We start from the raw sequence: 72,089 nt of genomic DNA on the forward strand, positions 1-72,089 counted from the left end.
CTTTACTGTCATTCCCTTCATTTATTTTCATTTATTTCTGATCTGATCTTTATGATTTCTTTCCTTCTGCTAACTTTGGGGGTTTTTTGTTCTTCTTTCTCTAATTGCTTTAAGTGTAGGGATAGGTTGTTTATTTGAGATGTTTCTTAAGGTACAATTGTATTGCTATAAACTTCCTTCTTAGAATTTCTTTTGCTGCATCCCATAGGTTTTGGGTTGTTGTGTTTTCATTGTCTTTTTTTTCCTAGGTATTTTTTGATTTTCTCTTTGATTTCTTCAGTGATCTCTTGGTTATTAAGTAGTGTATTGTTTCACCTCCATGCGTTTGTATTTTTTACAGATTTTTTTCCTGTAATTGATATCTAGTCTCATAGCGTTGTGGTCAGAAAAGATACTTGATATGATTTCCATTTTCTTAAATTTACCAAGGCTTGATTTGTGACCCAAGATATGATCTATCCTGGAGAATGTTCCATGAGAACTTGAGAAGAAAATGTATTCTGTTGTTTTTGGATGGAATGTCCTATAAATATCAATTAAGTCCATCTTGTTTAATGTATCATTTAAAGCTCATGTTTCCTTATTTATTTTCATTTTGGATGATCTGTCCATTGGTGAAAGTGGGGTGTTAAAGTTCCCTACTATGGTTGTGTTACTGTCAATTTCCCCTTTTTTGGCTGTTAGCATCTGCCTTATGTATTGAGGTGCTCCCATGTTGGATGCATAAATACTTACAATTGTTGTATCTTCTTCTTGGATTGATCCCTTGATCATTATGTGGTGTCCTTCTTTGTCTCTTGTAATAGTCTTTGTTTTAAAGTCTATTTTGTCTGATATGAGAATTGCTACTCCAGCCATCTTTTGATTTCCATTTGCATGCAATATCTTTTTCCATCCCCTCACTTTCAGTCTATATGTGTCCCTAGGTCTGATGTGGGTCTTTTGTAGACAACATATATATGGGTCTTGTTTTTGTATCCATTCAGCGAGTCTATGTCTTTTGGTTGGCGCATTTAATCCATTTACATTTAAGGTAATTATCGATATGTATGTTCCTATTACCATTTTCTTAATCATTTTGGGTTTGTTATTGTAAGTCTTTTCTTTCTCTAGTGTTTCCTGCCTAGAGAAGTTCCTTTAACATTTGTTGTAAAGCTGGTTTTGTGGTGCTGAATTCTCTTAGCTTTTGCTTGTCTGTAAAGTTCTTAATTTCTCCATCAAATCTGAATGAGATCCTTGCTGGGTAGAGTAATCTTGGTTGTATTTTTTTCCCTTTCATCACTTTAAATATGTCCTGCCAATCCCTTCTGGCTTGCAGATTTTCTGCTGAAAGATCAGCTGTTAACCTTATGGGGATTCTCTTGTATGTTATTTGTTGTTTTTCCCTTGCTGCTTTTAATATTTTTTCTTTGTATTTAATTTTTGATAGTTTGATTAATATGTGTCTTGGTGTGTTTCTCCTTGGATTTATCCTGTATGGGACTCTGTGTGCTTCCTGGACTTGATTAACTATTTCCTTTCCCATATTAGGGAAGTTTTCAACTATAATCTCTTCACATATTTTCTCAATACCTTTCTTTTTCTCTTCTTCTTCTGGGACCACGATAATTCGAATGTTGGTGTGTTTAATGTTGTCCCAGAGGTCTCTGAGACTGTCCTCATTTCTTTTCATTCTTTTTACTTTATTCTTCTCTGCAGTAGTCATTTCCACTATATTATCCTCCAGGTCACTTATCCGTTCTTCTGTCTCAGTTATTCTGCTATTGATCCCTCCTAGAGAATTTTAAATTTCATTTATTGTGTTGTTCATCAGTGTTTGTTTTCTCTTTAGTTCTTCTAGGTCCTTATTAAATGTTTCTTGTATATTCCCCATTCTATTTCCAAGATTTTGGATCATCTTTACTATCATTATTCTGCATTCTTTTTCAGGTAAACTGCCTGTTTCCTCTTCATTTGTTAGGTCTGTTGGGTTTTTACCTTGCTCCTTCATCTGCTGTGTGTTTCTCTGTTTTCTCATTTTGCTTAACTTGCTGAGTTTGGGGTCTCCTTTTCGCAGGCTGCTGGTTCGTAGTTCCCATTGTTTTCGGTGTCTGCCCCCAGTGGCTGAAGTTGGTTCAGTGGCTTGTGTAGGCTTCCTGATGGAGGGGACTAGTGCCTGTGTTCTGGTGGATGAGGCTGGATCTTGTCTTTCTGGTGTCAGGTCCATGTCTGGTGGTGTGTTTTGGGGTGTCTGTGAGCTTATTATGATTTTAGGCAGCCTCTCTGCTAATGGGTGGGTTGTTTTCCTGTCCTGCTAGTTGTTTGGCATAGAGTATCCAGCACTGTAGCTTGCTGGTCGTTGAGTTGAACTGGATCTTGGTGTTGAGATGGAGATCTCTGGGAGATTTTCACCATTTGATATAACATGGAGCTGGGAGTTCTCTGGTGGACCAATGTCCTGAACTTGGCTCTCCCACCTCAGAGGCACAGCCCTGACGCCTGGGTGGAGCACCAAGGGCCTGTCATCCACACACCTTTTGTGCCGCTCTAGTCTCAAAGCTCCCACCCCTGCTCCTGAGGCCTGGGGCCCCATGGTAGGTGGACCTGTGTGTTGATGCTCTCCTGGATTTTTTGTTTGCCTCTTCTCCTTTGACAGCTCATTCTCATCTAACAAGCCATTTCCAGTCACTTACCAGTCCTGACATTTCTGTCTCCTACTTGTTGCTCAAACCTATCTACTCCTCTCCACCATAATTACCTGCTCTCTTAGTCCATACCAAGATGACCATTTCTTTTGTTCAACATATATTTCCTGAGCAAAAATGAAGGGAGTAGGAATGGTATGTAAAATTAAATAGTGTGATTAGGGAAGGTCTCTTGGAAAGGTGATTTTTAAGCAACAAGGTTGAATGGGTTATGGGTTAAGTCATTGAGGCTAGAACTGAGTGACATAGGGAGAGAGGAACAGAAGGTAAAGTCAGAGAGTTAAAGGTGGATGGTGGACTGATCACCTGGGATCTTGAAGGATAGATATGTGTGGGAAGGTGTAAGAGTCTGGGCTCATTGAAATCATTCCTTTGATATGCACCTTAACTATTTAGGGCCAGTATCCTGTTTTCTCCATCCTGAATCCCCTCAGGGTGCACCATCTGGGGACACCTGTGGTAGCTGATGTCTTGATGGCGACAACATCCTTTGTTTATGGATATGGCAGGTGACATTCTTTGCTCACAGTGCATCCTCTTGGTGATGAATTCAACTAACATTTGGGAGGCATTTCATGACCAGTTTTGTCCTATAGCCCTTAGGAAGGCTCATTCCTAGATCAGCAAAGATTCTCTTGATAGGCCACTCAATGTGTTAATTTTTGGATTAGGCCCTGTTGATAATCTAAAATTCTCTGGATCGCCTGTCTTTACCAGTCTATTATGATACAGGAGATGTTTTCCCTTGTTCCTCTTCCCATATCTAGAGTTGCACTTTATTAACTTGTTGATACATACTTAAGTATGTATCAACCCATACATGCTCATACCATTCATGTAGTCTCTTTCAAGTCAAATCATTCCAAACATAACCTTCCAATTTTTTACAACTCAATCTAGTCATTTGTCTCTATTTCATAAGAAAAAGACGGAAACTTAAGGCATTATATAGACGAGTAAAAGATGCTAGGAGGCCTCAGTCTAATGCATTTTTTTTTAAGGGCCTTGGAAACCAGTTAAAATCCCAACCATTCTTCCTGCTTCGTTCTGTTCAGATTCCTTTGAGATGTGAAAAGCTTTGGAAGGAGTGTTTAATTTAATCTGAACTTACCAGATATTTATCCTGTGTAAATGCAGGTCTGAGAGGTAGAATTTGATGGGTTTAAAACGGAAAAGCGTAAATGTAGGGACATTATTGGAAATTGGGAGAGGCATGTGACCAGAGAGGAATCACAATGGATCAACAGCACCTCCTTTACAAATGAGGACAAGCTTATCTTGATAATGACATTAACAGTGAGGTGTTAAACTGTTACTGTGAAAAATTATTAACAAAACAGATGGAGGAAAAGTTTTCATGATAGAACACATCTTTCAAATAGCCTGTAAATTTCAGGTAAATGTTTCATTATTTGAAATTTAGAGTTTATTGCTTAGAAGTTTTGCAGACTATTCAAAGACTCCACTATTCCTGCAAGCACTGGCTAGATCGCCTTCTGATTCATGCACTTGGGTCACACTTAACAAGACTTAGCCACAACCTTTGTTGGAGAATGTTCTACAACATATTGTGCTAACCAGCTACAGATCTGACGAGAAACATTCCCTCTCACATATGGGAGAGCACAATTGTCTTCACATGTTTCCTGCTTAGTTAGAACTCTGGGTCATAGTCCATGTCTCCTCAGACTGTGGTAATTAATTTGAATCTGAAACTAAGCTTTATTGTAGGGATGTTGTTTGCAAGTGTGAATCTATGGTTTTCTTGGGGAGAGAGAGAGTGGGGGAAATTACTGAGTCTGAATGACTAGAGTGTAGACAGTACCAGCAGGGAAGCAAAGCCTCTACAGAAAGGCTACTAAAAGGCAGAGGGAAGTGTGAGGGGACAAGTGTGACACCATTTGGCTTCTGTTCCATATATGTGAAAATTAAATGACTCTAGCAATGTGACTTTGAATCAGTTTCCTGTTTTTCTCTCATGAGAGCCAAGTAAGGGCTTTAACTCATAGAGCAAGCATCCTTGTGATATACAGTATGAGAACCAGTAGAATGTTTTACCTGGAGTAGAGAAACTTGAGAATATCCATAGAAATCTGGAAATCAAATACAGATACCAGCCACTGGAGCTTGAGGGCACTGAGGGTGCTTCCCACAGGAGGGGTGGGGGTTGGTTAAGGGGAGCCTACATGACTTGAGGTCCTCAGCCCCACCATCTGAATCACAAAAAGGGGGAAAAGGCTTTGAAATAACAGTAATCAAAACTTGCTTAGTGCTTTATAGTTTACAAAGCGATCTTCCATACGACCCCCCAAACCCCTCTAATTTAGGTAGTGCTTTAGTATTTATTATTTCCAACTTATGGGTAAAAAAATGAGATTGAGAGAAGATAATACAGTTCCTCAAAACTTTTACTAGGACCCAAGCCTCTTTTTATACACTTCCCGCTATACCCTTGTCTGTATAGCCATGCCATTGGTTCAGTGTTAAACTAACGTATAGAAAGTGTTTCATATGAAGTATATCTCTGTAGATTAGTGATAGGAGTCTATTAATAAATTAAATAAACATGTCAAAGTCAGAAGCTCATTCTTTGAAAAAAGAAATATTTGGTTGTCCATCCGCCCCCCCCACCCCCACCATCCCCCTCCAAGCTCACTATATTTAACATTGGATTTCATCTGCCATCTAGTGGAGTTTTGATAAACCACATGTAAAAACTAAGGAGTCATTCCCTGCAGTAGGCTGTCCAATGTACTTCTGAAATTTCATCAAATTTTTTATGTTCACCTTACACTTTTAAAGCACTTGTATGTGCAGATTATTTCCTATATCAAAAATTAGTAAGTGTTCTATCACCTTGAATTTTTGTACAACCTAGTTCTTGACTACTAATATCTTATGTGACCTAGGATAATTATCTCTCTCCTTACTTTATTTTACTTTTTTTTTGACTCTCCATTTACTCTTCTACAAAATGAGGTTAAAATCCCTGTCAGCTATAAAATTAAATGGCACTATGCTACATTTTGACTTAATAACAGTAAAAAATCAGTATGTTTTTTAAAAATTTGTTGATACTCTTCCCCTATTCCCATACCTAACTCTACCCTACCTTTACTCAGATAATTCCTACAGACCAGTGAGCTATTAGAAGACCAGAATTATGTGGAAAATCAACAAGTGATGTTTTAAAAGATGGTTAATGTATGTCACATATGTCATGGGAAAGAGGAAAACAATACCCACTGAGAGAACCATTGAACCTACATAATTAACTTACATAGATAAAATATTTTAAAATTTTATTTAATCATTACATAAAATTTCATTTTATCTTCACAACAGCTCTGTGAGGACTTTGGAAATGGTATTGTTATCATTCTTTGCCAATGAATAAACAAAGGAACAGAAATATTTAGACGATCAATCTCACAAAGGCAGGCGGTTGTAGAAAATGAATTAAACTCAAATCTGTGCTACTCCCTGCAGAGTAGCAGCTTCAGGATCACCTGGGAGAACTTCCCTGGTGTCACAGTGGTTAAGCATCCACCTGCCAATGCAGGGGACACAGGTTCAAGCCCTGGTCCAGGAAGATCCCACGTGCTGCAGAGCAACTAAGCCTGTGTGCCACAGCTACTGAGCCTGTGCTCTAGAGCCCGTGAGCTACAACTACTGAGCCCACATGCTGCAACTACTGAAGCACAGGTGCCGTGCTCCACATCAAGAGAACCCACTGCAATGAGAAGCCCGCGCACCACAATGAAGAGCAGCTCCTGCTCACCACAACTAGAGATTGTGAGAAATGCAGACTCTGAACCCACATCCTAGACCTAAAGAATCAGAATCTGCATCCTCGCAAGATCCCTAGGTGATGTGATGCTCATTAAAGTTTGAGAAGCACCAAACTAACCCATGAACCATTTATCAGACCAAGATGTCTTTCCAGGGCATGTAAGGAAGCCATGTGGTCTTTGAGGACTATTTGAATCAGTTTTAGTCTGAACAAAAGCTTAAATATGAGAAAATACTGTCTCGAGTGAGAGGGCAAATTTCAAATCTCAACAGATATGTAAAATAATAAAATGCTTTGAATGATTTGGTTTTTTATTATTAAAAAAATTTTATTGGGCTTCCCTGGTGGCGCAGTGGTTGAGAGTCCACCTGCCGATGCAGGGGACACGGGTTCGTGCCCCGGTCCGGGAAGATCCCACATGCCGTGGAGCGGCTGGGCCTGTGAGCCATGGCCACTGACCCTGCGCGTCCGGAGCCTGTGCTCCGCAATGGGAGAGGCCACAATAGTGAGAGGCCCGCGTACCGCAAAAAAAAAAAAAAAAAAAATGTATTGAAGTATAGTTGATGTACAGTTTTACATAATTTACAGGTGTACAATATAGTGATTCACAGTTTCTGAAGGCTATATTCCATTTATAGTTATTATAAAGTATTGGCTGTATTCCCTGTGTTGTACAATATGTCCTTGTAGCTTATTTTATACATAATACTTTGTACCTCTTACTCTCCTACCTCTATATTGACCCTCCCCCCTCCCTCACCCCACTGATAACCACCAGTTTATTCTCTGTATCTGTGGGTCTGCTTCTTATTTTTGGTTATATTTCTTAGTCTGTTGTATTATTTCGATTCCACATATAAGTGATATTGTACAGTATTTGTCTTTCTCTGTCTGATTTATTTCACTTAGCCTAATGTCCTCCAAGTCCATCCATGTTGCTCCAAATGGAAAAATTCCATTCTTTTTCCTGGCTGAGTATCTTTTCGAATTAGTGGTCTTGTTATTTTTGGGTATATACCCAGGAGTGGAATTGCTGGGTCATATGGTAGTACTGTTTTTAATTTTTTGAGAAGGCTCCATAATGTTTTCCACAGGGGCTATACCAATTTACATTCACACCAACAGTGCACTAAGGTTCCCTTTTCTCTGCATCCTTGCCAACATTTGTTATTTGTGTTCTTTTTGATGATATTTATTCTGAGAGGTGTGAGGTGTTATTCCATTGTGGTTTTAATTTGCATTTTCCTGATGGTTATCAATGTCAAGTATCTTTTCATATCTGCCTGTTGGCCATTTGCGTATCCTCTTTGGAAAAATGTCTATTCATGTCTTCTGCCCATTTTCAATTGAGTTATTTGGTATTTTTTGGATGCTGAATTGTATTAGCTATTGGTATATTTTTGATATTAACCCCTTGTCAGTCATATGATTTGCAAATTTTTCTCCCATTTGTTGTAGGTTGCCTTTTTGTTTTGTCTGTGATTACCTTTGCTGTGCAAAAGCTTTTAAGTTTAATTAGGTGCCATTTGTTCATTTTTGCTTTTATTTCCTTGGTATTAGGAGACAGATCCAAAAAAATATTAGTATGATTTATGTCAAAGAGTGTTCTGCCTATGTTTTCCTCTAGAAGTTTTATGGTTTCTGACCTTTATTTTAGGTCTTTAATGCATTTTGAGTTTATTTTTGTTTATGGAGTTAGAGAATGTTCTAATTTCATTCTTTTATGTTTAGCTGTCTGGTTTTCTCAACAACACTTATTGAACAGACTGTCTTTTCTCCATTGTATATTCTTGCCTCCTTTGTCATACATTAATTGACCATAAGTACCCACATTTGTTTCTGGTTTCTCTGTTCCATTCCATTGATCTGTGTGTCTGTTTTTGTGCCATAACATATTTTGATTACTGTAGCTTTGTAGTATTGTCTGAAGTCTAGAAGGGGTATGCCTCCAGCTTTGTTCCTTATCCTTAAGATTGCTTTGGCAATTCTTGACCTTCTATGTTTTCATACACATTTTAAAATTATTTTTTCTAGTTATGTGAAAATGCCATTAGTATTTTGGTAGGGATTGCATTGAATCTGTAGACTGCCTTGGGTAGTACAGTTATTTTTCCAATCTAAGAACACAGTATATCTTTCCATCTCTTTGTGCCATCTTCAATTTCTTTCATCAGTGTCTTACAGTTTTCAGAGTACAGGTCTTTTGCCTCCTTAGGTACAGTTATTCCTAGGTATTTTATTCTTTTTGATGTGATGGTAAATTTGATTGTTTTCCTAATTTCTCTTTCTGATAGTTCAGTGTTAGTGTATAGATTTATGTATATTAATTTTGCATCCTGCAACTTTACCAAATTCGTTGATGAGCTCTTATAGTTTTCTGGTAGTATCTTTAGGATTTTTTAATATATAGTATCATATCATCTGCAGATAGTTGTAGTTTTACTTCTTCCTTTCCAGTGTGCATTTCTTTTTATTTCTTTTTCTTGTCTGATTACTGTGGCTAGAACTTCCAATACTATGTTGAATAAAAGTGGTGAAAGTGGGTATCCTTGTCTTCTTCCTAATTTTAGAGGAAATGCTTTCCGTTTTTCACTGTTGATTATGATGTTAGCTGTGGGTTTGTTATATATGGCCTTTGTTATGTTAAGGTATGTTTCTTCTATGCCCACGTTCTGGAGAATTTTAACCATAAATAGATGTTGAAATTTGTCTAAAGTTTTTTCTGCATCTATTGAGATGATCATATGGTTTTTATTTTTCAGTTTGTTAATGTGATGTATCACCTTGACTGATCTGTTGATATTGAAAAATCCTTGCATCCTTGGGATAAATCCCACTGCATCACAGTGTATGATCCTTCAGTGGATTTGATTTGCCAGTATTTTGTTAAGGATTTTTGCATCTTTGTTCATCAGTGATATTGGCCTGTAATTTTGTTTTTTTGTGATACCTTTGTGTGGTTTTGATGTCAGGGTAATGCTGACCTTCTAGAATGAGTTCAGAAGTGTTCCTCCTCTGCACTAATTTTGGAATCATTTCAGAAGGACAGCTGCTAACTTTTCTCTAAATGTTTGATAGAACTCACCTGTGAAGCTCTCTGGTCCTGGACTTTTGATTGTTGGGAGTTTTTAAATTACTGATTCAATTTTATTACTGGTAATTGGTCTTTTCATATTTTCTATTTCTTTCTGGTTCAGTCTTGGGAGAATGTATCTTTCTAAGAATTTGTCCATTTCTTCTAGGTTGTCCATTTTATTGGCATATAATTGTTCATAGTAGTCTCTTATGATCCTTTGTATTTCCTTTTTAAGATTTTTTTGATGCAGACCATTTTTTAAGTCTTTATTGAATTTGTTACAGTATTGCTTCTGTTTTATGTTTTTTGGTTTTTTGGCCATGAGACATGTGGGATCTTAGCTCCCCGACCAGAGATTGAACCTTCACCCCCTGCATTGGAAGGCAAAGTCTTAACCACTGGACCACCAGGGAAGTCCTGATCCTTTGTATCTCTATGGTCTCAGTTGTAACTTCTCCTTTTTCATTTCTGATTTTATGGATTTGGGCCCTCGCTCTTTTTTTTCCTCAATGAGTCTGGCTAAAGTTTTATCAATGTTGTTTATCTTTTCAAAGAACCAGCTTTTAGTTCAATTGATCTTTTGTATTTTTTTAGTCTCTATTTCATTTATTTCTGCTCTTTATGATTTCTTTCCTTCTACTAACCTTGTGGTTTTTTTGTTCTTCTTTCTCTAATTCCTTTAGGTGTAATTTTAGATTGCTTATTTGAGATTTTTCTTGTTTCCTGATGTAAGATTGTATTGCTATAAACTTACCTATTAGAACTGCTTTTGCTGTGTGCCATAAGTTTGGATGTTTTTGTTTTCATTTTTCTCTAGGTAGTTATTCATTTCCTCCTTGATTTTTTCAGTGATCTATTGGTTGTTTAATAGCATATTGTTTAGCCTCCACATAAGTTGATGTCTAGTCTTACAGTGCTGTGGTCAGAAAAGATGCTTGATATGATTTCAGTTTTCTTAAATTTACCATGACTTGCTTTGTGGCCTAGCATGTGATCTAGCCTGGAGAACATTTCATGTATACTTGAAAAGAATGTGTATTCTGCTGCTTTTGGATTAAATGCTCCATATATAACAATTAAGTCCATCTGATCTAATGTGTCATTTAAAGCCTGTGTTTCCTTATTGACTTTCTTGAGGATCTGTCCATTGATGTTTATTTTAAAGTCTGTTTTATCTGATAAAAGTATAGCTATTCTGGCTTTCTCTTGATTTCTGTTTGCGTGGAATAACCTTTTTCCATTCCCTTATTTTCAGACTGTGTGTGTCTTTAGATCTGAAGTGAGTCTCTTATAGGCAGCATATGTACGGGCCTTGTTTTTGTATCCATTCAGCCACTCTTTGTCTTTTGATTGGAGCATTTAGTCCATTTAAATTTAAGGTAATTATTGGTATTTATGTTCTTGTTGCCTTTTTAATTGTTTTGAGGTTGCTTTTGTAGTTCTTTTTTCCCTTCTTTTGTTCTCTTCTCTTGTGATTTGATGACTATCTTTACTGTTATGTTTGGATTCCTTTATCTTTTTTGCATGTATATCTATTATAGATTTTTGGTTTGTGGTTACTGTGAGGTTTTTATATGGATACATATATATATGATCCCAAATTCTTTGATCATCTTTATGATCATTACCCTGAACTCTTTCTCAGGTAGATTGTCTATCTTTAGTTAATTTAATTCTTCTTCCGGTGTTTTGTCTTGTTCCTTCATCTGAAACTTGTTCCTCTGTTGCCTCATTTTTACTGAGTTACTGTTTGTATTTTTATATACCTGGTAACTTAATTATGTTTCCCAGCCTTTGAGAAGTGGCCTTTTGTAGGTGACATCCTTTGCATTCTATCAGTGGACTCCCCTTTTGTTATACAAGCTGTATGTTCTAGAGTTTCTCCTGATGAGAGCTGCATGGGTCCTTATGTTGTGGCAGGCTGACTATGTGGGAGGTCTGGTGGGCTTGGTTGACTCTTGGTCTGGTTGGTTGCCAGGCCATGCCTTGTTCAGAGGCTGCTGGCTGGTGGGACAGGTCATGAAGTGGCTGACTGCAGAACCTCAGGGGACCCCAGGGCTAGTGCTGGGTCACTGGTAGGCAGAGTCAGTGTCCAGAAGATTCTGGCGCTCTTGCCCACCCTCTGGTGGGTGAAGCCAGTTCTTGGGGTTAGTGCTGGACTACTAGCAGATAGAGCCAGGTCCTGGAGTTTGGTTACAGGACCCTGGGATCCTAGAGCTAGTGCCAGATAACTGGTGGGGAAGGGTGGTTCTTGACACAGTTGGGAATGGGGTCGTGGGTGTATGAAGCTTGCATTGGCCTGCTAGTAGGCAGGGCTGGGACCTGGCTGGTCCTAGGGCAGTGTCTGGCCTGCTGTGGGCAGGCTGGGTCCACAGGCTGTGGGATTGTGGTTTTATTGCATGTGGTCTCTGCCCCCTGGTAGGTGAAGCTGGTCCAGAGGCTAGATAAAACTTTCTGAGTGCAGTGCTGGGCCCAGAGGACTCTGAGGCTGGCGCCTGCCCACTGGTGGGTGGATCTGGGTCCTGGACCCTCTGGTGGGCAGGGCCATGTCCAGAAGCTTCTGTGGACTCAGGAGATCTTTAGGCAGTCTGTCTGCTGATGGGTGGGGCTGTGTCCCCTCCCAGTTAATTGCTTGGCCTGAGTCATTCCAGCACTGGCACCTAGAGACTGTTGGGTGGGACCAGGTCTTCATGCTAATGGCCTGGAGGAAGGATTCTACAATGGCACTCACCAACACAAACATTTACATAGTAGAAGGACCTCTCAAGAATGGATCCCACCAGTGCTTATGTCCCCAGGGTAAGCTTCAGGCACCCCCTGCCTCTCTGGGGATCTTTCTAAGACAGGTAGGTCTGGCCCATGCTCCTATCAAATAACTCTTTTGCTCTGGGTCCCAGAGTGTGTGAGATTTTTCTATGCCCTTTAAGAATGAAGTCTTTATTTCCCCAAGTCCTGTGGGACTCCCAAGATTAAACCTCACTGGACTTCAAAGCCAAATTCTCTGGGGCCTTGTCTTCCTGGTGCAGGACCCCTGGGCTAAGGAGCGTGACGTGGGGCTTAGAAGTCTGACTCCTGTAGGAGAACCTCTGCAATGTAATTACTCTCCAGTTTGTGGGTCGCCCATCTGGGGATGTATGGTACTTGACTATATCACAAGTCTGCCCCTCCTACCCATCTTGTTTTTGTTCGTTCTTTGTCTTTAGTTGTAGAAGATCTTTTTTGGTAGGTTCTGGTCTTCTTACTGATGGTTTTTCTGCAGATAATTGCGATTTTGGTGTGTTTGTGAGAGGATGTGAGCTCAGGGTCTTCCTAGTCCACTATCTTGGCCTATCTCTCCTGAATAATTTCAATCAGATTACTTTCAAAATATAATCACTGTTGTTCTTGTTTACCAATTTTCTTGTTTAGTGTATTTCTGTACCAGTGTATTATAAGCAGCATAGGCTTCTTTAAGAAAATCTAGAGTTTGCAAGATAAATAGCACTTAGTTTAGCTCAGTTACTTCAGTTTACAGATGAAGCAAATCAAATCCACTCAGAAAGTTATTGGAAGTTAGCACTAAATTTGGCAGCTGGTCTATTTTTCTTCAACCAGTTCTTCTTTCCCCTTCACATATATGGATCATAATTTGTCTGGATGACCATTTCCTAGGGCCTGTTCTACACAATACTCATTCTGCAGGTTGTTCTGAAAAAATATGTTTCAGAAATACTACACAACATAGCTTGTTTGTGGTGATTCTTGGTATATCCTTATAAAAAATGAGAGAATCTATCTTAAAGAAATCTAACTGCTCACCTCAGTTTACCAAACCCTGAATGAAATGTGCTTGCCTTCTTCCCTCTGATGTTTCCTGCTACATTACTTTTGCCTCCAGGCAGAAAAAATTCTCTGCTTTGAGGACTCACACAATTAGTTCAGACCCACCTGGATAACCTCCCTATTTCAAGGTCTGTAACCTTAATTACATCTGCAAAGTTCCATTGCCATATAACAAAACATACAGGTTCTAGGGATTAGAGCATAGGCAACTTTGGAGGGCCACACTGCTTATTGCAAATTCCAAATCATGTCTTCCCTGATTACCCAATATGAAGGAACTACTCAGCCACTTTATCACATCACCTTAATTGAATTCTTTATACATGCCTTTTTAAAAAAATGTTATATCACTTGCTATAATGTAAGCTTAATAAGAAACAAGAACTAGAATCTGATGATCTTGGAATAATATTTGGCACATAATAGGTGTTCAGTAAATATTTTCTGGCTGAATTTTGTTAAATTCAGGTTTTCCAAACTTATTACTCATAAAATTTAGGATATATGCTTGTTTGAGAAACCAAATATTGTGTGAAACAGGACAGTTTTTATGTTCTTATCTGTATACACATACATATATAAACAGGCACATATATGCACACATATATATATACATATACATGTGTGTGCACGCACATACGTTTGTGTTTGTGTGCACTTGTACTTTCATTTGTTTATCTGTTTCAAAATTTTACATGTAATAGGAAATTTTTCTCATGACTGAGAAGTTAAGGTTCAGGTGCTTTAGGTACCCACTCAAATAATCTGCATTTGGAGCTTGACTGATGCCAGCTAAATTTGAGTGTTGTCCTCACTTATTTCCATTCAAGCACTTTCTTAGGAGTAAAGGGGCTGCTTTTTTGAACCGACATGTATCTTCTTTGTCTTCCTTATATTGTACCCATTCATCTGGAGCTCTTGAAATATATGAAATATGCATAATCCTTCTATCACTTAGCAGCCCTATTGGAAAGAAGTACTAAACATTTCTCTAGGTTGGCTTTCCCAAATTAGAATTCTGTGTTACTACCCTAAATATTTAATGGAAAAAACCATATTCCATGCTTACATTTAGAAAACATTGGATTAAAGGAATATTTGTGTCTTGGAACATATATCATGCTTTTATATTTATTGACTCCCCAAGAGGGCTATTTAGTTTGCAATATTTCCCAAATATTTTACAAGAGGACCAGTTTTTCCCATATAGCATCTATTATTATATCCTAGAATTAGTGTTCTAAGGGACACCATTTAGTAAACATTACTACAGAATATCTTAATTCTCAAATATAAGAAACTTCAAGATTTCCAATTTTATTAACACAGGTAGTATATAGGCTGTTGCTTACTTCAAAGACAACTTTAAAACCTTCTACCTTTGGGGGTTCTTTTATTATTCAAAACTTTTTCTTTTCATGATAATGTAACTTAACAAAATCTGCATGGCTTAACACAACGACAGTTGATTTCTTTCTCATAACACATGCCTCACACTTGAGAGCTGGTGGGGCTGTGCTCCACACGGTCACCCAGGAAGTCAAGCTGATGGGAGCCCACCATCTCGTCTGCACGTGGTCAGGTGTAGCAGCAGCTGATAAGAACCTGAATGCTCTGCAATGCTTCTGAGGAAGTATTCTGTGGCGCTGCCATCCACGGACAATCAGCCAGCATTTATTGCATAACTGCTCCTAATTGTAGGGGTCTGACAGATGCAGGGGACTGGACAAAATATTTGGGGCTACCACTGTATCTGCCACAGCTAATAACACTCCTTAACTTCTTTTTATGAGCAAAATTGCCATAGCGTTAACTGATTGATGTCTCCTGAATGTCATGATAGCTTAATCTAAATATTGTACAATGATGAATAGAATTTGTCACAGAATGAGGACATATTAAATATAAAGGAAGATTAAATCATTAGTAAGCTATCTCACATGTAAGAGTAAGAGAAGAATTTCAGAAATTTACAGCAGAGAATTAAAGGAATATTTAGCATTCAGTTAAAAATGGTACCTGTGTGGTCCAGGAATGTGTCATGTACAAAACGTTAATAAAACAATGCAGTTACTACCATGATCAGATGATTAAAGTTAGGATGTAAGTGAAAGCCACGGAATAGGGAAAACAACAATTTCAAATATCGAGCACTTTATATATACTGCTTTCTGCCTAAGCACTTTATATTCATGCATAGATTAAGTATATTACAGTGTTCTTTTTTAAAAAAAAGACAAAATAAATTGTGAGAGGCAAGCAAAATAGCAGTAACCAAGAGTACTTTTAAAAACTGTACTTGGCATTTATAAGTATTAAGTAAAAAGAAACCATGGTCATAAAACTTTGGGAAACACTGGACAGTAAATTTTCCTCTTGGATGTTTTATAGCACATTAAGCGCTCTGAGAAGTCTTCCCAGAAGAAATCACTTTAGTGTCTTTTACCCACGTTTACCAAACTTTTTATCATATAGCCAGAAAGAATAAAGAAAAACTAACCTATTATATATACCCTGCTCAGCCTGGCATACAACTGAAAGAAACAAAAAGAGGCCTTGCTTACTGCTTGCTTTCAAAGTGGTAGATTCCTGATATTCAGTCTTCCTCAGCTATGATATAAACTTACTATGTGCACAGTCCATTTGACCTTGTTACATCTCCCCTGTGAGATTTGAGGTCAAGGGGAACTGACAGCCAATAGGCTAATACTCATGCTTTTTTACTGAACTGTAACAAAGTCTTTTGTCTCTGTCCTAGGAGTATCATGTGCCTTCTGCCAACATCCCTGAACAGTTTAGGCTAACTTATTAGCCTGTAAGTAGGGTAAATTCAAATCCAGGATACAATACTGCAATGTAGTAATAATAAAAATTTTCCTCTTTCCATAAGTTGATTAATTTGAGTAATTTTTCCTGGGCCACTAATTTTGACAGAGGAGAAATATGAATTACTAGACAACCAACTCACAGATGCTATGATCTAACAGAGTTACAAGGCCTTTTTTAATGTGTGTGTCAATATCACATTTTATTAATTTTTTTAATTTAATTTTTTATATTAGAGCATAGTTGATTTACAATGTTGTGTTAGTTTCAGGTGTATAGCAAAGTGATTCAGTCATACATATGCATGTATACATTCTTTTTCAGATTCTTTTCCCATATAGGTTATTACAGAATATTGACTGTAGTGCCCTGTGCTATACAGTAGGTCCTTGTTGATTATTGATTTTATATATAGTAGTATGTATATGTTAATCCCAAACTGCTAATTTATTCCTCCCCCACCATTCCCCTTTGGTAACTATAAGTTTGTTTTTGAAGTCTGTGAGTCTGTTTCTGTTTTGTAAATAAGTTCATTTGTATCATTTTTTTAGATTCCACATATAAGGGATATCATATGATATTTATCTTTCTCTGTCTGACTTACTTCACTTAGTAAAATAATCTCTAGGTTCAACCATGTTGCTGCAAATGGCATTATTTCATTCTTTTTATGGCTAATACTCCTTTGTATATATGTACAATGTTTTCTTTATCCATTCTTCTGTTGATGGATATTTAGTTTGCTTCCTTGTCTTGAGTATTGTAAATAGTGCTGCAGTGAACACAGGGGTGCATATATCTTTTTGAATTAGACTTTTCTCTGGATATATGTCCAGGAGTGGGATTACTGGATTTTATGGTAGTTCTATTTTTAATTTTTTAAGAAACCTCCATACTATTCTCCATAATGGTTGTACCAATTTACATTCCCACCAGCAGTGCAGGAGTGTTCCCTTTTCTCCATACTCTCTCCAGCAATTATTTTTTGTAGACATTTAGTTGATGGCCATTCTGACCAGTGTGAGATGACACATCATTGTGGTTTTGATTTGTATTTCTCTAATCATTAGTGATGTTGAGCATCTTTTCACGTGCTTTTTGGCCATCTGTATGTCTTTTTTGGAGAAATGTCTATTTAGATCTTCTGCCCATTTTTTGATTGGGTTGTTTGTTTTTTATGTGATATTGAGCTGTTTGTATATTTTGGAAATTAATCCCTTGTCGATCACTTTGTTTGCAAATATTTTTTTCTGTTCTGTCGGTTGTCTTCTTGTTTTGTTTATGGTTTCCTTTGCTGTGCAAATCTTTTAAGTTTAATTAGGTCCCATTTGTTTATTTTTGTTTTTATTTTTATTACTCTAGGAGACAGTTCAGAAAAGACATTGCTGTGATTTACGTCAAAGAGTGATCTGCCTATGTTTTTCTCTAAGAGTTTTATAGTATCTAGTCTTACATTTAGGTCTTTAATCCATTTTGATTTTATTTTTGTGTATGGTGTTAGAGAATATTCTAGTTTCATTCTTTTACATGTACCTGTCCTGTTTTCCCAGCACCACTTATTGAAGAGACTGTCTTTTCTCCATTGTATATTCTTGCATCCTTTGTTGTAGATTAATTGACCATAGTTGTGTGGTGTTATTTCTGGGCTTTCTATCCTGTTCCATTGATCTGTATTTCTGTTTTTGTGCCAGTACCATACTGTTTTGATGACTGTAACTTTGTAGTACAGTCTGAAGTCAGGGAGCCTGATTCCTCCAGGTCCTTTTTTTTCCCCCCTCAGGATTGGTTTGGGTATTCAGGGTCTTTTGTGTTTCCATGCAAATTTAAGAGTTTTTGTTCTAGTTCTGTGGAAAATGTCATTGTAATTTAATAGGGATTGCACTGAATCTGTAGATTGCCTTGAGTAGTTTAGTCATTTTGACAATATTGATTTTTCGAACCAAAGAACATGGTATATGTTTCCATCTGTTTGTGTCATCTTCAAGTTCTTTCATCAGTATCTTATAGTGTTCAGAGTACAGGTCTTTTGCCTCCTTAGGTACGTTTATTTCTAGGTATTTTATTCTTTTGATGCCATGGTAAATGGGGTTGTTTTCTTAATTTCTCTTTCTGATCTTTCCTTGTTAGTGTATACAAATGCAAGAGATTTCTATGTATTAATTCTGTATCCTTCAACTTTACCAATTTTCTGGATGAGCTCTAGTAGTTTTCTGGTAGCATGTTTAGGATTTTCTGTGTATAGTATCATGTCATCTGGAAACAGTGACAGTTTTAGATTCCTCTTATTTCTTTTTCTTCTCTGATTGCCATGGCTAGGACTGCCAAAACTATGTTGAATAAAAGTGGTGAGAGTGGACCTCTTTGTCTTGTTCCTGAACTTAGAGGAAATGCTTTCATCTTTTCACCATTGAGTATGTTGTTAACTGTATTGTTGATGAATATGGCTTTTATTATGTTGTGGTAGCTTCCCTCTATGCCCACTTTCTGGAGACTTTTTCTCATAAATGGGTGTTGAATTTTGTCAAAAGCTTTTTCTGCATCTGTTGAGATGATCATATGGTTTTTATTCTTCAATTTGTTAATGTGGTGTATCACACTGATTGATTTGTGGATATTGAAAAATCCTTGCATGCCTGGGATAAATCCCACTTGGTCATGGTGTATTATCCTTTTAATGTGCTGTTGGATTCAGTTTGCTAGTATTTTGTTCAGGATTTTTGCATCTATGTTCATCAGCGATATTGACCTGTAATTTTCTTTTTTTGTAGTGTCTTTGTCTGATTTTGGTATTGGGGTGATGGTGGCCTCATAGCATGAGTTTGAGAATATTTCTTCCTTTGCAATTTTTTGGAATAGTTTCAGAAGGATAGGTATTAATTCTTCTTTAAATGTTTGATAGGCAAGGTCTTAATTAACATTTGAGTGGTTGCTCTCTTTCATTTACTGTGGAAATGACTTTATATGCACTAACTTGTTTACTACTCAAAGGCATTCCATGATGGAGGTGCCAGTATCTTCATTTTACAGATGAGGAAACTAAGACACAGAGGAGTTAATTTTCTCAAGGTCACACGGTGTGTGGTAGGCCTGGAATTCAAACCTAGGTATCAGAACCAAATTTCTATCCATCACATAAAGAGAAAGGAGATATAGGAATTTTAAATTTATTCACAGTAGAAACCAGAACAGTTGTTACAAAAATAATAATAAAAGATCTCATTGAAGAAAGATTTTTTGAAATATTAAAAACTTGAATTTGTAAATTTCTACCCATTAAAAGAAAAGCAAATCAAAATTTAATTGTCCAGGGCTTCCCTGGTGGCGCAGTGGTTGAGAGTCCTCCTGCCAATGCAGGGCACACGGGTTCGTGCCCTGGTCTGGGAAGATCCCACATGCCGCGGAGTGGCTGGGCCCGTGAGCCATGGCCACAGAGCCTGCGCGTCCGGAGCCTGTGCTCCGCAACGGGGGAGGCCACAGCAGTGAGAGGCCCGCGTACCGCAAAAAAAAAAAAAAAAAAAAAAAAAAATTTAATTGTCCAACAAGTGTAAGGAATACCTGAGAAGAGAGCAAATGAGTTTTGAACAAAAGAGAGGGCCCTACTGATTGAAGATACGGTTAACACTTCTTATTTAATCATTCAGATCGTATCAAGCAGAGCAGCCCCATTCAGATGGTAACATGGGCCTCTAATCCCCAAAGTCCAGAGTTCATTGTTGGTGTGGCAAAGCAATTCAGTCAGCTGAAGAATAGCTGTTTTATGTAGTCCGAATTCAACATAACATATACTTTACATAGCTGTGATTGGTTAGCATAATTGTAGTGTTGTAGGAAACTTTCAGGTTAACCAAGCCACTCAAAATGATTACTCATGATACCAAGAGCTACAAAATTGAAGCACCTTCTGCTACAGGGGTCAACAAACTGGCATGTGGGCCAATTCTAGTTCACCCTTTGTTTTGTGAATAAATTTTTATTGTGACACAGTCACACCCATTTGTTGGGTATTGTCTATGACTGCTTTGTGCTACAATGACAGAGCTGAGTAGGGGCAACTGCCACAGAGGCCATATGACCTGCAAAACCTGCAATATTTCCTATCGAGTCCTTTACAGAAAAAGTTTGCTGGCTCCTGTTTTAGTCCTTTAAGCACATTTTCATCAATAATAAATATCTTCTCCAGCGTGTATATAAAAGTGAGTCAAACATGCAGCTTTAATGTCTAAAAGTGAACCTTACTATTAGTATATGCTGAACTTCGAGAATTTTTATTTGTAAATATTTCTACAGTGTGACAGTGAATTAAATTATTTGACCATAAATGTTTATCTCATTTACTGATGTCAGTGGTTAAACCTACACATTAACTTGCCCATCTCGTAGTTACCTTTAGGGACTTTTCCTTTCCCTAGAGGTCCAGGGATTTTTCTCTTAACATTTCTCACGATAGAGCTTGCTATCTGTTCGTGACCTTTGGCCTACACAGATCTTGGACTGTCTATTTATCTTTCTTAGCCAGTTTCAGTCTTTCTCAACCAAATGATTTCAGGCAACTACAATCAAACCATTGCTAAAAGAAACTTATTTGCCATCTGGGCTTTATACTGCATACACTATTTGTAATTTTTGTTTATTAAGCAAGTGTGTTGAATATTTTCCTTGTATTTTGCATGCTGGCTTACTCTAAATAAACAGAAATTTGTTTTTGATCCCAACATAACTAGAGTTGGGTAGGAAATTACCTTGACACAGTAGTGGCCTCCAAATACACTTTGAGGCACTTTCCCAGAGGTCTTAGAACAAAAAATCTCAGAGAACTTTAGATAGTTGAATACCGTAATTTTAAAATCAGTTTAAAATACATAGTGAGAAATTAGGAGAGAGAGATGGGGTAGGTTTCCAAACTTTGGACAGGGTGGAAGCAAGGCAGAAGACTCACTACACCTGAATCCTGAGGTACATGATTCAAGAGCAGGGGAGTCCAAAATACAGAAGGTGCTTGGTGTCTAATTCTACCCTTGTTGTGTTGGAGAGACACAGGAGCAAGTATTGCCACAGCAGCAGACAACCAGTGACCTGATGGACAGCATAGTTTTTACTTTTTTTTTTTCCCTGTGTGATACGGACAGGGGGCAAATAGGATACCTCTGTGTCTCCTACAAATGTAATGTCTTACAGATTTATGGACTCTTGTGTACTTGACATTTCCACCCCTTCCTTTTTTCAAAAAATGCTAAACTTTAATGAGTCACACTAGCTTCTTCCTTTCACACTTAGTTTCATCTATTCTTGTTATTTGTTACTCTTATTAGCATAGCTGAATAAACTTTTAAAAACTTGTATAATTGAAGACAGTCACTGCTCCATATCCACAGGCTTCCCACCCACAGATTCAATCAGACTTGGAGTTCAGTCTGTGGTTGGTTGAATCTGGGGGTGTGGACAGTGGACATAGAGGAGCAACTGTACTATATACCATTTTATATATAAGGGACTTGAGCATCCCTGAATTTTGGTGTCTGTGGGTGTCCTGGACCAGTCCCCTGCAGATACCTAAGGATGACTGTCTAACATTACCTTAGTTTCAGGTGTATAACATAATGATTTGATATTTGTATATGCTGCAAAATGATCACCACAATCAGTCTAGTTAACAGCTATCACTGTAAATGGTTACAAATATTTTTTCTTATGATAGACTTTTAAGATTTACTATATTAGCAGCTTTCAAATATGCAATACATTATTATTAACTAGAGTCATAATGTTGTACATTACATGCTCAGGATTTATTTATTTTATAACTGGAGGTTTGTACCTTTAGACTCCCTTCACACATTTCCCCCACACCCATCTCTTGCCTCTGACAGCCACTGACGTGTTTTCTGTACTCATGAATTTGTTGTTTTCTTTTTTCTTTTGGATTCCACATGTAAGTGAGAGCATATGGTATTTGTCATTCTCTGTTTGACTTATTTTATTTAGCATAATGCCCGCAAGGTCCATCTGTGTTATCATAAATGGCAGGATTTCAAGTTTCACGGCTGAATAATATTCCATTGTGTGTGTGTGTGTGTGTGTGTGTGTGTGTGTGTGTGTGTGTATCAGATTCTTTATCCATTCATTCACTGATGAACCCTTAGGTTATTTCCAGATTTTGGCTTTTGTATGTAATGCTGCAATGAGCATGAGGAGTGCATATATCTTTCAAATCAGTGTTTTTGTTTTCCTTGGATAAATAGCCAGAAGTGGAATTGCTGGATAGTATGGTAGTTCTATTTTTAATTTTTTTAGGAACGTTCAGCTGTTTCCCAAGTGGCTGCACAATTTACATTTCCAAAAACGGGACACAGGGGTTCCCTTTTGTCCATATTCGTGCCAACACTTGTTGTCTCTTTTCATTTTCGTGGTTGGTATTCTAACAGGTGTGAGGTGAGATCTCACTGTAGTTTTGATTTGCATTTCCCTTATGGTTAGTGATGTTTGAGCATCTTTGCATGTACCTGTTGGCTATCCTTATGTCTTCTTTTGAAAAATGTCTATTCAGATCTTTTGCCTATTTTTAAATCAGGTTGCTTTTTTTGCTATTCAGTTTCATGAGTTCTATATATATTTTGGGTATTAATCCCTTGTTACATATATGGTTTGCAAATATGTTCTCCCATTATGAGGGTTGCCTTTTAATTTTATTGGTTTCCTTTGCCTTGCAGAAGATGTAGAGTTTGATATAGTTCTATTTGTTTGTTTCGGCTTTTGTTGCCTTTGTTTTTGTTGCCAAATTAAAGAAATCTTCACCAATGTTCTCAGCCTATGTTTTCTTCTAGGAGTTTTATGGTTTCAGGGCTTACATTTTATGGTTTCAGGGCTTACATTCAAGTCTTTAATCCATTTTAAGTTAATTTTTGTGTATGCTGTAAGATGGTGGGCTAATTTGATTCATTTGCATGTGGCTCTCCAATTTTTCTAGCACTATTTACTGAGGAGACTCTCCTTTCCCCATTGTATATTTTTGTCTCCTTTGTTGTAAATTAGACAATCATATATGCATGAGTTAATTGCTGGGCTCTCTATTTTGTTCCATTGATATATGTGTCTGTTTTATGCTAATACCATATTGCATTGATTACTATAACTTTGTAATATAGTTTGAAATCAGGGTTCATGATATCTCCAGCTTTGCTCTTATTTCTCAAAATTGCTTTGGCTATTCAGGATCTTTTATGGTTCCATACAAATTTTAGGGTTATTTGCTTTATTGCTGTGAAAAATGCCATTGGAATTTTGATAGGGATTGTGTTGAATCTGTAGTTTGCTTTGGGTACTACAGACATTTTAACAATATTAATTCTTCCAATTCATGAGGATGGAATATCTTTCCATTTCTTTCTGCCTTCTTCAATTTCATTCTTCATTGTCTTACAGTTTTCAGTGTGCAGGTTTTTCACCTCCTTTTTGCACCTTTTATTTCTTGTCTGATTGCTGTGGCTAAGACTTTGAATACTATGTTGAATAAAAGAGGTAAGAGTTGGCACCCTAGTCTTATTCCCAGTCTTAGAGGAAAGGCTTTTATGTTTACACTATTGAGTTTCATTTTAGCTGTGGGCTTGTCATATATGGCCTTTATTATGTTGAGGTAAGTTCCCTCTAACTTAAAGAGTTTTTATCATACATGGATGTTGACCTTTGTGAATGTTTTTCAGTATCTATTGAGATGGTGATATGATTTTTATCTTTCATTTTGTCAGTGTGGTATATCACAGGGTTTGATTTGAATATTTTGAACCATCCTTGGACACCTGGAATAAATACCACTGAACATGATGTATGATCCTTTTAGTGTGTTGTTGAATTTGCTATGCTAATATTTTATTGAGGATTTTTGCATCTATGTTCATCAGGGATATTGGCCTGTAATTTTCTTTTGTTGTGGCTTCCTTATCTAGTATTGGTATCATGGTAATGCTGGCCTCATAAAATGAGCTTGGAGTGTTCCCTCCTCTTTTATTTTTTGAAAAAATCTTAGAAGGATTGGTGTCATTTCTTCTTTCAGTGTTTGGTGGAAATCACCAATGAAGTTGTCAGGTCCTGAACTTTTGTTTGGCGAGAGGTCTTAGATTACCGATTCAATCTCTTTACTAGTAATTGGTCTATTAAGTTTTTCTGTTTCTTCATTATTCAGTCTTAGCAGTTTGTATGTTTCTAGGACTTTATCCATTTCTTCTCAGTATTCAAATTTCTTGACATATGATCGTCAATAGTTGTCTCTTAGGAACATTTGTATTTCTGTGGTATCAGCTGTAATGTCTTCTCTTTCATTTCTAGTTTTTTTTTTTTTTTTTGGATCCTCTTTTTTTCTTGGTGTATGTAGCTAAATATTCGTCAATTTTATTTCTCTTTTCAGAAAATCAGCTCTTAGTTTCATTGAACTTTTCTATTTTCTTTTAGTCTCCATTTATTTCTGCTCTGATTTTATTTCCTTCTTTCTACTAACTTAAGAGTTCTTTTTTTTTTCTTTTTTTAGTTCCTTGAAGTGTGAGGGTAGGTTGTTTGAGATTTTTCTTGTTTCTTGAGGTAGAAATTTATCACTGTGAACTCCCTCTTAAAACTGCTTTTGCTGTCCAATAAATTTTGGTATTTTGTACATATTTTGAAACATATTCTCATTTGCCTCAAGATATTTTTTGATTTCTCTTTTGATTTCTTCTTTGACCCATTGGTTGTTCATTGGGATAGTAGCATGTCGTGGAATCTGAACATATTTGTGAATTTCCCAGTTTTGTTCTTGAAATTGATTTCTAGTTTCATACCATTGTGATCAGAAAAGATGCTTGATATTATTTTAATCTTCTTAAAGTATTATTAAATTTATTAAAATTTGTTTTGTGGTTTAACATATGATCTATCCTGGAGATCCATGTACACTTGAGAAGAATGTGTATTCTGCTTTTGGACGGAATGTTCTATCTACATCTATCTATATCTATATGTATATCCATATCCATATCTATATATAAGTCCATCTTGCCTGACTTATCACTTAAGCCCAATGTTTCCTTATTGATTTTCTGTCTGGATGATCTATACATTGATGTAACTAGGATATTAAAGTCTCCTACTAGTATTGTATACCTGACTATTTCTCCATTTACTTTTGTTAATATTTAGTTTATATATTTAGGTGTTCCTGTATTGGATTCATAAATATTTACAATGCTTCATCCTTTTTAGATTGACCCCTTTATTATTATGTAATGCTCTCCTTTGTCTCTATCAGTCTTTGTTTTAAAGTCTCTTTTGTCTGCTATAAGCATAACTATCCCAGCTTTCTTTCGGTTTCCAGTTGCATGAAATATGTTTTTCTATTCCTTCACTTTTAGTCTGTATACATTCTTATGTTTGAAGTAAGTTTTTTGCTGGCAGCATATGGATGAACCTTTTTCTTTTTAATCCATTCAGCCACTCTTTGCTTTTGATTGGAGAATTTAGTCTATTTAAATTTATAGTAATTATTGATAGATATGTACTTACTGTCACTTTGTAAATTGTTTTCTGACTATTTTGTAGTTTCTCTCTCTTTCTTCTCTTGTTCCCTTCCTTTTTGTTTTAATGACATTTTTAGTGGTAAGCTTAGCTTTTTTTCTCTTTCTCTTGTCCATCTATTATAGGTTTTTGCTTTGTGGTTCCCATGAGGCTTACATATGACAACTTATGTTTATACTGGTCTATTTTATCTTGATAACTACTTAAGTTTGAACACATCCTACAGGTCTACATTTTCACTCTCTCCCTAATATTTTGTTTTTGATGTCACATTTTACATGTTTTTATCTTATATATCCGTTAAGTAATTATTGTAGTTATGGTTATTTTTACTACTTTAGACTTTTAAACTTCATACTAGCTTTACCATATATAATGTTTACCTTTGCCAGTGAGATTTATACTTTCATATGTTTACCTGTTACTAATTAGCACCCTTCTTTCATTTTAAAAGTTCCCTTTAACATTTCTTGTAAGGCTGGTTCAAAGGTAATTTCTTCCTTTAGCTTTTGCTTGCCTGGAAATTTTAAATCTCTCTTTCAATTCTGAATAATAACTTTGCCAGGTAGAGTATTCTTGTTTGGAAGATTTTTTGTTTTCTTTCTGCACTTTGAATATATTATGCCTCTCCCATCAGTACTGCAAAGTTTCTGCTGAAAGTTCTGCTGATGGTCTTATGGGGATTCTGTTGTATGGATCAAGATGTTTCTCTCTTAATGCTTTTAAGATTCTCTCTTTGTCTTTTACTGTTGATGTTTTATAATGTGTGTTTGTGTGGGTCTGTTTGGGTTCATCTTATTTGGAGCTCTGTGTGCTCCTGGATCTGGATGTCTCTTTCCTTCCCCTAGTTAAGAAAGTTTTCATCCACTATTTCTTCAAATAAAGTCTCTGCGCCTTTCTCTCTTCTCCTTCTGGGACCACTATAATGCAACTGTTAGTCCACTTGATATTGCTCCATAAGTCCCTTAAACTATCTTCAGTTTTTTCATTGTGTTTTCTTTTTGGTGTTCTGACTGGATGAGTTCCACTGCCCTGTCTTTGAGTTCATTGATTCTTTCTTCTGCTTCATTTACTATAATATTTAACACATCTAGTTTATTTTTCAGTTCAGTTATTGTATTCTGCAGCTCTGTGACTGCTATTTCATACTTTCTTACATTTTCTCTCTCTGTGTTGAAGTTCTCATTGTGTTCTCCTGAGTTCGGTGAGCATCTTTACAACCATGACCTTGAACTCTTTATCAGGTAACTTACTTATCTCCATTTCATTAAGGTTTTTTTTCCTGAGGTTTTATCTTGTTCTTTTTGTGAAACATATTCCTTTAATTCTTTATTTTGCTTGACTCTCTGTGCTGGTTTATGTGCATTAGATGAAATAGCCACCTCTTCCAGTCTTGAAGGAGTGATCTTGTGCAGGAAATGAACCATATCACTCATTCATGCCCTAGCTCTTGTTTGTCTCTCACATATCTGTGATTGTCCAAGCAGCCTGTTTTATTTTTAATGGCTGCAAGTATTTGAGGGTGTACAAGACCTATAGTGTCCCAAAGAAGAGGAGTTCAGTGAGCACCTAGATTCAAGCTGACTGGAAGCCAGACCTCAGGCTGCAGCTTTTAAAATATGCAAATTCATACTATCCTGTGGGACCACAATTGTAAGCACCATTGACTACCAAAGACAGATATTCCAGAGGTGTTCCCCTGGGTGGCGGTTGCAAAAATCAGGGCTTCAGCCAAGTGAATAAGCTCCTTTCTGGGAGATACCAGTGAGCTGTGGTGAGACAAAGAGAGAGAACTGAGCTGGCATTCACCAGCCTATGTTCCATGAGAGTATTTCCGTAGGCCTCTAAATGTGTGCCAGTCCTGAGGTCTGCCCCTCAGCAAAGCTCCAGGATAAACAAATAGGCCTCTGTCACAGAAAGAATGGGGGTGTTTCAGTCTGTTTTCTGTGCAGTGGCCTGGGGGTGGTAGTCAACCAAGAACTGTCTCTCCAATTTGTCACAGTCCCATGAGACTTGGGAACACAAGGCCATCTGGCCTCTAGAGTCAGGCAGTTAAGGGGTATCCCCTGGGAAGTAGCCTCCAAAATCACGGCACCACATATAAAAGCAGAATCACCAAATTCGTGTAAATTTGCTCCCGTCTCTGAGATACAGGTTCTCCTTAGCACTGCAGAGGGAGAATGTGAAATTGGCATCTGCTGGCTGGAGTGAGGCAGAGGGAGAGCATAAGCATGGTGTCCACGGTGGGGGTAGGGAACAAGGAAGAGGAAGAGTGTGAAGATGGTGTCACCAGTCCCTGTCCCCAGAAAGTATCCTAGAAGGCCCCTGTATGTGTGTTAAGTGAGATGTCTGCCCCTCAGTCTGACATTTTAAGGTTAGCAAATGATCCTCTTTCATATACAATCTGGGCGCCTCTTGTTCTGCTACTTTTGTACCTGCTCCTGGGGCAGGTGAACCTGAGCGTGTGAGCCCTTTAAGAGTCATTTCTCAGTTCGTTATACCCTTGTGGGTCTCGTGGATGCAAGACGTGTTGGCTTAGAAAGCTGGATGTTCTGGGGGCTCATCTTTCAGGTGCAGATATTAAAAGCTAAGGTGCTCAATGTAGGGTTCAAACTCTTTGCTCCTCTGGGAAGAGATATGGGTTTTAAGTCTCCTCCTGAATGTTGGTTGCCATGCTGGGGGTGGGATTTTTGACAAGATTGTGTCTCAGCCTCTCCTGCCTGCTTTGATGTGGATTTTTCTCACTTGCTCTATGTGCAGGAATTGCTCAGCTAGCGTTTAGTTTATTCAGAGAAAATTGTTTCTTACATAGTTGTAGATTTGAAGTGTCTGTGAGTTAAGGTGAGTTCAGGATCTTCCTATGTTGCCATCTTCAACTGGAACCAGAGCTAAATATTCAGTAATAACACAACAAATATAAATAATACAGAAAAATAACACATTTCAGCAAGAAATTATTTGTAGAAGAAATTTCTGAATCCTAGTGACTCAACTGCCCATTCAGTTGGTTACTCCTCTGATACCCCTCCTTATACTTCTAGAAACATGCTACATGTGTGCTGGTGGCAGGCTTGGGTGGGAAGGGAATGGGGATGGGCAAAAGGAAGTGGCTGACTATCAATACAGATAATTCTCACAATCTTATAGGACCTTTAATTTTAAATGATTATTCAGATATCTATGGAAAAATGTGCAACATTAACGTATGTTAATATTTCCAAAAAGTTTCAGAGATAAGAAAAGTTTTAGAATCCTGCTCCCTGGTCTCTATCAAAATCTGAAGGTATTTAATACTTTCTCACAATCCAGATTTCTATTTTAAGATGGTTCCTCAAAGTCTCCAATAACTAAATTCTCCTCTTTAATATTTAGGAGGTGGAGTTTATAAAACGACCCACCACTTATTTCCTATCCTTTCATGTAGACCCATCTTTTCATAATGACCGTGGTCCTCAACTATGTAGGCTGAGGGTAGGATTAGAGAAGAACAGTAGCTGTCAACTTGGCTCTTTGAGCCTAGATAGTTCTCTCCTCCACACTGGCCTTATTTATTCTTCTATAACTGTATAGACACTCATTCTTCTCTAGAAATAAGCCCTCATCTTTGTATGCTTCTCCTTTTCTCCCGCTCCTTATCCCACTCTAGACATCCTCCAAACTAGCAATCCCGCCCATTATCTTGCCCAGAGTAAAGCTCTATAGCTGTTAATATATTCCTTATAACTTATATAATATGTAAAACTCCTGGATGCTGAAGAGTCCCTTTATTCCAGTGGATAATTTCCATCTCAGATAAATTCTGGGGACTATCTCCAGTGTTAGGTCAGAGGCAGGTAAGAGATACTATCTCCTACTTTACATGCGGTCAGTATGAATGTTTGTCATAAATATTGTCAAGCAGATCAAATAACATATTCCAGAAAATTGAGACAATAAAGTTAGTAGCACTTCATCTTCTACCCTGCCATATAGATTAGCTCTAATACTATCTGAAAATACCATTTACAGGCTCAACAAGGCAAACGACAAAACAGTGGAATATGTATAGCAGATTTTCAAGTCTGATGGGTTTCCTTTTGTCTCAGTAGGCTTATATAGCTTTGCTCTCTTAAGTCCTTGATAAATCAAAGTAATAGCAGCAACAAGTCAAATAAAACGGTTACATAGGTGGTCCAATTTCTGTATGACTTAAAATCAGGACTTTTCCAATTTTTTTTTTGTATATGTGAATCACTTGAGGATCCTGTTAAACTACAGATTCTGATTCAGTAGGTCTGGGTTAGCATCTGAGATTCTGTTTTTAAGAAAGTTCTCAGGTGTTCTGAGGCTGCTGACTCAGATTTCACAGAATTAAAGAAACAAAACTTTAAAACATTTATGTTTTCCTAGCTATGTCACAATTCCTCTTCATGAGTGTGTAGAACAGAGCATTTCTGAAATATGCACACATAAGCTTACTAGCATCTGAGAACAGTTGGGAAAAGAAAATAGGAGTTAATATGTCAATAATTCATGCATACACAAAAGCAGCTAATATAGAATTATAGTAGCAATATCAAACAACTTTGAAGTCAAACACATTCAAAAATTATAAAGGAAAAGTAAATCATTATTCTAATCATGGAAGTCTTTATGTTCACAAATATTTAAAAATGCAGCTACCTTTGAGTCAGGAAAGGAGAAAGCAGAGTATGCCTGTATGTATTTCATAACAATATTCAACACTAATTCATTTTTAGTTCATTAGCTCAGCTCACTGCAAATAACTCAGAAAAACAATCATAGGTAGTTCTGTTAGTGTATGCAGAAAAGGGTAAGGGACAGTGATCGTTTAAGTGGAGTGAGTGGAGTGGTTATTTAGAGTTGTAGACGGGCCAGAAGAGGCAGATGAAGAGAGAGCAGCCACAGTGTCTCTCATACATTGAACTTCAACCGGAAACACTGAACTGAGAGTTGTAACACACCTGCAACAAACTGAAGCTCCAAAGATAATTAATGTGTAGATCAGACATTGATAATGGGACAGATTATATCTAAACACAAATATCCAGCACCTTCACAAGTGTAAAATTTCAGTGATCGCTAGTTTGCCTATAGCTACATTTTTTACTGAAATGAAATCCTCTTTTTTTCTGAGAACTGAAAGCTGTGTACATTATTCTCTTTCTTCATGTACTTGTCAGCAAGAGTAAACATTAACCCATTTTAATATGCTATAGATTCTCTAATTTGTGTTAACGCCTTTGCAGATGCTATATTACACTTTCTGTAGGGCAAACTACAAGTCATACATTGAATGCATTCCCAAAAGTGCCTCATTCCATCTCAGTGCGTGCACACACACACACACACACACACACTCACTCACATGCACACACGTCCAAATATATTTTTCATTAAAAAATCTATCATTTTTTAAAGAAAGTATCATATTTTCTACTGGGTGTTTTTAATGTATTTCACTAATGTTTGTGTATGGATTTTCTTTCATCTTGTTCATAGAGTTTAAAGAAAATATGGTGAGGAATGATGAAGATTAGAATATACATATATTTAGTTAAATAATACTAAAGACACATAAGTCAAAATCTTTTTCCCGATGTATAAATACTATGAGATTCATTTCTGTATGAAGATTTAAAAATCTGAGTCATTGATTGGTTATATGGTTCTACCATGAGGTGGATATGCAATTTCTCACTCCTTTTGAAGAGTTTCTACTTTACATCATTCAGCCCTACTTATTTTAAGAATTTAAAAAGTATCCTTTATATTCCTGCTAGATCAACATGTCCACAAATATCCTAATGCAAAGGGAGTAGACTTTCAAGTATCAGAAGAGGATGTCTAGGATTTCACATGTCCATATCTTAGGAGGATACTTTTATTCCCCTCCCAATTAAATGAAAGGACATTATATCAGTATATTTTGAGTATCTTCAGATTTTCCAAAGATCCTTCGGAAATGGTGGTATCTTGGTTTGGGGTTTTCAGTATTTACTGTGGCACCTAGTATGAGGAGACTGAATTATTCTTGATTTTAGTAGCCAAACAAATCAGTTACAAATACTTTGTCCTATAAATTTCTGTTTGTAAAACATAAGACAGAATGTGGTCCCTCTTCCCTTTCTATGGGGAGCTTTTTAGGAGAACTCGTGCTCTCTGCCAAAAGTGAACCCCTGCTGAAGAAAGTAGGGTTATCCTTCACAGTCTAGAGCTTAAGTCCTGCTGCTGAAAAGGATGAAACCAAGGGATAAAAGATACTTGGTTGGTAAGCTGTAACCCAGTATCTTTTATTCCTTTTCCCCCAACTTGCTTTAAAAATTAGCTTAGTGGTCAAGATTGAATTAGTGGTCAAGAGTGAATTTAGAAAGAATGTTTCAGAAGAAAATGTTTCAGAAAAGAATATAGATGCATAAAGAAATAAAAGTTTAAATAGACTACTTCAGACATAAAATTAGGCTGTTTTGTGACATAACAGGAACTAGGCAAAGCACAGGCATTTAAGAAAGGACATCTTTTAATGATTGAAACCAGTCTTTCTGCAGTTACTATGAAATATTACAACAAATAACTATGAATGCACATTCTACACTTTGTACTCTTCCACACAATAATTTCTTTATTATCATTTATATCTCTTAATACTAGCACAGCATTCTGAAGTTGCCAAGCATAAGTTGTATGCAACTGAATGAAAAGATCAAAATCTACTCAGTTTTCCAGAAGAGCTGCAGAACATGGAAAATGACAAAGTCCTTATACATGTCCATTTGCAGAATCATTGACAAAAATATAAGCCATATTCTTGTAAAGAGCATGGTTATAGTGCCTACTGATGCTGTACAAAGGATTCCATAGAGAAGGAAACTTAAGTAATGTATAATAAATGGTTCATAGGCCAAACATTTGGTTACCATTCTTAAATGTCTTTCAAAATAGTTGATGCTTGTGAAATGCAATGTCCTGACAGTCCTGGGGTCTGTGTGTTGCAGGGGCACTGATGAAGGTAATGGTATTTCCTCTTTGATGAGGAAGACAAGAGTTCAGGGTCCAGGATTTGTTTATATTGCCTACTCCTCTGCCAAATTTGCCAGCAGGGAATTAATTAGTGAATCAATACCAAGTAAGAATAATGGGATCATGAATAAGTGAAGTCTGTAGCAACTTAAATCAATTCGATTGTGTGTACCTGTTGAATTTTAAAAGGTACCTATTTTTGTTCAAAGTATGGACTTCACTGGCATCCTAATAATCCTTTAGAAATGTGCTGATGCTCAGTGCAAAAAAAAGTGCCCCCAGTTCTTCAACTATAAGATAAGGTGTGTTTTGCAAAAATAAAGCACACAAATCTTCATTTTGTAGGTCGATATTAAGAATGGTCCTGACGTATTTGGTGCGTGAATGTAAAGACTCATTTGCTTCCTGGAAAGTAGAAGAGAGGTAAGTACTTAGTACTTATCAGAAAGTTGTGAAAAAATAAAACAGGTAATACTCAAATTCTATACATATATAAGATATCATATTTTCTATAAGTTAGCCCAGTTTCTCAAGCTACAGAGAAAAATTCTGATGAACTTCATGGATAAGGCAGTTATTTTCCCATTCCAGGATACGTGGAAGGCTGCTTCCCAGCTCTCAAGAGCTGCGCATGGCCAGATAAGGAGGGGTAGCTCATTAAATCTGCTCTGGATGAGCATTTCCACTCTTTGCTGTCCCTGCAGACCATTCTCCATTTAGCAGTGTATATACTGCTACTTTTGAAAGGACTATTGGCTTACTCTCTTTGTGATTCATGGAGTAAAAGCACACCTTAGCTCCACCATCTTTGCTTTATTCCCTCTTGTACACCCATTTCCTTATTTTTTCAATTGTGTGTAAGTCTGCCCAAAGGCACAATTATAACAATACTAAAACTGAGGCTTGTTTAAGGAAATCTATACCTGTGATTCTTCTAAATCTAGAAAATCATGTAGTCTACAGAGAACAGTGTTCTTCTTTATTTGTAAAGAAAAAAAGAGACAAATCATTGTGTAAAGAGCAGTAACTTTTCCTTGTAACTGTCAAATGTTTAAGCCAAGTCAATATACTTGTTGACCAAGACACTCTAGAAAGTTTTCAATCTTTCACCTTAATTTAGCCACATAGAGACCCAAGATATTGGACATTCAGGGCTCATTAAGCACTGATGAAATAGATCATATAATTTTAGTAGAGAATAGTATCAGAAAATTTTTACAACTACTATACTTCATTTTGAAAAACGTATTTTCCCACTAGAACAAGGTTTTGTTGTAATTTGGCTTTTAAGTGGATAATCTTTTCTATCTATTATATAAACAGTCATATGAATTACTTTGTTTAATCATAACTTATCTGTTAATTGACTAATGACAGGTTTTAAAGGTGATGCAGTATTTCCTTCATTATAATGTGAATACATTAGATTAGCATTTTGAATATATTCTGTTCAAAGGATTGTAGGCAGAATTGTTCAGTCCTTTTTTTAGTGAATAAATATAGGCAGAAAGCATCAGAACAAAAGATTGAGTTGCCTTCCTAGGCCCGAGCTCTCAGTCTCACATACTCACAAATATTGTTCCAAATGTTCCACTTTATTTTTTTAATATTAGATTAGATTCACATTTTGAAAATGGACAGTTTTTCACTGTTAAAATTTTAAATTTTCTGGGATGTCTCAAATAGAATGGTTGCTGATGAATCCCTGGCTATTGGAAACATAAAATTTTATTAGAGATTAGTTGTGATAATTCATGTAAAACAGCATAATTTTGGTGCATTAAAAGAAGGTCAGTAATTATCAGTGGCAGCTCCAGAATTTCTGTATAAGACAGCTTACGGTCAGTAATCTGATTGGAAGTAGGGTAAGACTTGTTTTGAAGTTGTGATTTTCATACTAAGTATATTGCTTTTATTTTGATTGTATATATATATATATATATATATATATATTTTTTTTTTTTTGTATATATTTTTTGAGGTTCCTAGGAAGGGAGGGAGGATGGAAACTATGGTTAAGTGGAAAATTACCCCCCGCAGGCCATACTTATTCCACGTATGTTTATTAAAGAAAGGCTTCCATTTAGGGGAGATAAGGTCAGACAGTCATTCCTCTATGTACAAGGGGCCACAGGCAGTAATGTCTAAAACACAGAGGCCTGAACCACCTCTACAGTTTTGCTAAAACTCCTACTGTCCACATTTACCTGATTTTTTCCTGTAAACTCTGAGTAATTCAGTTTTCCTGCGTTGAACATTGTTTTTCTTCAATTTTCTTGTACTGTTGTATTCAGTTTTAGTTCATGAATTGTAATCATTCATCAGGGCATCCACATTTAAACATATAGGGTGCACACCGTGATTTTGGACGGCATGTCTATAATGCTAAAATCCTGTTTCTGTATTAATATGTTATCTTCATTTTAAAATAACATATTTATCCTATTTTATCTCTATCATTTACTGAGTTTTTATTTCTCATTAATTTCTAGGTTATTGAATTTTGCTTTTTATTTTCTTTTCTCTTGTAAATTTCAGTCTCCTGAAATATCTACCATTTTCATTTTTACATAACCTTTCCTAGTCAGTGACATAATAAATTGTTTGTGATTTCTAAAATAATTAGCTAGAAATAATCAAGAAATGAAAAGTTAGCACATATATAGCTTTTGTGCAACAGTCTAACTTTTCAAGGGAGACAATTTCATATTTTAGCCCATTCCTCCCAGAATAAACATGTAATATAGTGATACGCTTGATATTAATACGCCTTATTACTCATTCAGCCTTCATTTATATTTTAACTTACATTAAGCATCTCAAAACTTCAAGGATGTATTAAAAACATTAGTTGACCAGATATGTTCAGAAATATTTGCAGCCTCATTTATAACCTCTTTTTGATAAAATGAAAACAGCTAATATATAAACTACTGTTATTGAAGCTCTATATAATTTTTGTTATATACTTACTTATTTTACTTTGATCTTCATGCACAGTATGAAATCGTAAAAGCAGTAAACATCACCACGCCAACACTCATTAAGATCATTTCTACCAGACCAAGGAGGTTTATTTTTCCAGCCACTTGATTTCTGAACATTGCTCTCTTCTCATCACCAAATGGTGCCAGTCTGTAATCAAGTTAATAATTTTTAGCATTATTTGGGTAGTTTAGTGGAGCAAAATAGTCAAAACCCTCCACTTATGTATCAGTCTTTTTTCAAAACACTGCATACATTTTAGTCGTCTTTATCTGTAAGACAAACCAATGGAAGTCCTTTTGCATGTCAAACAAGGTAATAAATGCCAAGGTGGAATATTTAGAGAGAGAAATATAATCCTCTTCCCTTTAAACATGTTATATAGCAGTTTTCAATACACTGGCTTCACTGATCAATACAATGGTCTTACAGAAATATTTTCCAGTTTTCCAAATGATGTTTCCTAGTGACAGAGGGAAATGGCAAATATCAACAGTTTCCTTCCTCTAAAGGCTTATGAAATGCGTGTCCTAATTCTGTGCCTAATCAGATCCATGATTCACACTAAAAATATCTTGTCAGGTAATAGATAAACTGCCTATACCTACTCAGACCTGGTCTTTATAAACTTGGTTGTCTTTTATTAGCAGTTCAGAATTCACATTGAGTTATTTGGAGTTTCACGTTTGCCTCTTTCCCATCACAGGCAGTATGACAAGAAATAGTGTTTAATAGATGCATTATGAAAATAATCTTAAGTGATAGGAAGTACTTTGTCGTTCTAAAATAAAAACACTGAAATCTAACATAATCCTGACATTTCTGTGTGTCTTGGTTCTCTCAAAATAATTAATTATATAATTAATAATGTATGAACTTGTCCATATGGGTAATGGAAACTCATACTTCAAATACTATACATACTTATTCAATTTTCAAACATCAAAAGCTTTTTCTATATACAAAGAAGTTTACTGTTTTTAGTGACTAATAGATTAAAAAATACTAACCTCATTAAGCCAAAGAACAAGCATCCTATAGTCTGGGTCAGACCCTTTAATGCTCTGTTATATACACTGGAAATAATTATGAAAATTTATACTAATACATTACACATGTATAACAGAAATGTTAGTAATTACTAGTGTAAATGAATGTTCAGAAATTAGTTGCTCTTGCAACTAATTTTTGTTCCCTCTAATAAATCATTTACATTTTAATATGGATGTTTGTCAGACATCTTTCACTCTTATAAATCTTTCTAATACAGATTTCTAATTAAATTAACTTTTTCTAAGCATATATTTTCCCTTTCACAAATTATGCCAGGAAACTAAAATATGAATTCTAGAAACTATTGTCATGGAAATATTTGGACAGCTAGCAAAATGAGCAATGCCACCATATACTCATTCCAAAATGTGTTAAATACCATTTCAATAGAAAATATATATAATTCTAAATTACAAATGAAAGTTACAAGCATTTAATAATTATTTAATGACATTAAGCCAAAGAGAAGTTGACATTTTATGTTCTTTCCCCTTCCTTTCATAGATATACTCATATTCTTACCAGAAAATACTAAAAATCATAATGAAGCTCGTTCAAGAGACTCACTCAATTTTTCTTGCTGGCTTAACCAGTATATTGATCTGCAGCTGTTTTTCAAGTCATAAAGTAAATCCAGATACCTAAAAAGAGAACAGACTAAAATAATTACCCACTTCCTTTAAAAAAAAGAAGTCTTTTATAAATCCAAAATTTATTTTTACTGTTATGTAGAACCTAAGGTGAAACTGTACTACTTGAAACTTATGAAATTTATTAAATAATTAATTGAACATATTAAATATCACATACATAACTCTCCATAATTAAATTTTATTTGTATATGCCTGTGCATATACAGATGTATACGCATATGCGTATACATGCACACACACAATTCCTTTTCCCAGCCTCGTGTCTAAACTTTAGTTAGATTTGTGATATTTTTCTGATCTGGTTTTGGAGGATCAATAACAACAACAACAATACTGATACCTAGAACTCATACAGTCAATTTAAATCCTGAGCTATACATGTTCAACTATATATCAGCCAGAACCTGTGTATCATCAGTATAATTATAATACTACTTCTATCATTATTTAAACTGAAACATACCTGCTAAAATTCTGGCATGTCATTTAAATTTTGAAAAGGAGAATATTAAAATAAATTAAAAGGTGAAACTGTTACACTATAGGAAATTTAATAGATTTTTTTCCTGACACTAAGTATAATAGATCTTGCCTCAAATGCACATATACCCATAAAATCTCTTTTAATCCTTTGTAATCTACAGTGTCAATTCATAAAAGCAATGCTTGTAATTAAGTATAAAATGAGCATAAAATTGTAATTTATACCAAATTGTTTTAAGCCAGTTAGAATCATTCCATCATTGCTTTCCCTGACCTGTGAACAATTAAAAAGTCTATAAAATTCCACATGCTAAAAAACTAGGCTAGAATTACTGTGACATTTCATAAGCAACAATAGGAAGAGATCAATGTAATTTTCATTGAGGTAAAAGTAAGTAATTTATCAGGATTTTGATGTAATAAATATGATTGAGAGAATGGAGATAATATAATTTTTCCCTCATTTTTAGAAAACAATATTAAACCAATCAGATCAATAATGTAGTTGCTTACAGGTTCAGCATCTAAGTACGTACTATGTTCTTCTTCATTTGGACTTAAGCCTTCAAAAGATTCTGTAATTTCAGGACTTGCATGTAAAAAATGAGGAAGTGAAATGTACACAGGTTTTCCTGAAAACAAGTTTTAACAGACAATCGGGATAAATCATTTTCCTCATTACACATACCTCTCAGAAAAGATTTCCTTGAAAATAAAGCTTTTTAAGTTAAAAAAGAAATGCCAATTTGGCTTTGAATACTAATTGGAGGGTCAGGGTAAGGGAAGATTATAACATCTAATCACTTTTGAACAAAAATAAAGTTTAAACTTCTCCTAGTAACCAGTCAATTGATGTCTGTTGTTCATCGCGTTGGTGTTTATTTTAAATATGCAAAGCTTAGCTGTTGAACACAAAGTTACAACCATATACCTTCATGTTTCAGGCAGTAATATGTCTATGGACTGAGAATTTATTGAAGAGGTTTTTCTCTCTTTAGTCACACTAACTCCAACATGAAGTAGGTGAGCAAAATAAGATAGACTCCAAATTTCGTGTTTGAGTCAATTCTTCTTTCAGAGACATCCTGAAATATACTTATTTTTATTGACCATTTTCTAGGGTAGAAAAAGTTAGAAAAATGTCAGCTGGATAAATTGGGATGCAAAAAGTATTCTGGGAACTATTTTCATTTCACCCTAAATCTAAAAGGAGCACAGGGTTTCTGCACAGCAAAGGAAACCATCAAAAATGAAAAGGCTACCTATGGGATGGGACAAAATATTTGCAAACCACATATCCCATTAGTGATTAACATTCAAAATATACAGGGCATTCACACAACTCAAAAAAATAAATAATCCAATTTAAAAATGCATGAAGGACCTAAAGTTATATTATCCAAAGTAGCACAGGGAAATATCAGTATGGTTTTACCTAACAGTAACTAAGTTTTGCAACACTGAAACAACTGGGAGCTTGAAAGCGGTACAAAAATCAGAACAAAAATATCCTACCATCACCCTAACTTTCTGCCCTTATTGCTTTCTCACTTTAAATTTCTAGTGGAAAGGAATCCCGGGTGAAGTTTACATTTTAAAGAATAATGCAAATTATGCCATGGATAGTGACACTGAGAACTTGTACTCACCTTCTTTGCATTTGCTAACATCTAGCACACCATATAAGGTATAGTCTTTGGAGGTAATTGTTTCTGTGCAGAAACAATGGTTGCCTGGATTTTGAAGTGGAGATGCAAAAGCCCTGGATGGAAAAATGAATCTACACACAGGGATTCCTATCAGATCAATTTTGCCTTCAAACACAGCATAGAATGATCTAAACACAGATAAGAAAGAGCTTCATTCTGGGAAACTGAACTTCATTCTGGAGATCCATCTTTTCCTATTTTTGAATTTATATCATTGCTTTAACTTACAAAAATTAGATATAATCTTGTTAGAATTCATGCTTAAATCTTAGGGAAAAAAAATCTTGGGAAATTTTAAGGCTTAGCAGAACTGTACTTGAGTATGAGCTATTCTTATCTTTGTTTTCAAAAGCTTCTCAGATTATTTTTTGCTTATGAACTACCAGAGAGTATTTATATTGAAGACATTTCTCATAGTTAGTTTCCTCTATGGACTAAATATTTATATGACTCCCTCAAATCCTTTATTTTTGCCCAATTTAAATGAAATAAACATAAAGTTTCAATCTTCCAAAGCTTAATCCTGGAGAGAAAGGCTGCTCACTTGCTGGGGTCCATGCATGTGGGTGTTTATTGTATGTCTCCTACGCTCCATTGTTTACTACGTGTCCACCATAACCCCTAAGTTTGTTGTCTAAGCTGTGAGTCTGTTTCTGTTTTGTAAATAAATTCATTTGTATCATTTTTTTTTAGATTCTACATATAAGCAATACCACATGGTATTTGTCTTTATCTGTCTGGCTTATTTCACTTAGTATGATATCTCCAAGTCCATCCATGTTGCTGCAAATGTCATTATTTCATACTTTCTAATGGCCGAGTAATATTCCACTGTATATATGTACCACATCTTCTTTATCCATTCATCTGTCCATGGAAATTTAGGTTGCTTCCATGTCTTGGCTATTGTCAACAGCGCTGCAATGAATATTGAGGTTCATGTATCCTTTTGAACCACGTTTTTCTCCGGATATATGCCCAGGAGGGGGATTGCTGGATCATATGGTGGCTTTATTTTTAGTTTCTTAAGGGACCTCCATACTGTTCTCCATTGTGGCTGTACCAGTTTACATTCCAACCAAGAGTGTAGGAAGATTTCCTTTTCTCCACAACCTCCCCAGGCTTTATTTGTGGATTTTTTGATGATGGCCATTCCTATCAGTGTGAAGTGATATCTCATTGTAGTTTTGATTTGCATTTCTCTCATAGTTGATGATGTTGAGCATCTTTTGATGTGCCTCTTGGCCATCTGTTTGTCTTCTTTGGAGAAATGTCTATTTATATCTTCTGCCCAATTTTTGATTGGGTTGTTTGTTTTTTTGATATTTAATGATTTTTTTTTTTTTTTCCGGTACGCGGGCCTCTCACTGTTGTGGCCTCTCCCGTTGCGGAGCACAGGCTCCGGACGCACAGGCTCAGCAGCCATGGCTCACGGGCCCAGCTGCTCCGTGGCATGTGGGATTTTCCCGGACCGGGGCACAAACCCATGTCCCCTGCATCGGCAGGTGGACTCTCAACCACTGCGCCACCAGGGAAGCCCTGTTTTTTTGATACTGAGCTGCATGAGCTGTGGAAGATTTTGGACATTAATCCCTTGTTGGTTGCATTGTTTGCAAATATCTTCTCCCATTCTGTGAGTTGTCTTTTCGTTTTGTTTATGGTTTACTTTGCTGTGCAAAAGCTTCTGAGTTCAGTTAGGATTTATTTATTTTTCTTGTGATTTCCATTACTGTAGGAGATGGCTCAGAAAAGATATTGCTGTAATTTACATCAGAGAGTGTTCTGCCTATGTTTTCCTCTGAGAGTTTTATAGTATCCGGTCTTACATTTAGGTCTTTAATCCATTTTGAGTTTATTTTTGTCTATGGTGTTAAAGGATGCTCTAATTTCACTTTTTTTTAACATGTAGCTGTCCAGTTTTCCCAGCACTATTTATTGAAGATACTGTCTTTTCTCCATTGTGCAGTCTTGCTTCCTTTGTCATAGATTAATTGACCACAGGTCTGTGGGTTTATTTCTGGGCTTTCTAGCCGGTTCCATTGATCTATATTTCTGTTTTTGTGCCAGTACCGTACTGTTTTGATGACTGTAGCTTTGTAGTATAGTCTGAAGTCAGGGAGCCTGATCCTCCAGCTTCGTTTTTCTTTCTCAATATTGCTTTAGCTACTCAGGGTCTTCTGTGTCTCCATACACATTTTGAAATTTTTGTCCTAGTTCTGTGAAAAATGCCATTGGTAATTTGATAGGGATTGCATTGAATCTGTAGATTGCCTTATGTAGTATAGTCATTTTGACAATATTCGTTCTTTGAATACAAGAACATGGTATATCTTTCCATCAGTTTGTGTCATCTTCAATTGCTTTCATCAGCATCTTATAGTTTCAGAGTATAGGTCTTTTGTCTCCTTCAGTAGGTTTATTCCTAGGTATTTTATTCTTTTTGATGAAATGGTAAATGGCGTTGTTTCCTTAATTTCTCTTTATGATCTTTCCTTGTTAGTGTATACAAATGCAAGAGATTTCTGTGTATTAATTTTGTATCTTGCAACTTTACCAGATTCATTGATGAGCTCTAGTAGTTTTCTGGTAGCATCTTTAGGATTTTTTATGTGTAGTGTCATGTCATCTGCAAACAGTGACAGTTTTACTTCTTCTTTTCCAATTTGGATTCCTTTTATTTATTTTTCTTCTCTGATTGCCATGACTAGGCCTTCCACAACTATGTTGAATAATAGTGGCAAGAGTGGACATCCTTGTCTTGTTCCTGATCTTAGAGGAAATGCATTCATCTTTTCACCATTGAGTACGATGTTAACTGTATTTTTGTCATATATAGCCTTTATTATGTTCAGATAGGTTACCTCTATAGCCACTTCCTGGAGAGTTGTTTTTTTTTTTTTTATCATAAGTGGATGTTGAATTTTGTCAAAAGCTTTTTCTGCATCTGTTGAGATGATCATATGGTTTTTATTCTTCAATTTGTTAACATGGTGTATCACACAGATTGATTTGCGGATATTGAAAAATCCTTGCATCCCTGGGATAAATCCCACTTTAGCATGTTGTGTTGTCCTTTTAATGTATTGTTGGATTTGGTTTGCTTGTATTTTGTTTAGGAATTTTGTGTCTATGTTCATCAGTGATATTGGCTTGTAATTTTCTTTTTTTGTGGTGTTTTTGTCTGGTTTTAGTATTAGGTTGATGGTATCCTCATAGAATGAGTTTGGGAGTATTCCTTCCTCTGCAACTTTCTGAATAGTTTGAGAAGGAGAGGTGTTAACTCTTCTCCAAATGTTTGATAGAATTTGCTTGTGAAGTCATCTGATCCCGGACTTTTGTTTCTTGCAAGTTTTTAATCAGTTTCAATTTCAGTACTTGTGATTGGTCTTTTCATATTGCTATTTCTTTTTGGTGCAGTCTTGGGAGACTGTACCCTTCTAAGAATTTGTCCATTTCTTCCAGATTGTCCAGTTAGTGACATATATTTGCTTGTAGTTGTCTCTTATAATTCTTTGTATTTCTGTGGTGTTTGTTGTAAATTTTCTCCTTTTTCACTTCTAATCTTATTGATTTGAGCCCTCTCTCTTTTTTTACTTTATGAGTCTGGCTAAAGGTTTATCAATTTTGTTTACCTTTTCAAAGAACCAACTTTTAGTTTTATTGATCTTTTCTATTGTTTTCTTCATTTCTATTTCATTTATTTCTGCTCTGATTTTTATGATTTATTTCCTTCTACTAACTTCAGGTTTTGTTTATTCTTCTTTCTCCAATTGCTTTAGGTGTAAGGTTAGGTTGTTTATTTGACATTTTTCTTGTTTCCTGAGGTAAGATTGTATTGCTATAAACTTCCCTCTTAGAACTGCTTTTGCTGCTTCCCATAGCTTTTGGATTGTCAGGTTTTCATTTTCATTTGTCTCTAGGTATGTTTTTTATTTCCTCTTTGATTTCTTCAGTGATCCATTTGTTGTTTAGTAGCATGTTGTTTAGCCTCAAACTGTGTTTTTTTACAGTTTTTTTTTTAATTATAGTTGATTTCTAATCTCATAGCATTGTGGCTGGAAAAGATGCTTGATATAATATCAGTTTTCTTAAGCTTACCGAGGCTCATTTTGTGGCCCAGTGTGTGATCAATCCTGGAAAATGTTCCATGTGCACTTGGAACAGTATATTCTGCTGCTTTTGAATGGAATGCTCTCTAAATATCAATTAAGTCCATCTGGTCTAATTTGTGTTTTAAAGCCTGCGTTTCCTTTGGTCTTCTTTCTGGATGATCTGTCCATTGATGAACGTGGGGTATTAAAGTCCCCCACTATTATTGTGTTACTGTCAATGTCTCCTTTTATGGCTGTTAGTATTTGCCTTATATATTAGGGTGCTCCTATTTTGGGTGCATATATATTTACAATTGTTTTATCTTTTTGGATTGATCCCTCGATCATTATGTAGTGTCCTTCCTTGTCTCTTGTAACAGTCTTTAACGTCTATTTTGTCTGATATGAGTATTGCTACTCCAGCCTGAAGTGTGTCTCTTGTAGACAGCATATATATGGGTCTTGTTTTTGTATCCATTCAGCAAGCCTGTGTCTTTTGGTTGGAGCATTTAATCCATTCACATTTAAGGTAATTATTGATGTGTATGTTCCTATGACCATTTTCTTCATTGTTTTGGGTTTGTTTTTGTAGGTCCTTTTCTTCTCTTGTGTTTCCCACTTAGAGAAGTTCCTTTAGGATTTGTTGCAAAGCTGGTCTGGTGATGCTGAATTCTCTTAGCTTTTGCTTGTCTGTAAAGCTTTTGATTTCTCTCTTGCATCTGAATGTGAGCCTTGCTGGGTAGAGTATTCTTCGTTGTAGGTTCTTCCCTTTTATCACTTTAAATATGTCATGCCACTCCTTTCTGGCCTGCAGAGAAAGCAGCTGAGAAATCAGCTGAATCAGTTTCTGCTGAGAAATCAGCTGATAATCTTATGGGAGTTACCTTGTATGTTATGTGTTGTTTTCCCCTTGCTGCTTTTAATATTTTTTCTTTGTCTTTAATTTTTGTCAATATGATTACTATGTGTCTCAGTGTGTTCCTCCTTGGGTTTATCCTGCCTTGGACTCTGTGCTTCCTGTACTTGGGTGACTGTTTCCTTTCCCATGTTAGGGAAGTTCCCAGCTATTATCTCTTACAGTAATTTTTTGGGTCCTTTCTCTCTCTCTTCTCCTTCTGAGACCACTATAATGCGAACGTTGGTGTGTTTAATGGTGTCCCAGAGGTCTCTTAGACTGTCTTCATTTCTTTTCATTCTTTTTTCTTTATTCTGTTCTGCAGCAGTGATTTCCACCATTCCGGCTTTCAGCTCACTTACCTGTACTTCTCCCTCAGTTACTCTGCTATTCATTCCATCTAGTGTAGTTTTCATTTCAGTTATTGTATTGTTCATCTCTGTTTGTTTGTTCTTTAGTTCTTCTAGTTCTTTGTTAAACATTTCTTGCATCTTCTTGATCTGTGCCTCCGTTCTTTTTTCCAAGATATTGGATCATGTTCACTGTCACTACTCTGAATTCTTTTTTGGGTAGATTGCCTATCTCCATTTCACTTAGTTGTTCTTCTGGGGTTTTATCTTGTCCCTTCATCTGGGACATACTTCTCTGCCATTTCATTTGTCTAATTTTCTGTGATTGCAATTTCCATTCTGCAGGATGCAGGATTGTAGTTCTTGCTTCTGCTCTCTGCCCCTTGGTGTATGAGGCTGTCTAAGCAGCTTATGCAGGCTTCCTGGTGGAAGGGTCTTGTTCCTGCCCACTGGTGGGTTGAGCTGGGTTTTGTCCCTCTGGTGGGCAGGGCCATGCTCATGAAGATGTCAAGCAGCCTGTCTGCTGATGGTTGCAGCTGTGTTCCTGCCTTCTTCATTGTTTTGCTTGAGGCGTCCCAGCACTGGAGCTTACAGACTGTTGGATCAGGTTAGGCCTTGGGGAGGAAATGGCGGCCTCCAGGAGGGTTCATGCCAATGAGTACTCACCAGAATTGCCACTGCCAGTGTCTTTGTTTCCACCATGAGCCACAGCTGCCCCCCACCTCAGCAGGAGGCCCTCCAATACTAACAGGTAGGTCTGGCCCAGAGTCATATGATGCCACTGCTTTTTTCTGTAGGTCCTGGTGTGCCTGGGACCTTGTGTGTGCCCTCCAAGAGTGGAGCTTCTGTTTTCCCCAGTCCTGTGGAATTCCTGCAGTCAAACACCATGGCCCTTCAAAGCCAGATTCTCTGGGTCTCCTCCTCCCTTTGCCAGACCCCCAGGCTGGGAAGCCTGGCATGCGGCTCAGGACTTTCAATCCTGAGGGAGAACTTCTCTGGTATTATTATTTTCCAGTTTGTGGGTTGCCCACCTGACAGGTATGGGATTCAGTTTTATAGCAATTGTGCCCCTCCTACTGTCTTGTTGTGGCTTCTTCTTTGTCTGTGGATGTAGGGTATCTTTTTTGGAAGTCTCTAGTTTTTTTTTTTGGTTTTTTTTTTGGTGGTGGTTGTTCAGCAGTTAGTTGTGATTTGGGTGTTTTTGAAAGAAGGGGTGAGCTCACATCCTTCTATCCTGCAATCTTACCAGCCAATCAACCCAGAAATTTGTACACATGTAATTTTTAAATCCTCCAGTAGCCACATTTAAAACTGATAAAAATATCAGTTATATTTTATTTAACCCAGTATATCCAAAATAATATCATTTAATGTATAATCAATATAAAAATTAACAAAATCTAAAGATCCAGTGTGTACTTTATACTTATAGCACATTTCAGTTTGTACCAGTCACATTTCAGGTACTTAATAGTGACAGGTTACTAGCTGCTACCATATTCAACAAGTCTGTATACTATACTATTCAATGGTATTCAATTTTGTATTAAATTTTCCCACTCCTTAAAAATAAATGAAAGTTTAAAAAAAAACAATGGCAAAATCACATGTTGTTAAAACTGTGATTGTGTTTTTCTATCCAATCAGTAGAGTGGCAATTTCCTTACCTTGAGCTTCCTTTACAAGTTCTTTTGGTAAATGTTCTTACTGTCGATTGTGATTCATTCACCTAACCTTATGCTGATTAATGTTTTTTAAATCATTTATTGAAGTTCTCTCACTAAACAGAATTTTATGCAAATAGTTTGAAAATGTATACATCAAAATAAAAAGGGCATTTTTTGAGTTTATTGAACCTCTACAATTGTTAAGATCCATGGCACACACTGGATATAAGAAGAAATAACTAGATAATTCCTCCATTTACTCCACAAATGAATATCAGTAAAATGAGCCACCACTGAATGTGTTTGTTCAAAACAGTAAGATGGGCATTGTCTACAACTGCCTTCCAACACCTTAGCCATTAAAGGAAAATAATACATCAAAAAGCCTTAAAAATCATCTGAAGTATTATCGAAGATTATGTCATAATGACACCATAAAGTATGTCATAATGACACCATAAAGGTCATGACCGTAAGATAGTGGATACTAGCAGGACTCTTTTTTTAAAAAAATACATTCAAATGTAAATCAATATTTTCATTTTATGTCTCTTTAAGCTTATTAAAGAAGGTATAGGAAGTACTTCTAAATCATGATAAAAATGTTGGAATTTTTCCATTTTATCAGTCTATTTTCCTAGTGCTATAACCAACAGTCTCTCTCACACAGATTCTGTCTGAGTCCCTGGCCTGTCCAAACTACCCCTGCTCCTTGTTTGTTTTACTTCTGTTTTCCTCTTAGATACTTTTAACTTCATGCCTGATGCTCATATATTTATATTATGGTCATTAATGAATCCTCCAATTCCTGTTTTAAAACTTCACTACTTCTTAGTTTTGGACAAAGTTTTTAAATACATTTTTTAAACTCATAATAAATACTATTTAAAAGAAGCACAGTATATTTTTCTCTGTATCGAAGGATTGAAGTTTATTCTTAGGAAATTACTAAAGTTAGTGGTATTGGGACACCTTTATTGGTATTGGGACATTATTCACAGAAACGCATCACTTGGAAAGGAATTTCTTCACCCATCCCCATGGCTCAAAGCTCTGCAAATCAATCAATCAGTGGTTTTGCTGTTGTTGTTTTTTTTCCTAGAAGAGTGTTAACAAAATTAAACATGCAAAACTCAGCAATACCTTTGTGAAAATGAACATTCCCTGTGTTTCCTTTTTATTCCCTACCTTTTACATAACTTTGTTTTAACATTTTTCATCTTCATTATATATTTTCCTATAAAGTATTGCCTCACCAGCTTTGTAAACATTATGCTCTGCTTCTGTTGATATTTCTTAGTAGCTGAAAGCTCGCCTCTGATTTTAATTACCTCATTTTGATTCCCCTTGCTTTTTAAACCTTAATTCTTAAACTAATAGGCATATGTGTACTTTGCTTTTCTTCAAGGAGAATAATAAGTTGGATCTAACTATACTTTAAATCTAAATCATAGCACCTTCTTTCTTCCCAACTCTAATTCAGAATGTTCATTTGTGCATACATTTTTCATGGTTAGTACCTTGGTTAGTATGTATGTAACCTTGTTTTTGTTGCTTCTGTTGTTCTTTTCTCTGTAATTCTGATCATCTTATTCAAAATAGATGGCTCTACTTGGAAATTCACTGATTCTACTTCATATTGAAACCTCCCCTTGGATGTATGTTTACCTTTTGTAATTATACTGATTTTTAAATTCTTTCAGTTTTAAATTATTATCTATACAGTATATACAAAACATGTGAACAGTAACTACTACTCTAAGTTTTTCTAACCCCTTACTTCTGCGGCCAGGAAGGCAGTTAATTAAGTAAAGTTTTTACAAAGCAAACATTTCCCTAGGAATGCAGTAAAGGTTTATCCTCAGTGGTTAATCTTGAGAAATTCAGTCACATTAGACAGACATTTACTAAGCCTGTATAAGAACAGAGATTCTGAATTATGTTGTAGGGATATAAAGACAGGTAAATGCATACCCCTCCAGAACATTGTAGGTACGATGGTGGATTTATGGGAGAAAGGAGGTAATTTCACTGTGATTATTACCACAAAAGAAATGCCCTTACCTGTACCATTACTCATGTCACAATCGCTTGCCCGCTAAGAGACATGCCTTAGGAATAAAAAATTAAAAAAAAAAAAGGAAATGAACATTGTCATTCCAAGAACACCATATCACATTACTTTGTCTATTATAATTCAGTACTTCTGCTAAAATAATAAATATTGATTAGACTAGATGTGACAAATGCTAAGTTTAAGAAATATTCTAAATCATTTGGTCTATGTTTTGTTTGCAGTTTTCATCTTGTTGAGATAAATGCAGTGCCTGTTACCATTAAGTGACCAGATTATACAATACAAACTGCCAAATGTTAGTTAGAAACAATTTGGAGCAGCCAGAGTTCTTCAAAAAAGGTTGAGAAATATTTATCAGAAATTTAGATCTCTTCTTAGGTTAAGTTTTTTTTGTTGCAATGGGAGAAGTGGATTGTATCATAGTATGTTGAGTGTTCAACTGAATAGGAAAATATTAAGTGGATAACTGATGCAAATTCAGTATGAGGGAGAAGAGGGCAGTGTGGAGGAGGACAGAAAGAAGCAGATGTTTGATCAATAGCTATTGGAAACATGCAGATAATCAATTTATACTTTTCCCCTCTTTTAACTCTTGCATGAACTGACATTAAAGTAGGACAAAGTTTATTAATTTATACTTTGGTATCTACTTAAGATGTTTGTATTGTTTCCTGGTATATATACATATAACAGTAGAGATAGTTTGCCACTTTTTGATGATGGAAAACAGGTTTTTCAAACTCCTAACATACCATCCAGTAAGATGTCAAGGCAAGCTGTTGCTTCTTTTTTAAACAGAGTAAGCTATTAATCATGCTCAGTCTTGCCATGGTCAGTTAAATTAACCTTATCATAATCTTAAACTCATGTGAAATTCTTACTCCAATTAGGAGCATATAGTAACTCTCCTCAAAACCTCTCTGTGATATTGAAATGGAAGAAATGCTCACTTTCGTCAGTATACAAACACTATGTGATATCCCCTAAAATGAGCATTTAGAAGTGTTTGTTTTCCTCCATTAGACTTTTCTATTAAAAAAAAAAAGTGACTATGGACTCTGTAGAAGAAAAAGGGTTACATGAGTTAGTATTTAACTGTTTTATGCAAATTTTAGATAGGAACTCAGTGTGAGGTAATGGTTACTTAATTAATAAAAAGATTTCATCTCTTTTGATTTTGATTACTTTATTCTTCGTCAAGAAGTCACTGATGTAAAACTCATTTTAACTTTGAGGAGAAAAGGCTTTTTCTTGATATTTATTGGGATTCTTCCTATTTTAGATATATGAATAAGGTGTCTCCAGATAAACAGTCAGGAGCTAGGGAAAAGTAGGAAATCATGGCTATATGAACATATCTCATTCTACTGCTACTTCACAGGAGGCGTGCTCTCTATCAAGTTTAATATGTCAATGTTAGAGCAGGACATAGTAATTCCATTTTCATATTGATAAAGTTTTAAAAAGCTGAGTTATCAATATATAAAATTATTTCAAGAAAAATTTGAAGGGGAAAGTCATGAAAGCATTGGCATGGATTCATTTAGCTTCCATCTTTATAGACATATTTAGTCATGTCCCTGGAATGAACAATTTTTATATTTCATGCTCAGTAAAGAAATAAAACAACAGTAAGATGTATTTTCCTACCTGTTGGATGATAAGTTGACATTTTGACTTTCTTCCTTTTCATTTGCAGTTATGTAATTGTATGAGTGCACAATAACGCTGGTTATGCAGCAGAGATGGAAGTAGTCCCTTTAGATTTCTTTATGTAAGAGACCCTGTGCATAAAGGTCAACCCTCAAGTGGGGCTGATACTCAGCACCTATGCACTAGTAGGACTGGTCGTCGCAACTAAAGGGTTAACGCCTGGCAGAACGGGAGTTTCTAGGACTGAGATACAGGCAGATCTGTTCCATAGGTTGGTGCCTGTGCCTTACCAGTTGTTAAACAAGTTTCTTGCCTGCCTTAGAGTATCCTAGTGACACACACACACTTTGTGTGAATACTTACTTTATGCCTTTAAATGTGTCAATTATGGCAATATGGCTTATGTAGTCTTTTCCATTGAAAACTTTATAAACTCCATCTGAAGTGTTGTGGTCTGAAAAGATATGTACAAGAAAAAATTACTTCTAGAGCAAGCCGTATTTTCCAAGTTATAAAATATGTAATTAACTCACTTTTGCATTTCTCAAACACTGGTTCTTCATAATTATTTTATGTGATTTGAAATATATATGCAATAAAATTTTAAAATTATTGGTCTTTCACATTTTAAAAAGACAGAATGTAAAAGGTGCCTAGAAATAGCTGTAGATGCTGAGACAAAGGTAGAAAATAAATATCAGAAACTGACGTGATCGAACTCCAGCACTCTTTGTTGTAATTAAGCCAGAAAGGCCATTGTGATCACTACTCCTATTATATTGAGATGAGAGGATAGTGAACAAAACCTACGAGAACAATGACAGATTTCTAGAAGTTTTCTCAATGTTATGATCTCTAATAAGTGGTTACTAAAGATTAGGTACATAGAATTAAAAACAGAATTAGCCAAGGAAAGAAGAGTATTTGAGTTAAATAATAGTAACTGAATTAATTATTCCTCAAGGCTTTCTATACTTATATTTAATTGATATATAAGCTTGCAATCCTAAAAACCATCTAAAATATAATAACAGCAATGAATTAGAAAATATAACAAATATCTCATATAGTGACAAGTGAAATCATACTCAGTTTTTCAGTTCAGTAGTCATCTTGTTCTATTCGTGACTCATAATGTTAAGCTATAACTAAATACATCACCAAGTTCACATTTTTAAAAATCTCCTAACTGCCATTTCATGACATTTGTAGAACTAGGAGTTCATATCAACTAATTTTATGAACATATGACATTGCTGAGTTATCATTCTCATGTAAATTTTGAGTAACTTTTAAGTTTACATTAAAACAAATTTGTAAGAGGTCTAGAGAAGGAGGAATGATATGATAAATACATTTAACACAAATATATGGCATTAAGCTTGATTATTTATAGATAGGAAATCAAAGCCAAAACTGTATTCAAAGCCTTACCAGCTTACCATCTAATTTTAGACAATTTATGTATTTGTCAAAGAATGGAAACTTGATTAAATGTCAGCTTCTTAATTTTAATTGTTAAATTCAGATACGTAAATTTTCCCAACTAGTATAGCTGAGTTCATGTGAGATAGAGACTTTTAAGTAATTAGAATATGTATTCCCAGATCAGAAATACACACTAAATAATAAAATTATGAATTGCCAATGCCACCATATTTATCCAGTTAAAGTCTAACAATATCGACATTCATATTTGGTACTCACAGGATAAAACACACCAACTGTAGTAGTAATAGGGTGTGGAATCGAGCTCAAGAATGGATCCTTATAGCCCCGCAATAGTTCTTTCAAACTTCTCTTTTGAAACATAGAAGAGCTTGATCTTGTGATAAGTAAATTGAGTACTCCTTGAATAAATACATTTGGATAGAGATGGGGTGCAGTCTCCAAAAATGAAATCACGGTTTAAGACACCAATTGCAGTATCAGACTTTTAACAAATAAATGGAAAATACTAGAATTTAGTTTAATAAAAGAAAGGGCCATAATTCAAAATAATGCCATAAGAACACATTGTCATAAAAATGACAAAATAAATGATATCTAATGATAGCTCTAATCATGAGATTAATTACAGTGGATTCTAGAGTATTTCAAAACCAGTAATTTCGCTGTTTGTCTACTCGCTGCTACAGCCAGATTGAGAACAGTGAAAGTGTCATTCTCGTTTCCAACTGACAGTGAGGGTTCAAAGATGGTACCATTGGGCTGCCGAAAAGAGACTGTGTGGGTCTCGGAGTCCCACGTTATATTTTCCTTGGCTAGATAACAAACTCTGAAAAACAAAAGTAAATAAAATTCAAAATAATTGTTGCAAGTGAACATTAAGTCTCAAATGCTGTTTATTCATGCAACAAATAATTTTTGAGTGCATAGACTATGTCAGAAATTAGGCTAAACAAGTAGGTTAAAATGATCAGTAGGCCAATGCTGAGCCTCTAGCAAAGTTGAGAAGAGGAATCTTAGATGTGCATAGCAGAGGAGAGGGAATACGTGTTATTATAGTGGGTTACACAGATTCTGTGGGAAAACACAGAACAGGAACAAACCCAGGCTTGGGTTGGTTGTGGTGGGGATAAGGGACAAGATAGACTGGGATTGACATGTATGCATTATTGATACTATGTATAAAATAGACAACTGATAGGAACTTACTGTACAGCACAAGGAACTCTACCTAATGCACTGTGGTAACCTAAATGGGAGGGAAGTCCAAAAGGGAGGGTATCTGTATGTGCATGGCTGGTTCATTTTGTTGTGCAGTGGAGGCTAACACAGCATTGTAAAGCAGCCATACTCCAATAAAAATTTTTAAAAAAAGATACAATTTCACATAAGTGGCCTGAATGACAAAGAGAAGTTTAGTTGGGTAAAATAGCGTAGAAAATAGCATGTATTAGGTAAGAAGTAGGAACCAGGTGTAATTTTAGAAATGCAGATGTTTCAATATAGTTGGTTTAAGGAGTAAGGAGAGTGGTGGAAATAAAGCGACTGTAATAGGCAACATCTGGAACGTAAAAGGGTTGCATCCCGTACTTAAATGTTTAGCTTTTATCCTGAGAGTCAGGAGGAGACAGCAGAGAGGTTTAAACAGGGGAACAGTAAGAGCACGTTTTCTTATATTAGAAAGACTGTTCAAAGTGCACAGACTTTCCTGTACTGGCTTTTCCATAATTTCCAGTATTTTAATGAGAATTAAAGATAGCTAATGGAATACAATTTCCACTTTGGAGATCAGTTCATCTCCATCCCTGCCCCATATACTGTATACTCATTAGTTCTAAGCTCCTGGAAAATACCAACTACTTTTTAGGAATGAGGTGAAGGGTGATTATTATGGAAAAAAATCTTTTGCAAGTACAAGATATTTACTGAGATGAAATAGGGTATTCATTGCTCTATCATATATTTGAATGTCTGCTTTGTGAGGCTATAGTAGATATCTGTTGTTATCTAGCGAAGGTAAAGACTGAAAAAACATGAAACTGAAGTGTAAAAACCAAAGCAAACCAAAGAAAACCTGACCTGATTTCAATCAGGTATAATAAAAAAGTAAATTCCTATAGGATAGGTATTATGTGTGTTTTGTATCCCCAAGCACTGTCTGGTATATGGTAAATATTTTTGAATAAATAAATTAATTGTTCATATTCTTTAAAAAGGGAATTCACAAAAAGATAGAAATATCTTATTTCTAATATAATTTCATCAAAGCTTTATTATTTACTATTCTTGGAGTACTGTAGACATACAAAGAATATAAAAATCTGAAACAGCAACCAGGACAGTCTATTAGTAGTCAGTTACTCTTTTCTCTTAGATAATTGTATTTTAAACTTAGGTTACATATTATTAACATTTAAAATTAAAATACTGTAATTTTCAGGAAGATTGATATATATGTAGTAGTTGAAATAATAGCAAAAATAATTGTGACCCAAATTCTAGTTTACTTGGTTGTACTTACAACGCTATACCAGTAGATGGCACTCACTAAGGGAAAAATCCTTCAAACTGAGGCCTGTGCTTAGAATGTACTTTTAAAGAGAGAACATCATCACTCAATTTTTGGTTTAAAAATGAGAATATATACAGCTTTTAGAAAGTGTTGGTTAATAAGGGAGGAATTTGCCTCAGATTTAGCCCAGTATTGCTTTCTATGCACGCCTGTCAAAGCAAAGTAACTTAAATTATTATTATTTTTTATGTTGGATCTGAGAATATTCTGAAGGAGGTACCAGGTCTTCACAGAAATGGTCTAGGTTGGAATATATATCATTAAGATCTCAATCCAGGCAATTTTATGCTTTGACCCATGTCACATCTTGTCAATCAAAGTTTCATCAAGCTCACTTTAGCAGCCAAAAGCCAAATAAGCCTGTGGTTCTGTTTGAGGAGAGACATCCTCCTCCACTTAGAATTTCAACTGAGTTCAGGGTGTAACTGGTGGAGAGGCAGGATCACCTCAACACGCGGAAGACTCTCAAACTATTAACTTTTTCTGAAAAGTAAACAGTCGTTTTCCCATTATTTAAGGCATCCAAGCGGACACTAGGACTCTGTTTTGTTGACATCATGAGAGAAGATGACTCATAGTTGATCCTAATTTCCTTTAACATTGTCATGTAAATAGGAGTTTATTGTTTATGTCCTTTAGCTGCAAATCCAACTTCTCTAACCCTCAGTTCATTGCTTCTCCAAGTAAATCAATTATATCTAACCCACCCTGCTTTCATCCCAGATAGAGATAGGTTAAATCCTCTAAGAATACAATTTATATAACCTATCAAGCAAGACTAGGACAGGATTCAATATTGTGTTTATGTTTTCCCATACTCCAATTAATATCCTTAAAGGTAAAATCATAACCCCTCCAAACAAACAAAAAATTAAACAAAAACTGTGATGAGTTCTCAAATTCTAGAAACTATTCTCTTTTCTTGCATGTGGTCAGTTCACAGAGTTGTGATTTTTAAACAGTTACGCCTAGATTCTTATTAGGTCATATGTGAATTCTAGATTTTCATAGGTACACATCGTAGCTACAACATTTTTTGAACAAGATATTGATACAGGCTTTTGATAATGACATAGAACTATAAGACCCTGAAAAAATAAAAATATTTTTGAAGGTAAGATTTTTTTCTGTAACAATGAAAACCAAGTCTTCTTTGACAGAGTTGTGAATAGTCGCAGACCTGTGCCTGAAGACAAGGAGATGTGGGGATAATTCCTAGAACAGAATAGGTACCAAGGTGCTCTGCAGCTTATATATCATGTGCTGCGGCAGCAGGCATCACCCTTCCAACTACTGTTATTTCATTATATTTGAGTGTGAGTTGTCAATCTAGAAACATATTAATGCATGGAGAGGAAAGAAATTATATAATTGTAGAATATCTGAAACAGATAAGAAAGTTAAACTATGAATTAGAAGAAACCATTATAAATAGGAAATTTTGTAATAATGCTTGATCATAGTGTATAACTAGTTGTAATTATTCTTGAGGAAAAAATCACACATTTGTATAACAAATGATATAGCAGGATTTAACTCTGTTCCCATATGGGCACCATAAATGTATTCCTAATCCTTGGTTAGGGTTAGTGTTTTTAGCACCTCAATCTTTCCTTTCCTTACTTTGGTAGTTAGAAAAGACACATAGTCTAAAATTTAGATAGAAGAAAATGTACTCAACAGTCTAAGAGATCTCAGTCCTAAGTTTGTATGAATATGGTAAATCACTTCAAATCCCCTGGTATCAGTTTTTTAAATTTACAATTGAAAAGTTCTGGCTAATTATTTTCCCTTAGTTCTTATAGTTTAAGAATGAGTTCAGAAGTCTATTAAACCGTTAAGGCATGTAAGATAAAGGTATAGCTTATTTAGTCTCAGTACTGAAGAAAATATAAGAATGGAACTATTGAATAAATACAAATACCCTTAAGACCTGGAAAATAGTTTGAATAGAAGTCCTTAGCAGGTATTGTAGTTAGGTAGAATCAGTTTAATGCTGCGGTTCTCAGAACTGAGTGTGTATTGAAATCCCCCAGAGTATTTGTAAAACTCATTGCTGAGCTCCAAAGCAAGAGTCTCTGATTCATTTGGTCTAAGGTGGGGCCTGAGAATTTGCATTTCTACTTAGTTCCCAGGAGTTGCTGATGTGGCTGGTTCAGGGGCCACCCTTGGAGAACCACTCATATAACCCACGCTTTCAGTTTTAGGATTTTAAAGTGCTCTCGTTTTAAAATTGTGATAGATTTTTTTCTATTTAGCATGCATATTTTAGACTTGTTGAGAATATATGCCACAAGTGTAAAACTCCTGTAACTTCCTAAATGTAGGGCAGTTAATTGATGCTGGTAAATTCATAATAAAATATATATTTCTTATCATCATTAAATCCTTAGATTAGGGTTTTATATAGGCAGAAACAAAAATTTCAGTGTATATTAATGGCAAGAAAATAACAAGTATATTCCAATACAATGGCAGTTGTCAAGTGGAAGCTTTTTCAGAAATACATATGGTCAAGGAAAGAGTGCCACTTATTATGGGGACTCGTTCACCTGTACGTGTAAGGACCTCTTTGCTTAACTTTAATTTTGCTGCTGTTAACTGCCACTCCCTCTGGATTCTGCACATCGAAGATTCAGAACTGTCTGTAAACTTCTGTGCCTGTTTTAACCCAATTTTTAAAAGCAATTGTACCTTCATCAAGGACAGCTTCCTATGAAAAAGAAAACAAGTTTGGGTTATTTCTTTGTAGTAGGTACGGGCACTTGTTGGAGTTTAAAACCTTTAATTATTCAATAAAAGGACTAAGCTCAAGTATCTTGCTCATGAGAACCTTTGTAACCTGCCATATGTTTGCAACAGAAATGTTTTCAACAAATTATGATAGCAATCTCTTTTAGTTAATCTTATACAAAGAGAATCTGTGTGTAATATTGCAGACATGTTTGTTGATTGTAAGGCCAACCGTTGGCAAGCTTTAGAGTGACTTTATGTGAGAGTTCACAATTTACTAAGGAAATTTTATTAAACCTTTTCCAAAAAGTTCCTATCAGGTTGAACATTAACTTCTGCCCTCAGTGAGTTGGACTGAGAAGGCAAAACAGAAAAACAGAGAAAAATCTAGTGGTATTGGAAGCTTTTTCTCTTTTTTCAAAAGTTGGATACTTCAGGGGGAAGTCACTTAACATTTGTTAGATTAAGAAAAATACAAATTTGACTCTTCTCCTTCAAAATCCTGCTCAGTGTCGCTTCCCTAATTCTCAATATATTTACAGCAACCTGTTAGTACATGTTTCCAAAAATTACAACAGTCTAATTCAGTACAATTAAGTTACTACTTTTTAGATAAAAGGATGAAGGAAAATTTCCTTTTATTCTTTTGTGAAATCCATTAAAATAATTCATGCCCCTTGTATTAATGATAGACAAACAAAAAAATACCAATGACACAATCAGAAAACCCTACATTAGAAATCTCTCCTGTGCTTCAGGAGCTGGGACTGAGTGGAAAGTCACCAAACCCCTTGGGTCAATTTCAGTATCTGTAAAACGAGGGAATTATCATAGATGCTCTCCTGGATTCCTCCCAAGGCTTTCACTCTCTGGGCAGGAAGCCTCTGGAGCTCTAGTAGCTAATGCAGACAAAGGTGACTTTGTAACAGGCAGTGTTTCCAAGTAAGTACCTTGGGAGGGATGCCCAGGTATAAAGTTCCAACTTACCTTAGCGCTAGAAGAAGAGGGAGGAAAGTATTTCACACAAAATGAACCTAATCAGACCCATGAATACAGGGACAATCTGATTTCTTTGTTTCCTTCACCTGCAAGCATCAATTCATAGAATGATGGATCAGGAAAGGACATTGGACATTAGCACATTTTCTAGGAGAGCGTGCTGAGGCTCTGAGAAACTAGGTGTCTGGCCCAAGGTAACCAGGCAAATACCTAGAAGTAGAATCATGATGAGGATCCTAGTCTCTGACCCTTAGGCTGGTCCTCTTTTACACCGTGTTTTTACTAATTTTTTTGTTTCTGTCATCTCTGCACTTAGTTGGTAGAACTCAAATTGAGTTAGCTGTCTTCAGGGTACTTTACTTATTGCTTAATGTAGAAAATAAGGGGAATCCTTAGAGAAGAACAGGGCATTGGGTATAATGCCTTTACGAAACCCTGTGCTGTTGCCATCCTTTTACACTGGGTACATTGGAGCTGCTAAAGCAATGTGAGACCTTCTTAATTTTTACAAGCAATTGTCCTTGGAAATCTTTTTATTTGCTCCTAAAATGTCTTATTTCCATAGCAAGCCCAAAATTAAGACAGAATTGCACATAGATAAAGTATTATTGCTATTCCTCTAAATGTAAAGATGTTTACCCTAAATGATCAGAGTGTTATAGCTGAAATCTATATGGAAGCTGAAAGCTATGTTAATTTACCCATTTCAAGAGACTTTATGAGGGGAAAACACACATGAGCATACACACATACACATGATTACTCTCACACTATAGAATCTTAAGGACTAATACAATATTAAGTGTTTATCATGTACCTCTGAAGGTACATATTTATTTCAGTTTTTAATGAGAGGAACACAATATATGTTTATATTGAAAAGGCACTGTGATAGAATGTACTTGGCAGGACAGAAAACTCCCTAACTATCATGCTTGTGCATTTAATATCAAAAGGCATCATAAGTGTATCATGCTTTTTCTTCTAAATGCCATGAATCATTTTGCCTTGTTTGTTCATCTGGAGACATAGATAAATGTCCTATTTTTCTGTCTTTTATACTGAGACAACAGCTGTAATGGTACAATGAGACAATTTATTTAAACTGTAAAACATAAGCATTTTAGCTAAGCAACAAAAACAAAGCATTGGAAAATAATAACTTCTTGTCCTAAGAAACTTGATTTGAAATTAAATCTACATATTTATTTGTCAAACATGGATGAGACAGATAATGGTCTTGGCAGGAACAGAAACTGCAGTGTGAGTTGGTAGTCTAGCCCATTTTATGAACCAGTTCTTGTTCTCCAGTGTGCACTGTGCTTACTAACATCTAGACCATTGACATCTGAACCATGCTGAGAGCTGAGGCAAGCACTCAGATATGTTTTATTTGGCCAGCATTAGGTTTAGAAAATGAACACACATGCCTTTAGGCAGGGCACACACTTTTAAATTCCAGTAGTCCCTCTCTTCACTTTATCTTATTCTTGGCATCTTCAAAATTTTTTGTTAAGTTTGTCTTCAAACCCTTGAAGCCACTTGAAATTTGAATTTTCCATCCCTGGTTTAGGACTTCAGCAGATCTGCTACTCCTTATCCTAGTTTTCTGTCTCTTTATCAATTAAAGTTGGTGAGTGTGAAGCTGAATTAGAAAGAACTAGGATTGAGATAAATTTTGGCTTGTTGTGCAAAGTCTATATACCAAGTCATTTTATTTTTAGTTAAAACTATAGTCAACTTATTATGCATATACTGGGGTATGTCCTGTATATCATTTCTGAAAATATTTTTTAAGAGTCAAGTATAAAACTTCATCAATAGGAAATATCAATATTTATAAGACAATCATATATTATTACACATATTTTAAAAAGCAGTTTAGCAAACAAAAAACTATTTTTTACCAGTTTTGCCCAATATTCCTGTATCAGTATTTAACACAATTATGTTTAAGTTATGTATAAGAAATATCATTTTACTTTTCTGAATATTAACCAGAGTGCAACTACTTCTGTAAATATACTCTCACAAAATACAGTTACTTATTTCTTATTCAAAAGCATATCAATATATGGTTTGGACATAATTAAAAGCAATTAATAATAAGCAGTTAAGGAATACAAAAAATAACTAGATTAAAATATAATATCAAAAAGTCATCATGAGAGGAGGAGAATACAAATGCAGGTTTTTAAAAATGCATTTGAAATTGAGATCAACAACTTAAAACAGTCATACATGTATATATAGACTGCTATACAAAAACCACATGGTAACCACAAATCAAAAGTCTATAATACATATACACACAAAAAAGAAAACAGAATAAATCATAACACTAAAGATAGCCTCAAATTACAAGAGAAGAGAACAAAAGAGGAAGGGAAGGAAAAAGACCTACAAAAATGAATCCAAAAATATTAATAAAATGGCAATAAGAACATAAATGTAAATATAAATAAATATCAATAATTACATGAAATATAAATGGACTAAATGCTCCAACCAAAAGACAGAATGGCTGAATGGATACAAAAACAGACCCATATATATGCTGTGAACAAGAGACTCACTTCAGATCTAAAGACACAGACTGAAAGTGAGGGGTGGAAAAAGGTATTCCATGCAAAAGGAATTCAGAAGAAAGCCAGAGTAGCAATACTTACATAAGACAAAATAGATTTTAAAATAAAAACAGTTATAAGAGACAGAGAAAGACACTCCTTAATGATCAAGGGATCAAACCAAGAAGAAGATATAATACTTGTAAATATATATGCACCCCAAATAGGAGCACCTAAACATATAAGGCACATAATAATGGACATAAAAGGAGAAATTGACAATAACACAATAATAATAGAGGATTTTTAACACCCCTCTTACATCATATAGATCATCCACATATAAAATCAGTAAGGAAACACTGGCCTTAAGTGACACATTGGACCAAATGGACTTAATTGATGATATGAAACATTCCACTTGAGAACAGCAGAATACACATTCATTCCAAGTGCACCTGGAACATTCTCCAGGACAGATCACATGCTAGGCCACAAAAGAAGCCTTGGTAAATTTAAGAAAATTGAAATTATATTAAGTACCTTTTCTGACCACAGTGCAATGAGACTTGAAATAAACTGCAAGAAAAAAACTGCAACAAAACAAAACAAAACAAAACACGTGGAGGCTAAACAATATGTTACTAAACAACCAATGGATCACTAAAGAAATCAAAGAGGAAATCAAAAATTACCTAGAGAGAAATGAAAATGAAACATGATGATCCAAAACCAGTGCTTTGCAGCAAAGGCAGTTCTAAGAGAGAAGTTTCCTATAATACAAGTTTACCTCAGGAAACAAGAAAAATCTCAGTAAAACAATCTTAACTTACACCTAAAGGAACTAGAGAAAGAAGAACAAAAAGAAACCTGCAGTTAGTAGAAAGAAAGAAATCATAAACATCAGAGCAGACAAAAATGAAATAGAAACTAAAAAAAAATCAATAAAACTAAAAGCTGGTTCTTTGAAAAGATAAACAAACTTGATAAAGCTTTAGCCAGACTCATCAAGAAAAAAAAGAAATAACCCAAATCAGTAAAATCAGAAATGAAAAAGCATAAGTTATAACTGACACCACAGATGTACAAAAGATCATAAGAGACTACTATGAATAACTGTGTGCCAGTAAAATGGACAAGCTAGACTAAGAAATGGACAAGTTCTAAGATACAGTCTCCCAAGACTGAACCAGGAAGAAATAGAAAATATGAACAGACCAATTATGAGTAATGAAATTCAATCAGTAATTTTAAAACTCCGAATAAATAAAAGTACAGGATCAGATGGTTTTACAGGTGAATTCTACTAAATATTTAGAGAATAATTGACACCTATCCTTCTGAAACTATTCCAAAAAATTGCAAAGGAAGAATACTTTCGAACTCACTCTACGAGGCCAGTGTCATCCTGATACCAAAATCAGACATAGTACAGAAAAAGAAAACTAAAAGCCAATATCACTGATGAACATAGATGCAAAAATTCTTAACAATATGTTAGCAAACCAAATCCAACAATATGTTAAAAGGATCATACATCATGATCAAGTGGGATTTATTCCAGGTATGGAAGGATTTTTCAGTATCTGCAAATCAAACAGTGTGATACACCACATTAACAAAATGAAGAATAAAAACCATATGATCATCTTAATAGATGCAGAAAAAGCTTTTGATAAAACTCAACATCCATTTATGATAAAAATTCTCCAGGAGGTGGGCACAGAGGTAACCTACCTCAGCATAATGAAGGCCATGCATAACAAACCACAGCTAACATCATACTCAATGGTGAGAAGCTGAAAGTATTTCCTCTAAGATAAGGAACAAGACAAGGATGTACACTCTTTCCACTTTTCTTCAACATGGTTTTGGAAGTCCTAGCCTCACCAATCAGAGAAGAAAAAGAAATAAAAGGAATCTAAATTGGAAAGGAAGAAGTAAAACTGTCACTGTTTGCAAATTACATATATTATACATAGAAAATCCTAAATATGCCACCAGAAAACTACTAAAGTTCATCAATGAATACAGTAAACTTGCAGGATACAAAACTTGCAGGATACAAAATTAATATAGACATCTGTTGCATTTCTATACACTAACAATGAACTATCAGAAAGAGAAATTAAGGAAACAATCCCATTTACCACTGAGTCAAAAAGAATGTAGTACCTAGAAATAAACCTACCTAAGGAGGTAACAGACCTGTACTTGGAAAACTATATGACACTGATGAAAGAAATTAAAGACAACACAAACAGATGCAAAGATATACTGTGTTCATGGATTGGATGAATTAATATTATTAAAATGAGAATACCACCTAAGGCAAACTAGAGATTTGGTGCAATCCCTATCAAAATACCAATGGCATTTTCCACAAACTAGAATAAATAATTTTAAAATCTCTATGGAAACACAAAAGACACCAAATAACCAAAACAATCTTGAGAAAAAAAAAATGGAGCTAGAGGAATCAAGCTTCCTGACTTCAGAGAATTATACAAAGTTACAGTAATCAAAACAGTATTGTATTAGCACAAAAACAGATACATAGATCAATGGAGCAGAATAGGGAGCCCAGAAATAAACCCATACCTATGATCAATTAAACTTCAACAAAGGAGACAAGAACATACAATGGAGAAAAGACATTCTCTTCAGCAAGTTGTGTTGCAAAAGCTGGACAACCTCATGAGAATCAATGAAACTAAACACTCCCTCATACCATATACAAAAATACACTCAAAATGGATTAAAGACCTAAATTTAAAACTGGATATCATAAAACTCCTAGAGGAAAACATAGGCAGAACGCTCTGTGACATAAATCGCAGCAATATTTTTTTAGCTCTGTCTCAAAAAGCAAAGGAAATAAAAGCAAAAATAAACAAATGGGACCTAATGAAACTTAGAAGCTTTTGCAGAACAAAGGAAAGATTGACAACACAAAAAGACAACTTACTGAATGGAAGAAAATATTTGTAAATGCTATGACCATGGATAAGAGGTTAATATCAAAAATATATAAACATCTCATACAACTCAACATCAAAAGAAAACCCAAACCTAACAACCTATTTTAAAAATGGGCAGAAGAACTTACTAGACATTTTTAAAAGAGGATATCAGATGGCCAATGGGCACATGACAAGATATACAACATTGCTAATCATTAGGAAAATACAAATCAAAACCACAATGAGATATCACTCACACTTGTCAGAATGGCTATCATTAAAAACATGGCAAATAAGAAATGTTGGCGAGGATGTGGAGAAAAGGGAACCCTGATTCATTGTTGGTAGTAATGTAAATTGGTGCAGCCACTGTGGAAAATAGTGTGGAGGTTTCTCAAAAAAACTGAAAATAGAACTACCATATGACTCAGAAATTCCACTCCTGGCTATATATGTGAAAAAAACAAAAACACTAATGTGAAAAGATACGTGCATCCTAGTATTCATAGCTGCATTATTTTCAGTTGCCAAGATACGGAAGCATCTTCAGTGTCCATCAACAGATGAATGGATAAAGAAGTGGTATATTTTCACAAAGGAATAAATACACAGCCATGAGAATTTTTTTAGCTATTTGCAGTGATATAGATGGACTTGGAGGGCATTGTGTTAAGTGAAATAAGACAGACGGAAAAGGCAAATACTGTATGATATCACTTATATGTGGAATCTAAAATATACAACAAAGTAGTGAAAACAAAAAAGCAGCAGGCTCACAGATATAGACAACAAACTAGTGGTTACCTGTGAGGAGAGGAGAGGAGGGAGGGACAATATAGGACTAGGGGATAAATGGTGAAGAAAATATTTAAGGTAGCGGATGCCTAGTTTCTGTGATAGGCCTTGTTTTCTTACTAATCTCAAATATATATATTTTAACATATTCTAGTGCAGTATTGTTCACTTTGTCATGGACAACTGATTAATGACAATTCTGTTAAAATCAACCAGATGGTGTCAGTATGTATTTCACCTAGTAAATCTTATCTTTGGTATCTTTATATGATATATGCTTATTTCACAAAGATGGCGAGAAAACTTTTAATGGAATGAGTAGATCCTATTGTAACAAAGAATTTATTATTCTAATATTTGAAAATATACTCATTTGAGCTATTTTGGTTGCAACAGGATTTTTTTAAAATGGAGTTGACCTGACATTGATAAGCAGATTGTGCTTTGTAGCTTTTAATCAAATATTCCCTACTTCAAAATGCCCCTGGCCAGGAGAAACAAAAATGCCAACAGAATGGAGGCTATAGACAAAAAAGAGGCACACATAATATTTTTGTCAACCTTGTAAATATAGTAATAAAAATTATATTTTGTTATGGTCTCAGATTTTCCCTCCATAGCTTTATTGTGGTAGAAACACCACTCTTATGAATTTATTAGTATTTCTTTCCACTTGAGGAACCACTTAGTTTTTCAGAATTATTACCAGCATAGCTAAGAAAATAAGGGAAATTAGAGTTTCCCCAAAATGCAGAAAGACAAATGTTATAAAAAATTTTCATGGCAATTTATTAATATTTTACTCTTTTTATCTATTAGGATTTCCCTTTACCTGTTTCACTGTAAGTCAGGATAAACAAACTGATTCACACTGAGGTCCTGGTGGCTAAGAAGCTTGAATAGTCATGAGTGTCACATGTTTTTTTTTTTTTCCATTGTAAGTGAAAAACTCACAAGCCTAAACAAGTGACTTATTTTTCCTGTGGAATTTTACGTGTCACTGAGCAAGTAGGGTGGGCTTTTTATTAATTGCTTGGGGGTGGAGGGTGAAGAATAACAGGCTACCTCCTATGGCTTTGGCCAGTGTTGTCATAATGCGATGGAACAAGTTATGTAAACCTGATAATAATGACTAGATATTCTCAGGTAGATAATTGTACAGCACCTGAAAATTTTCGTGGAACATAATCTTTTAAACGATCATTGTAATTGCTAAGTAGAGAATGTCACCCAGGTGTCCTGTACTGTATACAAGTGATCATATTCAGGGGAGCTTATCAAGTAATATTTTACTGAATGCCCATTTCATAGAACATTCCCCAGTTTTCACCTGCAAGTTGTACCTAAGGTGGTCATTAAAATAAAGGGATCCAACCTGGTGTAATTGAGACTGGTAGACTGAAGATGAAACCAAAGCCTGATATGCTACCACTTAATGGCTCTATACCTCAAATTCCTCATGTGTAACACAAGATGCTAAGATGAGATCTGTAGTTTTTAATTTAAGCAGCTGAACTGGCTCTTCACTCAAATTCTTACACGGAAGACCAAGCAGAGTGACCATGATTACAACAGTGGTGGCAACCCTGAGACCCCGATGTCCTTTGCAGTTCTGACAGATGGAATATAAAATGATTTAAAAATTATAATTTGGTTGTTGCTAAAATGGATATACGTGTGTATATTTGCTACTTTTCGGATTCTATGCCATCACCTAGTTGACAATCTATCTGACCTTTACCAGAATCATTCTCCTTTATTCAAGCATCCCCATGGACTATAGGGAAGAGTCCCAAGGGCCAAAGAGTCCCAAGAAAGTCCACTGGAGAACCCAGGGGGCAACACGTTCTTCAGTGCCTCCCTCTTTAAACCTGAAAACTCATTATTATGACTTCTAAGAACCCTGAGCTGAGAGACATCAAATCATGGGCAGACCTGCGTACTGCCTAGACTCTGTCTGCTTTAAAGTTAAAACTAAAGTGACATAGTGTACACAGCCCACTGCTGTTGAGTCAAGTTCATCAGAAAACAGAAGTGTCAATAATTTATTGTGTTGAATCGCATGGTTAGGCAGTTCCTAGTCTAACTCTGGATGATGCATAAGCAATGATACAAGAGTTACTCTAACATTCCTGCACATGTGTACTGATATTTTCAACAGAAAAAGATTGAGTTTATCTACTTTTTCAAGTTTTTAACTGCATGACTCACTTTTGTTACCTTGATGTAAGTTTCCATGTTTTTCCCTCTAAGAATAAGGAACATATTTCACATGAGTGTAGTCCTGCTTTATCAGCAGCTTTGCTTTCTGTGGTTTCAGTTACCCACAGTCACATAAGGTCAACTGAGGGCGACTAAAACTGTCCAAAGCAAAATCTTAAATAAGGGGTACTGCTTAGGGTTTGGTGCTATCCATGGTTTCAGGGCCATGCTGAAAGTCTTGGAAGGTACCCCATGACACCCATGGATAAGGGAGTGATTACCGTACTTGGGTACATTTATTATGCTTCAGTGCCTTGTCACCATGAATAAGTATTGCTATCATAATCATACTTTAACCTTATGCTTCATACTACAAAATTATAAATACAGTTGACCCTTGAATAACACAGAGGGGTTATAGGCACGGACCCTGTACACAGTGGAAAAACCACATTATGACTATATAGTCAGCCTTCCTTATCTGTGGTTCTGCATGGATTCAACCAACCACCCATTGTGGATTGGGCAGTACTGTAGTTTTTATTGAAAAAATCTGCATAAAAATGGACTCTTGAAGTTTCAACCTGTTTTGTTCAAGGGTCACCTGTAGTTTTATTCACCTGAAGCAAAAGAGGGACAAACACATTATGTAAGGCATGTACTGAGTACATAAGAAGAAAGTTCAGATTACTCAGCACATCCTATTCAACAGCTTTTCCATTTATGTTTATCTTCAAACAAAAAAAACCAAAACATGTTGTTTGTCCCCACTTTTCTCTCAAATGCAGTTATTTATAGCAAGTAAATTTTTTTCTTGCTTACTTGGTTTTCTTAACAATGCAGCCTCTTACATATTAAAATTTATTTTATTTGCTAATTTTAGATTAAACTTTTTTCTTTATTGTTTCTTCTTCATAGAAATAGACAAGATATTGATGTCTGTAGTAATTTACTGCTTGTTTAAAGTACTTAAATTTAGAAAACAAAGGTGCTGGAAAGAAAATTAATTATTAAGACATGTCAAGTAGAGAAAGTAAAAAGTATGTTTTAAGATATCACTAATCACATACTTTTCTTGAGTCTGTAGGGATATCAGCTGTATCCTATCAGTTCATAGATCATAAATTCTATTTCTTTTGTAGAATTCGTGAGTATATCTACATGTGGGCTTTCTTTGAAAGAAGGAAGAATAGAATTTTTCTGTTTCTTTTTTTGTTGTCATATCTACATAGTGTTTCTAGAATGAGCAGTATGCCTTTGCACTATGTTGCACTGGTGGTAGGAACTGAGGCTGAGCTCTAAAAAACATCTCCAATACGTAGTTCAGAACAACAGAGAAAGTTCCCAGGGAATCTGTAATTATTCCCATGTGTGGATAGAGCTGTGTTCCCTGGGAAACTCCACCTAGAAAAGGCATCACCCAGGGACTTCCCTGATGGCTCTTTGGTTAAGAATCTGTCTGCCAATGCAGGGGACATGGGTTCGATCCCTGGTCCGGGAAGATCGCACATACCATGGAGCAGCTAAGCCCATGCGCTACAACTACTGAGCCTGCGTGCCACAGCTACTGAAGCCCGCGCACATAGAGCCCATGCTCCACAACAAGAGAAGCCACCGCAATGAGAAGCCTGTGCACCGCAATGAAAAGTAGCCCCTGCTCGCTGCAACTAGAGAAACCCGCATGCAGCAATGAAGACCCAAAACAGCCAAAAATAAACTAGTTAAAAAAAATTAAAAAAAATAAAAGCCATCACCCAGAGGTAAAATTTCCTGGGATGTGAACTACGACACTTTAAAACAGTTTCAAATTACAAGAATATATACTTGTACCATAAATGAATGCCAAGACCTGGATGACATTTTCTAACTCATGAGTGAGTATCACAAATTTCCTATTCTATCCATAAGTCTTCTTTCCATTTTTCCTTAGAATAGGGAACCAGATCAGACACCTCTGTTATCCACTAGCCACACACTATTATTCTTTTGAAACTCAGTCTTCCTCACCTAATAAATACAGTATCTGCCCATAAAACTCAGTTTTAGAGTTTTGAGTGTAATTAACACAACAACAGGTTGAATATGAGTGGTGAAATTTAGCTTTCAAAATTAATTAAGTTCCTTTTCACACTCTTACTTTACACGATATCTAGGTGTGTTTATAAAGCCATGATTCCCTAGACATGAGTAAAATGCAGATACACATCCAAGCTAGTTAAATCAGTCATTTAAATCTGGTTGTGTTTCATCATGTGGAAACAGAAGGTCATTAGACTAGTACGTATTTTACATGTGATCCCAATATGTAAAGATAGTTAAAAGAACAGCTATTCTGGTCAAAGTGGGAACTATGGCCCATTCCCCTTCCAGTCACATCTCATTTGGGCCCTGAGTCATCCCCACAGAACCCAAGGGCTCTGTGGAAAATGTTTAAATAACTAGATTAGGAGATCTCCAACACATTTTTTTTCTTGAACTTACCATAATCCTTTTAATATACTTGTGCGTTTCCAACCTATCAGAATATATGGAGGTAAAAATATGTAATAGAAAAAAGTTTATAGATATCTATAATATAAAACAATAATATACATCACTAAATTAAGTTTTTCAAATATAACAACTTAAAACTTGTTTTGGATGGGCCCTGAACCAAGATGGTGGAGTAGAAGGATGTGCTCTCACTCCCTCTTGTGAGAACACCAGAATCACAACTAGCTGCCGGACAGTCATCGACAGGAAGACACTGGAACTCACCAAAAAAGATACCCCACAGCCAAAGACAAAGGAGAAGCCACAATGAGATGGTAGGAGGGGTGCAATCACAGTAAATCAAATCCCATAACTGCTGGGTGGGTGACTCACAGACTGGAGAACACTTATACCACAGAAGTCCACCCACTGGAGGGAAGGTTCTGAGCCCCACATCAGGCTTCCCAACCTAGGGATCTGGCAACTGGAGGAGGAATTCCTAGAGAATCAGACTTTGAAGGCTAGTGGGATTTGATTGCAGGACTTTGACAGGACTGGGGGAGACAAAGTCTACTCTTGGAGGGCACACACAAAGTGTGCGCATCGGGACCCATTGGAAGGAGCAGTGACCCCAGGGGAGAATGAATGAGACCTATCTATCTGTATTGGATAGATAGATAGTATTGGAGGGTCTCCTGCAGAGGCAGGAGGTGGCTGTGGCTCACCGTGGGGACAAGGACACTGGCAGCAGAAGTTCTGGCAAGTACTCCTTGGCATGAGCCCTCCCAGAGTCTGTCATTATACCCAACAAAGAGCCCAGGTAGACTCCAGTGTTGGGTTGCCTCAGGCCAAACAACCAACAGGGAGGGAACCCAGCCCCATCTATCAGCAGACAAGTGGATTAAAGTTTAACTGAGCTCTGCCCACCAGAGCAAGAGTCAGCTCTACCCACCACCAGTCCCTCCCATCAGGAAACTTGCACAAACCTCTTAGATAGCCTCATCCACCAGAGGGCAGACAGCAGAAGCAAGAAGAATGACAATCCTGCAGCCTGTGGAACAAAAACCACATTCACAGAAAGATAGACAATATGAAAAGGCAGAGGGCTATGTACCAGATGAAGGAACAAGATAAAACCCCAGAAAAACAACTAAATGAAGGGGATATAGGCAACCTTCCAGAAAAAGAATTCAGAATAATGATAGTGAAGATGATCCAGGACCTCAAAAAAAGAATGGAGGCAAAGATCGAGAAGATGCAAGAAATGTTTTAACAAATACCCAGAAGAATTAAGTAACAAACAAACAGAGATGTAGAATACAATAACTGAAATGAAAACTATACTAGAAGAAATCAATAGCAGAATAACTGAGGCAGAAGAACGGCTAAGTGACCTGGAAGACAGAATGGTGGAACTCACTGCTGCGGAACAGAATAAAGAAAAAAGCATGAAAAGAAATGAAGACAGCCTAAGAAACTTCTGGGACAATATTAAACACAACAACATTCTCATTATAGGGGTCCCAGAAGGAGAATAGACAGAGAAAGGACCAGAGAAAATATATGAAGAGATTATAGTCAGAAACTTCCCTAACATGGGAAAGGAAATAGCCAACCAAGTTCAGGAAGCACAGCAAGTCCCATACAGGGTAAACACAAGTAGAAACATGCTGAGACACATAGTAATCAAATTGGCAAAAATTAAAGACAAAAATTATTGAAAGCAAGGGAAGAATGACAAATAACATACAAGGAAACTCCCATAACAGCTGATTTGTCAGCAGAAACGCTACAAGCCAGAAGGGAGTGACATGATACACTTAAAGTGATGAAAGGGAAGGATCTACAACCAAGAGTACTCTACCCCAGCAAGGATCCCATTCAGATTCAAGGGATCAAAAGCTTTACAGACAAAAGCTAAAGAAAAGCTAAAAGAATTCAGCACCACTAAACCAGCTCTACAACAAATGCTAAAGGAACTTCTCTAGGCAAGAAACACAAGAGAAGAAAAGGACCTACAAAAACAAACCCAAAACAATTAAGAAAATGGTCATAGGAAGATACATATTGATAATTACCTTAAACGTAAATGGATTAAATGCTCCAACCAAAAGACACAGGCTTGCTGAATGGACACAAAAAGAAGACCCATATATATGCTGTCTACAAGAGACCCACTTCAGACCTAGGGACACATACAGACTGAAAGTGAGGGTATGGAAAAAGATATTCCATGCAAATAGAAATGAAAAGAAAGCTGGAGTAGCAATACTCATATCAGATAAAATAGACTTTAAAATAAAGAATGTTACAAGAGACAAGGAAGGACATGACACAATGATCAAGGGATCAATCCAAGAAGAAGATACAACAATTATAAATGTATATGTACCCAAAATAGGAGCACCTGAATACATAAGGCAACTGCAAACAGCTGTAAAAGAGGAAATCAACAGTAACACAGTAATAGTGGGGGACTTTACACCTCACTTACACCAATGGACAGATCATCCAAAATGAACATAAATAAGGAAACAGAAGCTCTGAATGACACAATAGACCAGATAGATTGAATAGATATTTCTGAATTTATTTGAATTGATATTTCTGTATTTATTCTGACCAGCTGAATAAATACCTCTAAGTCAGCCTTGAAAGACAACCTAACAGTAACAGGCAGAAATACATTTAGTTCATTAGGTCATATTTAAACCAGTCCTCATTGGATTGCTTGTGCTGTCCCTTCTGGGCATGTGTTGGATCCTCATTTGCTAGCTGTGCAATTTGCTAGCTGTGCAGTACAACTGGAAAGGAATCCAAAGCACTCTTCTTCCTCAAGCATTGCATTATTTTTCCAGAGTATTTTGAATGACACATTTATTGTAAAATTAATAAGTTATAAAAAAAATTTTAGGTATATTGAGATTCTTTTTTCCAATGTCAGACCACTTAATTATGATAAA

At 35.8% G+C, this 72,089-nt stretch overlaps 1 long non-coding RNA gene across 2 annotated transcripts; it reads right to left on the reverse strand.

Annotated features, from left to right (window-relative positions):
* Positions 1-16,936: 16,936 nt before the first annotated feature.
* LOC113629413 (uncharacterized) lies at positions 16,937-52,649 on the reverse strand. Of its 2 annotated transcripts, XR_003436532.1 has the most exons (6): positions 52,082-52,649; positions 50,738-50,828; positions 48,709-48,755; positions 37,364-37,437; positions 35,732-35,893; positions 16,937-16,973 (listed from the first exon to the last, which is right to left on the reverse strand). It is a non-coding gene; the product is annotated as an uncharacterized LOC113629413 (long non-coding RNA). The 2 variants fall into 2 exon arrangements; XR_003436531.1 differs by lacking the exon at positions 48,709-48,755.
* Positions 52,650-72,089: the final 19,440 nt, after the last annotated feature.

This window comes from Aethalodelphis obliquidens, unplaced genomic scaffold (genome assembly GCF_003676395.1).
Source record: "Aethalodelphis obliquidens isolate GAN/ISIS:26980383/991018 unplaced genomic scaffold, ASM367639v1 scaffold27, whole genome shotgun sequence".
NCBI lineage: Eukaryota > Metazoa > Chordata > Mammalia > Artiodactyla > Delphinidae > Aethalodelphis > Aethalodelphis obliquidens.